Here is a 72089-nt window from a genome sequence, read left to right as displayed (position 1 = left end):
TATATCTTGTATATAGTAGAACTTACTTAGAATGTGCTTGACCCTGTGATGAGATCTGAGCTCTTTGGCTTGAGCAATGGCTCCTGTGTTATCACAGATTACGTTGACCGGTTTCAGAAAACTTGGAACCAGATTGAGGTGGGCTATGAATTTCTTCATCCAAGAAGATTGTGAGTGAGAAACATCTCGATCATTCTGGAAGCTAGCATTAGTGTAACACCTTACAGTGAGCTCTTCTTCCACTCCTCCAAACACCAAGAACATATCGTTGGTCCTTTTCAGGTACCTAAGAATGTTCTTTACTGCAGTCCAATGGGCAATGCCAGGATTTTGCTGAAAACGACTAGTCATGCTCAACGCATACGAGACGTCAAGTCTAGTACATAACATAGCATACATGATAGAACCAATCGCTGAAGCATATGGAATTGCTTACATGTGCTTAGTTTCAATGTTCGTTGCCAGAGATTGTGATTTGTTCAACATGGTTCCTTTAGCCACGGGGACAGCTCCTTTCTTGGAGTTATCCATTGAGAAGCGTGTCATTACCTTGTCTATGTATGTACTTTGACTTAGCCCTAGAAGCCGCTTAGACCTATCTCGATAGATCTTGATTCCAAGAATATAAGCAGCTTCACCAAGATCTTTCATTGTGAAACAAGGTCCCAACCAGTGCTTAACTTCCTTAAGCATAGGAATGTTATTTCCAATTATCAGTATATCATCTATATACAGGATGGGAAATGATATAGTGCTCCCACTAGCCTTTCTGTAAACACAAGGCTCATCTTCATTTTTGATTAAACCAAACTCTTTGATTTTCTCATCAAAATAAAGATTCCATTTGAGAAATGCTTGTTTGAGTCCATAAATGGACTTATTCAGTTTGCACACCTTGATCAATTTAATCATAGCAATGGACGAGAAGGTTTCACCAAAGTCAACACCTTGAGTTTGAGTAAAGCTTTTCGCTACTAGCAGTGCTTTATAGGTGTATACATTACCGTGCATGTTGGTTTTCTTCTTGAAAATCCACTTGCTCCCTACTGCCCGACACTCGAGGGGTAGCTCAACCAAGTTCCAGACTTGATTGTCACGCATAGATTGCATCTCGGCGTTCATGGTATTTTGCCATTTCTCAGATTCCGGATCTAAGATAGCAGATTTGTAATTAGTAGGTTCGTCGCTTGACTCGGCTACTAAGAGGACTACGGGACCATCTAGATGCCATAGGTATTTAGAATTTGGTACGCTAGTCCTATTACTTCTGCGAACGCTTGTGTTTATGTCTGATGTATCAGCAACAACAACTTGTTGATCAGACGTTCCAACTTCCTCAGCGGTTGTTTGTGGTTCTTAAATTTCTTCAAGATCGACAATATTATTTCCAGTTCCTCGATCGAGAATTTCCTTCTCGAGGAAGTGGCCCTTCCTTTTTGATAGAAATCTTATTTGTATCAGGATGGAAGAAATAATATCCGCTTTGGTTATAGTATCCGACGAAAACAACTTTTACGCCGTGAGGATCGAGCTTGTCATTAGAATCACTGGTGACATATGCATCACATCCCCATACTCTAAGGAAAGACAAATTGGGTTTACGCCCATGCCATATCTCATATGGGGTTTTGCTTACCTTTTTAGTTGGAGCCAGATTGACAATGCGGGCGGCGGTCATAAGGGCAAAGCTCCAAATGGAGTGAGGCAAGTTAGTTCTACACATCATCGATCGGACCATGTTTAGCAAGGTTTGATTTCTCCTCTCGCTCACGCCATTGTGTTAGGGTGTGCCGGGTGGAGTGAGCTATGAAACAATTCCACGCTCTTTTAGATGATTTATGAATTCTGAGCTGAGATACTCTCCACCTCGATCTGATCGAAGCATTTTAATAGTTTTCCCGAGTTGGTTTTCCTCTTCGTTTTGAAACTCTTTGAACCTTTCAAAAGTTTCATGCTTGTGTTTCATAAGATACACATAAGCATATCGACTATAATCATCAATAAAAGAAAAAAAGTATCTTTCATGATTTCTATACATGGTTCTGAAAGGGCCGCATACATCAGTATGTATGATTCCTAGTAGATCCTTTGCTCGTTCATTCATATGAGTGAAGGAGTCTTTGGCGAGTTTGCCAGCTAAGCAAGATTCGCAGTCATCAAAAGAGTCCGGTCCTGTGGATTCAAGAATCCCCTCAGATTGGAATCTCTAACTCGTGCCTTGCTTATGTAGCCAAGTCGGCAATGCCATAGAAATGTATCATTGATGCCAGATCTGATATGTTTAGAAAGATTATATACATTATTGTTTATTTGAACATCAATCTCATAAATACCATGTCAAGGCTTAGCCTCAAAATAAAAGTTATCATTCAAGTAGGCAGAAATAGCAATACCATTAAAAGCATACTTAAATCCTTGTTCAAATAGCAAAGAAACTGAAATAATGTTTCTGGTCAAACCAGGTGCAAACAAACAGTTATTCAAAGTAACTACAAGGCCACATGGACAAGCAAAACGATATGTGCCAGTTGCAAAAACTGGGACTCTCTTCCCATCACCAACGATGAGTTCCATGCTGCCTTGTTTCAGCTTCTTCCATTTTTCAGGCTCCTGCAAGACATTAACGATGTGGTAACTACATCCGGTATCATATACCTGTTGGGTTTCTATGAAATTAACAAGCTTAGTTAACCATTTAACTAGTCACAATTAAGGCGGAAGCGTGATATTTACAAACTAAACATATGTATCCATGTGTTTATATATGTATATGTTCATGAATAACCTGGTTTATTCATGTTATAAGATTACCAATAATCTATTTACTAGAAACCCGAAGCAAGGATCAAATGATACGGAAAAGCTAAACTATCAAGCTTGTAAACACTTACATTCTTAACCCTTTAAGAGTTTAGTAGATGGTTGAAGAAGATGATGATGTGAATGCTAGACTTTCAAAGGAAAACCCTCAAACGGAATATACCCCGAGCCTCCAACACACACCGAGCTATGCTAGGAAGCTTGAACACGAAAAAACCGAGACCCGAGCCCTTCCTTTTCTTTTGGCCGTAAACAAGCAAGAAAGAAAGAAAGGAAGAGTTGTGTTTGGTTACTTGAAAAGTGTATCTTTTTTTTTGGTGTATCTTGATCATTATTTATTATCATCATTCATATGCCCATGATGTTAGGTTAAGTTACCCATACTCAACCTTTTCCATGACATGATATTGACCAAGACATGGGGTGTGGGGCCCACCCAAAACCGGCCCCAATTATAACCTTTTTTTTTTTTTTTTTTTTTTATTTTATATTTTATATTTTATATTTTATAAAATATATAAACACCCCATCTTTTATAAACCATTTTATAAAAGAATACATAGTTAAATAATCATTCCAATAATAATTATTTGAATAAATAAATTAACCAATTAATTTATCTAACACTTTCAAGTAAATATTCAGAAACCCGATTTCTGAATGTGTCGTGTTCTGTATTTGTTTTATAGATCATATCTCAACAAATACATAATTGGTGTGTGTCTAACTCGTTATTGGGTATGACCCGACTTGGATCAAACACAACTAGTCACATTAACCTAATTACGTGTCTCGGGCATACGATATTCCAACAATCTCCCACTTGCACGAGACTCATAGGTAGTTAACGCTAATGGTGAATACCGCCTAACAACAGTTCACCATCCCTAGTGTGTTTGACTAAGTGCCATTCAATAACATCATCCCCTTCAAGTCCATACTTGATATGATATAGGTAAGTCTTATCATTACATCCCTTTGTTGCTAGATGTCCTGTCAAATCGAAGAGACACAGATTGATCATTCTCTCATTGATTTAACTTAACAGGCCTTAGACATCTAAACTCTCAACACATAAGAGGAACAAATCCCATCTTGACTGCATACATCCTTGTTGACATCTCGTATGATATCTGAGCTCTTTCTTTTACGTCATCGTGTTACCGAAAAACAAAGAAGAGAGTCAAGTTATCAGACTTGATGAAAAAACCAGATCCAATATGCATCTCAGGTCAAAGGACACAATGATACTCGCCTTTACTCAAGGATTACTTATGATCAGTTGCACTAACTCTATGCAGTGATCCTTGAGAGCGGATCATGTCCAATATTTGTATCCCACAAATATCTATGAACCTTGGTGGCAAACCTATGCCTTATATTCATCACATGAATATCAACCAATCCGGGTTCATAATAGTCTTACCTTCATACTTGTTCCCACAAGCATGATCGACTACGGACGTTTAGAACAACATAAGTCATTCATGGATTAAACATGCAAATATAGAACATAACTCATTTAATAATTAAAATATAATTAATTTTCATGAGATACCCATTACATTCGTTCTTATACAAACACTAAATACAGATTAAATCCACTCACTAGAATACCGAAGTCCTAATGCACAAACATGACCCTCATGCTTTGGCCTATCGAGGAGCTTCGTGAGTGGGTCCGCAATATTTTGATCGGTATGAACTTTATGAATACATATCTTTCTCTTTTCAACTTCATCCCTTATGTAGTTGAATCTGCGCTCAATGTGCCTCGTTTTCTGATGAGCACGAGGCTCCTTAATCTGTGCAATAGCACCCTCATTGTCACAGAATATCTCTAGGGGCTCCTGAATGGTAGAGATAATCCCTAGATCCATGATGAACTTTTTCATCCATGCAGCCTCTTGGGCTGCCATTGAAGCGGCGATGTACTCAGATTCTGTAGTGGATAACGCGACAACATCCTGCTTCGAACTCTTCCAAGAGACAGCGCCTCCATTCAAAATGAAGACATATCCCGACTGTGACCGAGAATCATCTCGGTCAGTTTGGAAACTCGCATCCACGTAACCCTTTACGACGAGTTCCTCCTCACCAGACCCATATATTAAAAACATATCCTTAGTCCTTCTAAGGTATTTTAATATATTCTTGACAGCCATCCAATGACTGTCACCTGGGTTGTGCTGGTATCTACTCGTTATGCTTAAAGCATACGAGACGTCCGGTCTGGTGCACATCATTGCATACATAATAGATCCTATTGCCGAAGCATAAGGAACATGCTTCATCCTATCCTGCTCTTCCTTAGAGCTAGGACTTTGGGATGAGCTCAACACGGTTCCTCTAGGAATAGGTACCAAACCTTTCTTAGAGTTTTCCATCCTGAACCTTTTCAGGATTTTATCAATGTACGCACTTTGATTGAGTCCGATCAATTTCCTTTGTCTATCCCTATAGACCTTTATTCCCAAGATATATGTCGCTTCTCCAAGATCCTTAATTGAGAAACGACTACTTAACCACGCTTTAACGTTTTCCATACTTGGTATATCATTTCCAAATAAAAGTATATCATCGACATACAAAATAAGGAAAATGATTATACTCCCACTAGCCCATTTATACACACACGCCTCATCACCGTTTTGGACGAAACCAAACGCTTTGATTTCTTCATTAAAACGATGATTCCACATTCGTGATGCTTGTTTCAACCCGTAGATTGATTTCTTTAACTTACAAACTTTATCTGGATTAGATGGATCGACAAAACCTTCAGGCTGAACCATATGGACATCTTCCTCAAGATATCCATTTAGAAAAGCGGTCTTGACATCCATTTGCCATATCTCATAATCAAAATGAGCTGCAATGGCAAATAATATCCTGATCGACTTAAGCATCGCGACCGGCGAGAAGGTTTCATCATAATCAATCCCTTGAGTTTGCGTGAAACCTTTTGCTACAAGTCGTGCTTTGTAAGTATCTAAATTTCCATGCATATCGGTCTTCCTTTTGAAGACCCACTTACATCCAACCAGTTTGGAGTTAAGTGGACGATCAACCAATTCCCAAACTTGGTTATCGTGCATGGATTGCATCTCGGCGCTCATGGCTTCAAGCCACTTGTCACAATCAGATTGTGACATAGCATCTTTGTAGGAGATCGGTTCATCCGAATCGACCAAGTAACAATCATCCACAAGAAATCCATATTTCTTGGGAGGTCGACTAATCCTATTAGATCTGCGAGCAACGTGTGTATGATCAACCATTTGATCATCTTCAACATCCTCGTGTTGAAAGCTAGTATCGACCAACTGTGTATCATCCAGTGATTCTTGAACCTCTTCAAGTTCCACTCTCTTTTCACTAGGTCCTTCCATAAGGAACCTAGTTTCTAAGAAGTATCCTTTGCGTGAAACAAACACTTTTTGTTCACTAGGATCATAGAATATATATCCTATATCATCCTTTGGGTATCCTATGAAGATACACCTGATGGATCGAGCCTCAAGTTTATTTGGGGTGTCACGTTTAACATAAACTATGCATCCCCATACCCTTAAATATGAAAAGGATGGAACCTTTCCATGCCACACTTCATAGGGTATTCGATCCACCTTTTTGGTCGGGGCCATATTCAAAATACGAGCCGCTGTGAGTAGCGCATATCCCCAAAATGATGGCGGTAGTGAGCTTCGTGCCATCATTGATCGAACCATGTCCAACAGTGTTCGATTCCTCCTTTCGGATACTCCGTTATGTTGAGGAGTTCCAGGAGGAGTGAGCTGTGAAATAATCCCACAATCTCTAAGATGACTTTGAAAAGCTTCACTTAGGTATTCGCCTCCTCTATCGGAGCGGAGTACCTTGATTGTTCGGTCGAGCTGATTTTGTACTTCATTTTGAAATTCTTTGAACATTTCAAAGGCTTCATGTTTGTGTTTCATTAGATAAACATACCCATATCGACTAAAATCGTCGGTAAAGGTAATGAAGTACCTTTCACTATTCCTACTAGTTGGCTTGAAAGGTCCGCATACATCCGTATGTATGATACCTAACAAATCCTTAGCCCTTTCATTTGTACCTTTGAAAGGCTCTTTGGTCATCTTGCCTTGAATACAGGATTCACACTCATCAAACGAACCTAACTCGTTTGTTTTCAAAAGACCTTTCTTTTGGAGAGTATTTATACGATTCTTGTTTATGTGTCCAAGGCGACAATGCCAAATGTAGGAATCACTCAAATCCTTTTTGAGTCTTTTAGTAGAAGTTTGATATAATGAGCTATTTAAGGTATTATCATGAACCAATTCATAAATACCGTTGTTTGGTACAGCTTTAAAATAAAAGATACCATTAGATGATACATGCATTTCTGATCTTACAAATTTAAAGTCAAAATTACATTGTCTAAGAAGGTGCACAGAAATAATGTTCCTAGTCAAACTAGGAGCATACAAAACATTTCTCAAAACAACTTCCAAACCACTTGGAAGCGATAAAGTGAAGTCTCCTCTAGCGACCACGTGCACCCTTGCACCGTTGCCCATGAAAAGATTCACTTCGCCCTTCTTTAAGTCTTCATTCTTTTTGAACCCCTGCAACCAATTGCAAATATGAGTTCCACATCCGGTATCCAATACCCATGTGTTAGAAGAAATAAGATTTAGCTCAACATTAATCATAAAGACATTACCCGAGGTATGCGCCGCATTCCTCTTGTCTTTTAGCTCTTTTAGGTAGACCGGGCAATTGCGTTTCCAGTGTCCGGTCTCCCCACAACCAAAACAAGGATCATCCTTATGACCCCTCGGTTCCATAACCTTTTGTTTCTTTGCCATAACCGGTGATTTGCCCTTACCCTTAAGATGCACAGGAGGACCCTTTCTTTTGGCTACCTTAGCCTTAAGATTGGGTTGAGATCGATTCTTGGATCTACCTTCATTGATCGCAAACATGGGTAAAACCCTTTTGCCCATGCTCGCCTCGGCTGTTTTAAGCATTGAGTGAAGTTCTCCAATGGTTTTGTCCCACCCGTTCATGTTATAATTTAACACGAATGTGTCGAACCTTTTCGACAAAGAGTTAAGGATCAAATCCGTTGCTAACTCTTTTGAGATGGGACAATTGAGCTTGGCGAGGCGATCAATGTAACTTTTCATCTTAAGTACATAAGTTGAAACTGGTTGATTATCATCCATTCTACATGCATGCAAGGCTCGAACCGTTTCGAACCTTTCAACTCTTGATTGCTTAAGGAACATTTCCTTAAGTTGAGTAATCATGTCGTACGCATTATGGTTTTCGAAATCCTTTTGGATTTCGGGAACCATAGTCGCCAACATGAGGCATGACACTTGAATGGAATCTTCCGTGAGTTTGACCCAATTCATATATTCGACCTCACTTCCCTCTTCCGGTTCTTCGGGGATAGGTGTTTCCAAAACATGATATAATTTTTCTTGTTTTAGAACAATCCTTAAATTTCGGAACCAATCCGAAAAGTTATTGTGGTTAAGACGGTCTTTAGCGAGAATAGATCGGAGAGAGACATTTTGGACGTTAGGGATTATGTTGTCGTCGACGTGTGCGGCCATCTGCAGAATTTTAATTAAGTTCATTTTAGTGTTTTACCTTTTTAATTATTAATACCCTTTTATATATATACCAAATATAATTAATAATTAAAATCTAGAACCCAACGATAAACCCGACTCCGGTTAGGTGACCTTTTTCCCATTGTCGGTTTATCAAGGTAGTTATTCATAACAATTGCAAACCCTTTTGCAACTTCTAGAGTTTATGGGACCGGTTCGAAATCATATTTCGTGTCGGCATGTTTATCCCATCAACACCTATTAGACCCCATGCTTGGGTGACCCTCTTCACATGGTTCTAATTTAAGTCGTCCTACTTGTATCAACTTGTAATATTAATATACAAACGGTTAGGTGACCTTTTTCCCATTTATATGCCAATATTACCTCAACATATTAATTTACTCTACGCGGTTAGGTGACCTTTTTCCCACTAAGAGCTTACTAATATGTTAAGCGTTATACAAAAGGATGGTGTTTAACTTATTATCCTTAATTTTAAAAGGGATTTTTAGTTTTAATAATTCTAGTTGTAAAACTTTAAATCATGTTCTAACATGCATTTAGTAACATGATATTTTGAAACCATTTTCAAAATTCTAATTTATAATAAAGCCATTTTATTATGGGCGTGAGACGGCTAGTTAATAAATCCATTTTATTAAACTATGTGTCACGTAATTACCGATAATTATTAGAACCCGTTTTATGCTTTGTTAATTAATTCTATGTGACGAAGTTGATATCCTAATATCTAACAACCACACAATCAAACAATCAATTAATTAACAAGCATACACAATTATACTAGACACGAGCCACTAAGTTAGACCACACTTGTTAGCCGAAACAAGTGTGTATCTTAGGTCCGATCCTAAGGGACACATGACACATGGATGTTGTAGCTCCCACTCGATCCCGCATCCAAATGCTTCGAGCATCTTCTTCAACCCCGTTGTGATCCATTGGACTTGAACTTGGGCCTTAGCTTCCATAAGCTTCCATTTGGGCTCAATTGGTGGGCTTAGGTCCTTTTGGGTTTGAATCCCTTTAATGGGCTTGTGAGACCCATTATCACCATACCCGGCCCAATTAGGCCCAAACTTCCAATTTTGCAATCTTCTTTATTTTACAAAATAAATGTCCTAATACATTTTTCTATAAAATAAAGATAATACAAATAACCTATTTATTACATACCCATATGAATAAATAATTACAAAATTACAAAATTGCCCCTAATTAATTATTACAAACCGAAACTTGAATAATTAACTACAATCACAACATCAACCACAAACAAACATCCACTTGGTCTACGGCTCGGTCTAGTATTAACAAACATAACCCGTTATGTCTTAGGAACCCGTTCCAAAACCCCTTGGCTTTATCGGGCCTAGCCCAACCCAATTTGGGCTTGACCCAATAACGTGATTATGGGCTTCGGCCCACATGTGCAAAACACATGGGCTTCGGCCCAATTAAAAAACTCATGGGCTCGGCCCATTTAACCAAAAATGGGCTTCGGTCCATATAGCTTTTCCCTTTAATTTCCGGTTAGCCCAATAACCATGTTAAAGTGGGCTTCGGCCCAAATTCACCCGAATTGGGCTTCGGCCCATTTTCTCGGTTTTAATTTTTTTTTTTTTTTTTTTGAACAAAGCCAAAAACAATAACAAGATTAAATACAAAAAAAAATCATGCATGTTAATTTTTTGTATAAAATCTTTCAAGGGGAAAATATAAAACCGAGAACCCGAAGCTTAGTTTCCCGTATCCCGGCTCTTGATGCCATTTGTTGGGTTTCTATGAAATTAACAAGCTTAGTTAACCATTTAACTAGTCACAATTAAGGCGGAAGCGTGATATTTACAAACTAAACATATGTATCCATGTGTTTATATATGTATATGTTCATGAATAACCTAGTTTATTCATGTTATAAGATTACCAATAATCTATTTACTAGAAACCCGAAGCAAGGATCAAATGATACGGAAAAGCTAAACTATCAAGCTTGTAAACACTTACATTCTTAACCCTTTAAGAGTTTAGTAGATGGTTGAAGAAGATGATGATGTGAATGCTAGACTTTCAAAGGAAAACCCTCAAACGGAATATACCCCGAGCCTCCAACACACACCGAGCTATGCTAGGAAGCTTGAACACGAAAAAACCGAGACCCGAGCCCTTCCTTTTCTTTTGGCCGTAAACAAGCAAGAAAGAAAGAAAGGAAGAGTTGTGTTTGGTTACTTGAAAAGTGTATCTTTTTTTTTGGTGTATCTTGATCATTATTTATTATCATCATTCATATGCCCATGATGTTAGGTTAAGTTACCCATACTCAACCTTTTCCATGACATGATATTGACCAAGACATGGGGTGTGGGGCCCACCCAAAACCGGCCCCAATTATAACCTTTTTTTTTTTTTTTTTTTTTATTTTATATTTTATATTTTATATTTTATAAAATATATAAACACCCCATCTTTTATAAACCATTTTATAAAAGAATACATAGTTAAATAATCATTCCAATAATAATTATTTGAATAAATAAATTAACCAATTAATTTATCTAACACTTTCAAGTAAATATTCAGAAACCCGATTTCTGAATGTGTCGTGTTCTGTATTTGTTTTATAGATCATATCTCAACAAATACATAATTGGTGTGTGTCTAACTCGTTATTGGGTATGACCCGACTTGGATCAAACACAACTAGTCACATTAACCTAATTACGTGTCTCGGGCATACGATATTCCAACAATACCCATGTGTTGCTAGAGACAGTGAAAAGTTCAATAACGTAAATGGAAATACCTTTACAGGAGCCTTCACCATTGGTCTTCTCCCTTTTCAGCTCAGCAAGATAGTCGGGACAGTTACGCTTCCAGTGTCCCATTTTGTTGCACCTGTAGCACTGGCGCTCCTCAGGAGGCGGCGGTGGTACCTTTGCAACACCCTTGTTAGTGTTGGTGGCAGACTTGGCAGCAACAGTAACCTTTTTCTTGCCTTTACCATTATTACCCCGGTTCTTGGGTTTAGGCTTCTTGACACCAGCAGATCGAACCATAAGAACTTTATTAGTCTTAGTGGGAATATTCATCTCAGCCGTTTTGAGCATTCCATGAAGCTCCGGCACTGTCTTCACCCAGCCATTCATGTTGAAATTCATTACGAACTGGTCGTAAGAGCTGGGAAGAGAGTTCAAGATGAAATCCGCTGCCATTTCATCTGACAGGGGATAATCAAGTTTCCTCAATTGTTCGATGTACCCTTTCATTTTGACGAAATGCGCACTAACAGGTGATCCCTGTTCCATTCTACAACTTATAAGCTGCTTCATGGTGTCATAGCATTCTTGACGGGCTTGTTTCTGGAACATGCCCTTGAGTTGCTCCAGCATCTTATAGGCACCAAAATCTTCCAAGCCTTTAGGAAGCTCGTAAGACATGGTGGCTAGCATAATACAGGCGACTTCAGCAAAGTCGTCTATATGCGTGTCAAGAACCTCTTTGGCAGTAGCAGTATTGTTTTCAGGCTCGGTTGGAACAGTTGCATCGAGAACATAGTGCTTCTTTGCCATCTTGAGAACAAGTCCCAAATTGCGGTGCCATTCAAGAAAATTGGTGTCATTCAGCTTTTCTTTCTCAAGAATAGCCTTGAGAGTGAATTAGGAGTTATTATCAGTTGACATCTGTTAAATAAGCAAAAAGTAATTTAATTAGTATTTTCGATGTTTTAATCCTACTATTAATGACCCAATAACATTAGTAAAATAGGAACTTGAGAATCTGGCTTCCAGTTACTAATGGCAGTTGTAGCACACAACATTATTAAGTGGTTAGGAAGACAGACAACGATTGTCAATTGTGAATAGAGCACAACTCTCGTTTATGAGGCCTATTATGACAACATTTGCCTAAGTAGATACGTTTAGCCTCATCTATGCCCACCTTAGTCTCTAGACAGCTGTAGCACGTAACAAGAGAGTAAAGTAATAGTCGTCCTAGTATAGTCACTTGTGAAAGAGCCGGATGTGTCAACGAAACCCTTTCACCTTGAAGGGATATGCTAGAAATCAAGTGCGGTGCTGTAGCTCCAAACACTTGAAGTTTCGCAGTATGCCTCAAGTGTGACTTATAGTAGGATGGCATAGACTATTGATTTAAATTGGGATTAATTTTAAATATTACCGCATAGAGCAAAAGTCCAGTTTTACTTTATTGATCGAGACAACTTGATGAACCCTATCATCTCTCAGGACACTTAGTTTTATATAACCTATTAAAACTAAGTTTGTTGCAATAATACCAACCAATTTTAAGTTAATAGTTTTACATATTAAGTTTTTAGTTATGAAAATTAAATTTAGTTTAATTTTGCAAAACTTAATTGGTTAATTTATTTTAATATATTTGGTATTAGGTTGGTAGTATTATAACCTATTATAATCAAGCAACCAACCAAAATAGCAAACAGAATATGTAAATCTTAAATGGCCAAGATTAGTGATTGATCTTGCTAGAGCCTATTAGTAAGATCAATCGGGTCAAGGGGTCACAACACAAAACAACCACAAGGATGGACTATTGGTACATCCCTGTTGGGCTATATTTGTGGTTTATGCTTGTAGGGTGGGCTTAGGTAGGGTATATTATGTAAACCGAGAACTTTATGGTTCTCGGTGGGCTTTGGGCTTTTGTTGGGCCAGTATGCTGGTACCCTATATATATAGAATGCATTGTATAGGGTTGTGGGTTTTGTTCATTCACGTGTGATTTTGGCCGTCTAAGGGTTATCATAGACGAGTATTGTACTGTTAGTGCTTAAGCACCCGACGTTAATATTAACGTGTGTTTTGAAGCCATTTGTGTGTTTTACGTGTTTGTGTTTGTTAGTGTTTTTGAATCATCTAGCGTTGGATTTCCGCACCAATACCTAGATTGTTGATTATTTGTAGTGATCCAGATTCGGGACTTACAATTGGTATCAGAGCCTTAGACCTATTCAGGCTCGTTATTGTGATATCAAGGATTCAAGCTTTTTATCTTTGGTGGTTGTGTTTGATTTTCCGGTGATACTCTCGTCGGAGAAGGAAAAAGTTTTTTTTGAAGTTGAAGATTGACCCAATCTTAGTTAAATTCAAATCCCAGAAATTTCGGGATTTAATTTGTTACCAAAATTATCTGGTCAAAGCATCTTTGGGTTTCCTGGAAGTTCTCGGACAATTTTCATTGTTTTCGGCCAGCATTTGGTCGTTCTCGGTGAAATTTGTTGGTTCTCAGTTCTCGGCCAAATCTGCCTGTTCTCGACATAGGTGTTCTCGGTCAACCTTCAGTTCTTGGCTACGTCCAAGTGTTCTCGGTTGACAAAGATTGTTCTCTGTTGATTTCCATTGTTCTCGGTCAACTAAGAGTGTTCTCTGTTGACTTCCTAGTTCTCGGTCAATATTGTTCTCGGTTTCTTTTCTCGGCTGCCATTAGTTCTAGGATAACTTTTATTTGGACCTAACACTTGGACTAGGACTAGGAAGCTTCCTGGACTAAAATTAATCTTAAATTAAAATAAAATGGAATAGTTAACCAACAGCAATGTGTCATCAAATGCTATACTTCATCAAGAACTGGATTCCATAATGGGGACAACAACTCGTGTACCTCGTCTATTGTCTCATGAGGGGTTCAGTGAGTGGAAATTTTGATTCGAAAAGTATGTTAAAATGAAAGATGCTAAGATCTGGAGAAGCATTGTTAGAGGACCCCAAATCATCACGTATCAACGTGAGAATTCAACTGAGGTTGTTGTGAAGCCGATTGCACAGTATGATGATGATGATTTTGCAAAGTAGAAAAGGATGAAAAGGCCCTATCAACTTTAACCATGGCACTTTCACCTGAGATTGCCCTTGGGTTTAGAGAACTTCAATCTGCTAAGGAACTATGGGAGGCATTGGTCGAGGTGTATGAGGGAAACGAAGATATGAAAAGAAGTCGCCAAGACTTGCTGCAACAAAAGTTCAACATGTTTAACCATGTTCTGGGGGAGTCATTGGAAACTCAACTTCAAAGATTCATAGCTCTTGTGACTGAAATGAGATCCGCAAGCATTTATCTAGCAACGTCTAAAATAAACAACAAGTTGGTGAACTCATTACCCAAAAGCTGGGATATGAATGTTGCAGTTATCAAGAAGACTAAAGATCTCAACAGAATGTCTATCTCTGAGATGATGGCTACTATCAAGGCATGTGAAATGGACGACCAGCAACGTGCAATAAATCATGCGAACTCTTACAGTGCAGCTGGTTACAACGTTGCTTCCAACAATGCTCTTATTTCTTAAGATAGTTTCTCTATGTTCAAGGCCACTCAGCAACCTCCAACCTAAGGAAACTTTCAGATATTTAAGTCCACTCAAGGCCAGTCTTCCTCTACTCCGCCTCAACAAGCTCCAGTTTTCTTCACCAAGTCTGCATAACCTTCATCTGCTGGCACTGCTCAAGGTCAGAATTCAAGCCAGTTTCCCTCCATTCTGAAAGAGACTCAGGAGAACATAGCTTTAATGGCAGGGTTCATGAACTGCTATAATGCATTTCTAGCTGGAGACTTGGTTCAACCAGTTGTGGCTGCTGAACTCGATCAGATTCACCCTAATGATGTTGAGGAAATGGATATTGCTTGGCAAATAGCCATGGCAGTGTTTCGTGCCAAGAAATTCACTAAAAGGACTGGTAGAAACAATTGGAACATGCCTAATAATCAGAATGTGGGTTTTAACAAGAAGACTCTGAGATGCTATAACTGTCACGAGCCGGGTCATTTTGCTCGTGAATGTACTAACCCAGCGAAGGAAGGAAACACAGAAAGGGTGCTGGTTCCAGTGGCTAATGCTAGGGGAGATGTTGGTGAGAGTTCGGGAAATGGTGAAAGGGGATTGATTGCTCAACAGTTCTCTTGGGAGAATCAGATGGCTGCTCTCAACATTGGAAATCAGACCGCAAATTTTGCAAATGTTGAAGACATTGAAGAGGAAAACGTTGCTGAGGAGAAAGTCAAGGAACTTCAATTCGCATTCATGGCGTTCACTCCCTCCAGCTCATCTGAGGTAAGCTTTCAACCATGTTCTCTAGGTTGTGTTGATAAAATCAACTTATATAAACTTCATAGTGATAACTTGATCAGAGACATGGAAAGAGTAAAATCAGAAAACTTTAAACTTAAGAAAAATGAAAAATCCTTCTTAGATAAAATAGAAGCATATAAAAAGGATCTCTCTAAGCTTAAGTCTGAATTCAGCATAAAGTGTTGTCACCACCTAGATGCCAAGCAGGAAATTGCTGAATTAACTGCTAAACTGGAAGCCTCCAAATTGGAAATTTTGAACTTAAATGCTAAATTTGAAAGAGCTGAACTTGATTTTAAAAAGTTCGAGGGTTCCAGTAAGGTAGTTAATTCAATGATTGACAATCAATTATGGTGGAAGGAGAAGGAAGGTGAGGGATTAGGATACAGAAAGGTACCTCCACCTTACAATGACAACTATGTTCAACTTCCTGTCACCAAAGAACAGGAAGAAAAGGTACAGGATATGAAGTACGGTAAACATGATAATAATGACGTATCTGATCATGTGAGTGCATCCACCTCAGGAGTGAACGATACTAACGTGTTTACTTCATGTGCAGAGAAAGTAATTGTTGAGGATTGGACTGATGAGGATGATGAAGCTTGTGTTTCGTTTAATAAAGACTTTAATTCTGATGTTACTTTAAAACTACCTGCTTTGAATTCTGTTATTCCGACTGTCTGTGTGGGCTCTGTTTTAAAGAGCGACGATTCTTGTGTGGTTGATTCAGTTGAAACTTTAAATTCTGATAATGTGGTTTCAAATAAAATTGAAAAACCCAAAAAATTCAACAAGTATTTACCACCAAAATTTGTTAAAGAGGGATGTTCTAATGACAAACAAGGTGATATGTTTCACAATGTGAAACATGGCTCACGTGACTTTAAACAAACTGGTCCACACAACCAGTCTAGACAAGGAGTTGCCCAAAATGATTTTTACATAAAACGACAAACATGTTTTAACTGTGGCACTCCCGGTCATATTGCCAGAAATTGTCCACATCGTCCATATGTTCCATATTATGGATTTTATCAGAGGAATATGCCCTATATGCCTCACAATTCATACAGGCAAAGATTTAGGCATTATACGGCTAATTCCTCTGACGTTGATTGGAACCGAAACAAATCTGGCAGGTTTGGTCCTCATCAGACCAAGCCTAACATGTCTCGAAAAAAGGGTGGAAACCATGTTTCTACTTCAAAAATTAACTCGATTTCTAAACTTCGGCCTGTCGGGAGAACAAATTCGTTTGTTCCCTCTACACGCAAACCAGAGACTAAACCATCCATTTGTACAAACAACAGTAAATCTTACAATGGTAAATATAAATGGATGCCTAAGTCTCCGGTAAAGAAGGTTTCTTCTTCCATATTAGATAATCGAGAAGATATGTCATGGTAGCCCGTAACTAGTGTAGATGAGTCAGGTGTACCCAGTGTCACAATGGACTGGGTGCCAAAATCTAACTAATCCCGCACTTTGTGCAGGAGCAGCTATGGAGGAATATCATCAGACCTTGGTATGTTGATAGTGGCTGTTCCAGGCACATGACAGGAGACATTTCCCAGCTACACGACATTCAAACTTTTAATGGTGGGCATGTGTCTTTTGCGGGTGGAGAAAAGGGAAAGATCACACAGAAGGGTACTGTAAGTAACAGTGTTCTAAAATTTGAAAACGTAAATTTTGTCCCAGAACTGAAGCACAGTTTATTGAGCGTGTCACAAATCTGTGACAAAGGGTTTCTCAAGATGCTGCGTTTTGAAGACTGAGTATTTTTGAGGTTTAAATTGTGTACATAATTTTTTTTTGTGTCATAATTTCTGTACAAATTTAGGGGGGAGAAAAAGAAAAATACAAAAAGAGTGTGCGTGTGCGCTTATTTAAAAAAAAACAAAAAAAAACAAAATAAAAAAAATAAAAAACTCAAAATTTTTGTTCTCTTGCTTAGAATCATGCCGGTTACTCAAGTTCAACGGACATATTTCATATGTTTGGTCCTGTCATCAATTCTTGAATCACGGGATAGCTATTAACCTTAGGACTAAAAGTGACCAGGGCAACTGAACATACATAAAAAATTAATTTTTGATTTAACTATCGGTTTAAGTTCTTTCACTGAAAATCATGTCGGCCACTTAAAGTTTGATGGACACATTTTATTATGTGTTTGGTCCTATTGTCTACCTGTAGACACATAGGATAGCTATTCACCTGAAAACTAAAGGCAGTTGGGGTGATTGGATTTAAATCGTCTTTGGAATATCATCTGGGAAGTGATATTATCATTAAGCTAAAAGCTTTTCAGATTGCTTAAAGTTTTTCAAATGAAAATTGATCCAACCTTTAAGGAATGATAGATAAATTGATTTTGAGTGCCTAACGTGTGAAGTTATTAGGATAAAAAGGCTTTTGATTAGTTATTGATGTGTGTGGAAGCCTTTCATGATAATTAAAAGCTTGAAGTGATATAAACTAAATTTGCTAAACTTATTGTGGAGAGTCATTTTGAAGATATTTGCATGTTCCTAGATACATCTCTCTGAATGATAGGCAAAAAAGCAATTACCCAGTCATACACGAGCCCGTTAGTATCTTGATCACCAAAAAGATTATATTTCATATTAAAAAAAATTAAAAATAAAATAAAATAAAATAAAAAATTTTCATTAAAATTGTTTTCTAAAAGCTTAAAGGGGTCTTAGGGAACTACAGGGGTGGGGCACTCAAATAAGTCCTAAACACCCTGAATGTAAGGCTTGTAAGTCCGGATGACATGTAAGTCCAACATTCAACCTTAAAGCTTAAAATCATTTTGTATAGAGAAAAATACTTTGATCAAGTACTAAGGGGTTGAAGTCAAATTGAGGTAATCTGGGGAAAGCCAAATACGCCTTGAGAATAGATAAGGGGCATCAGAGGTCCATAAGTGATGTCCATGTAAGTTTTATGCCTAATCGAATCTAATCATATCACTATCGCAATGAAATTCATGAAAATTACCTACTATCAACCTTTTCATTATGTCACAATAATGCTGAAAATGAATCATTGTGAAAGTACCTTAATCAATATGATCTCATGTTCGGATTTTTTCAATGTGGTTTTTAAATAGCTGAAATTTGATTCCAATATTCTTTGATTTTCTAAAGACTGGATAGGAAAATTTTGTTTTAGTTTAGTTTTATTTTATTTTTATTTTTCTATTCTCATCTACTTTCAATTATTTTATTTTTGCCTCGTGTTTACTCATGTCTAAACAAAGCTTTTAAGAGATCGTTTTTCACATAAGTCGGGATACTTTTCAAAGTGCGCTGAGACATTTTTAAAGAGTAACCGTTCTCGGTTAAACATGATTTCTAAGTTCTCGGCTCTATCATTTTTGGTCCTAGTTGCTTGTGATGATGATGTTCTCGGCTGCTTCTTGTTCTCGGCCATATTTGAGAGTTCTCTGCCTTCAGTGAACAGTTCTCAGCCACATGTTTTCGGCAAATCATTGTTTTCGGTCTGGTCTGATGTGACCAGTTACAGGTTTGGTCATTAATGATGATTGGTGGCATGTTGAAGATGATGAACAGTGCTATGAGGTTTTCGGCATGGACTGACCAGATTCTTCTGGTCATTCAGAGAGATCTTCGTTTTGAAGAGTTGTTAAAGCATTCTCGGTCAAACCTTGACAGAGGATTCGTTGGTCCTACCAAAGATACATCGTGCTTGACTTTTCTGAGTCAATCAAGCTTAATATTCGTTGCTGTCCATGATGACGAACATCATGTTTATCTATTTCATATGGATAGTAGCATGACCTGTGCCGGACTCCCAGCCAGGTTTTTAAATTAAGGCGCTAAATATGACACTAAACCTCCAAGTGTCTATTTCGAAGCCACAGTATATACACCGAATGACCTAAATAAAAGTATTGATGGACGATGATTATCTACCGCCAAAGCAGTTTTGATCAAGCAATAAACCAAGGGGGAGAATGTTGTGCTATATTTGTGGTTTATGCTTGTTGGTTGGGCTAAGGTAGGGTATATTATGTAAACCGAGAACTTTATGGTTCTCGGTGGGCTTTGGGCTTTTGTTGGGCCAGTATGCTGGTACCCTATATATATATAATGCACTGTATAGGGTTTTGGGTTTTGTTCATTCACGTGTGATTTTGGCCGTCTAAGGGTTATCATAAACGAGTATTGTACTGTTAGTGCTTAAGCACCCGACGTTAATATCAACGTGTGTTTTGAAGCCATTTGTGTGTTTTACGTGTTTGTGTTTGTTAGTGTTCTTGAATCATCTAGCGTTGGATTTCCGCACCATTACCTAGATTCTTGATATCATATTTGTAGTGATCCAGATTCGGGACTTACAATCCCGTCATCTTTGGTAACTCCCACTGACTTCAAGAACTCCACGAGCTCATCTTCAGTTTTCCTTCAGGTCTTCTTCATTACAAAATTACACTAATACAAGTAATGAAAAACTAAATCCTATCTATTACAATTTTGAACCATCAAGGTGGCCAAAAACCATAAAATAAAACCGAAAACTAAATACAACTTTTGAACCATCCATATGGCCAAAATAAAAATCATTCAACCACACAAACAAGGTCAGGCCAGATTTACATATTCAACGAAAAATAAGTCGGGCAATATTTTGGTCAAATAAAATAAATAAAATTTGTACCAAACTAAAATTGCCCTAATATTTTATCTAGATCAAAAACGTCAACTACCTTGAAGTTTATGATGTAGAACCGACGAAAATACCGGATTCGACTCGTATGTTGTAACCAAGGCTCTGATACCACTGTTGGGTTTCAGTGGTGATCAGTTAAAATTTTGTTTATTAAATCTGGTTCAATAAATGTGACAAATAATAATTAATCATATTAATTAATAATTATACGCAGCGGAATATATATAATTAATCAGCACCGAAAACTAAACCCGACAGGATCCGGTTACAGACAATACGAGTACGAGTCAAAAACATTAAATATATAATTATAAACTAACAATATATTTAAGTTTACCTCAGTTAATAATTAACCGGTTGAGACATCGAAAGCTAACGAACCGAGCTAGGTGACACAACGAGATCAACGACCAACAGTGGCGGTGCACGACGGCAACGGTAGCGGTGGTGGTGTGCGGCAGCGGCTGGAGGCGCGGTCGGCGGCGGCGGACAGCAACTGGTCAGCGACGGTAGGTGGCGGTAGCACCGGCATACAACGGCGGACAGGCGGCGACGGCTGGTCATGCGCCGGTGGTGGAGCATGTGGCCAGCAACTAAGGTGAAGGAAGAAGGAGGTGGACTTGTCAAGATTAGGTTCAGGTTATAAAATATCATATACTTATAACCCCTCAATTAAGTTAAACTAATCTAATTAGTTATAAACCTAACGGGTCCATGTCTTGCTCCAAAGCCCGTTCCATGTAATTTTATCTCGTTAAAGTGTGTAACCCGGTTAACTAACTTAAGCAGGTTTATGGTTCGTTACCTCACGGTGTAACTCTCACGGGTCATAACCCGGTTGGCCGTATTGACTTACCCGAACCGGTCCATAATTCCAACATGACCCCCTCTTGATGTGTAAGCTTCCGAACATGACCGACCATATATTTCTGTAGCCGTAATTAATGATCAAGTTTGATGCAATAGCAAGGTTTGAATATTTTAGGTGGAAAAAAGTTGTTAAAAAACGTATATATTGATTTTGTTAATCTCAACTATCGCTCTTTGGTCGCTGTCAGTCCCAACTAACGAATTGGGTGTTGACGGTCCCAACTTTTAACGTATTTGTTCCCAACGGTCTACAACTAACGAAATCCAAACACCGTTAGTTGCAGGTTGCCGGAAAAGCGTTTTTGGCCAGAAAACTCACATTTTTTCCGGGAAACTCAACATTTTTGTCCCAAATATCTTTGTAACTTTGTATCGGACCTTTAGGAATCTTTTTCTAGTAAAAGCCCCAAACATTGAGGTCTTCAGAACCCTAGAACCATCGTTGGAATCGGTTGGTGGTGCAAAAGTGGTGGTGGTTGGTTGGTGGTGAGTCAATTGGTGGTGGTGACGGTGTTCGGGTGGTGTTTTCCGGAAAAATGTAACTTTTTCGACAAAAAACGTTTTTCCGGCGACCCGCAACTAACTGTGTTAAGATTCCGTTAGTCGCGGACCGTTGGGAACAAATACGTTAAAAGTTGGGACCATCAACAGCCAATTCGTTAGATGGGACTGACAACGACCAAAAGGAGATAGTTGAGATTAATAAAAACCAATATACCTTAAAAAAAATACAAATATTGATCAAGAAACTGGTGGTAGAAGTATTATTTATTGCTTGAGTTCACATACACAAAAAGGTAGACCAATTTAACTACTAAGTTCTTTCTTCGAACACTTCTTGTACATGGTATATACAAGAACTACATTAAGTTGAAGTTTGCACAAGAAGTCTGCTTCTTTAGCAACGAAGAACTAAACCCCAAGACCGACTTCTCTAAATCAAACACCAAAAGGTTATCCTCAAACTGAAACGTTCCAATCACGATTGCATGTTCACCCGTCGCGCCCCCATCAACAAACGCGAGGCACGAAACATGTTTCGTTATGCGTTTGATGGAGTTAGCCGTGGATACAGTCCACATCTTCCCATCTCGTAGACTGAAACTGATGTCGGGAACCCTTGGAACGACTCTGGTACCATTGATGAAGGTTCGGTAACAAAGGCTAAATGGCGTGACCGGTTTTGCTAGAGGGATTTGTTTTGTAACCTTTGAAAACCTTCGAACCACGCGATTGTAAATGTCGGTTCGTAGCGTGGTGCAAGCCTTGATTGTACTAAGTTTGGTAGTTGCATTGTTAGGGATATTGATAGATCTTTGTTTGATTACAATAGCGTTGACACCTATAAAGTACCCAAATGAATGTGGATGCTTTAGTAATGTAGTATAAGTAAGAATACTCCTTATGTCCACATTTGAGTAGTGTGGATGAAAGTAATAAGGACCATCTCCATAAAATAAAACCCCGGGATTCGATGGCTTGCTACCGCTAGGCAAACATAGAGCTAATATTCTCTTAGTAACTTGATTCATGAAAAAAGCTTGGAAAGCGTATGGGGACATCGAAAGCGCCATGACACCCGTAACATTAGAAGGGAAGGATTTAAAGGAGGAAGAGGGAGCACAAGCAGCATTAAGCGAACGGACATGAGGCTTATATGAGTTTATATTGTAGGCTGCGTTAACTATTACATCGTCGTAGTTGAGTAGAGCTTGGCTACACGATTTGGTAAGCGGGTTCTTCACATTGACGGGACATGAGCAAAGTCCCGAAACAGGTAACGTTGAGCTGTTGGTTACAGGAGAGCAGGACGGGTTCTTGTAAGAGTAAGCGCTTCGTACCTTGGTACATTGAAAATCTTCACATGAAACTGGAGAGATGCAACCGCCGTACAAGGGACAACTGACTCGATGTTTGTTCCATTTTGAGATGCAGTCGTGCCATATTAAAGGTGCGTCGATGTCTATAAGGAAGTTTTGCGGTGTGAATTGTGTGATATCGTTGAAAGTTTCAATCCGAACGCTATAGAGAGGAGTAGCGGCATCGGTATGTTTGTGTACTAGACTGACCATGGTAGGGGAAGGTGGTATATATTGTGCAAAGGATTCATTTTCATGAAGTGTGAAGGTTAGAAGGAGAACAAAGAATTGTAATATCAAAAACATTTTTGAAGTTTGAGTGCTTCTGTATTTTCAAGTGTGGACATCAAGCAAATTTATTTACATGTTTGAAACTGGATTTGGGGACTAGTTGGCAATAAAGTAGAATATAGATTTAAGTAATGAAGGATCATCTTAATTGTCCTTAAGTAAAAAGTCAGATTTGAGGATTGAGAAAGGGTGTAGCAGAAGCAAGAAGGGCTGCATAGTTACGGATCCAGGAATTTTAGTCAGTGGGTGTAAAAAATGGTCGACATGGAACGGGTCAAACCAAAATGGATCACATCAAAAGAAATTACGTTAATTAAATCATGTATATAGATGTAAGCAACAAATTTCATCAAAACATAATAAAAAAATATATATACGAAAATCTTTCCATAATTGTCATAGCTCAAAGCTCTTACTTCACCAATAAAAAAAATTATAAAGTTAAATAATGTAGAATTATAAAAAATAAAAATTATTTTTAAGTACTCTCATATTTTGGTCTAATTTTTATAACGATCCAGTTAAACTCAAGAATTTACCACTATATTAATAACTAATTGATGAATTATTTGGAATTTAGACAATTAAATAATTTGAGCTTAGTTGATATTTCGTGAAAGCAAAATTAAACTTGCGTTTGTTAGAGCTCAGAAAGTTGGGTTCGGGGCACTAGAAACAACATGTGGTCTTTGAACCTAATATATTAGAAGCATGTATAAGAAAATACGAACTTGAGGGGGTGCCTATGTTCTCTCTAACCCAACACCGAATTCGCACATGCCAACTTGAATATATAAAGTTATAAACATATACTTGGAGTCTCGAGACACAAAAGGCAAATATATAAAGCATGCTTGTTCGTTACGGTCAAACAAAAGCATGACCAAAATGTCAGCTTACCAATGGCATACGTTGAATTTAAGGGATTAATTAGTTACGTACATAGTTGGCAAGAATAATACGACAAAAACACTTGAGTTATAGCCTTTTAGGTACACAAAACTTTATTAGAACATGACCATACGTAGCGGCTTAACAAATGGTTCCAGGTACATTGCCACCGTTACTCAAGGTGGAATTTTATTTTGTTTCGTTACAACTGGTCTTTTTTTAATGACTAAATGCATCTAATTCGAACCCCACTTGCGGCACTTGTTTTTAATGGAGACTTAAGTTTGATTCTCATTTGTTTCACTTTGGGTGGATATTGGCAATTAAGGATTTGAGTTAGGACTTGTGTAAATGTCGGCAGTTTGGTTTAGTCTCACTGTGTGTTACATCAGAGAGTTCTGCTCTTTTAGTGGCACAACGACTGTGAAGTGGTAGCCGTCGGTATGGTTTCCTGAGGGAACGCTCAAGCCAAACTCTGAAAGTCAGCGTTGCTCCTGTTAATACAACATGGTCTGGCCTGAGTGGAGCAATACGAGGCTCTCCAAATTTAAAGAGTGTGGTAGCCTAAATAAAGGATAGTTGTCGTTCTAAATAAAAGCATCTAATTCTGGTACATTGTCATGACTGTCGTTTTTAATAAGAGAATGATGTTAAGACCAATACATAACCGGACGGCCAACCGGTTCAAGCGGTCGGACCGGCGGAACAATTTTTTCCTAAAAATGGCGGTTTGGACCCAAAAAAATATTTTTTTTTTTCAAAAAAAAAGAATAATTCATAGTAAACCGGTTAAACCGGTCCGGTTTTCTAGTCGGGCCGGTGAACCGGTTGGACCGACCGGTTTTCTGGGAACCGAACGAACAGTACAGAACCAGACCGGTCGGTGGACCGAATCCCAGTCAAACCGGTCCTGTCCAATCTTAACAACATTGGTTAAGACACAATCAAGTGACTAGCATCACATAACTCGAATGCCTGTATTCACCACTACACTACTCGGAATTTGGGATCAAATTTTGCAACAGAGAAAACAGTCGCAAACTTAGCGACCAAACTTCCTGCTCACAACAGTCGCGAATGTTGTGTCCGCAACCATTCGGTCTCTTAAGTTAACTAATGCAATCATTTGGTCGCAAAACTTGCAACTGTTTAACTTTGTTCGGGACTATGAGCTAGTTCAGACTTCTGGTAGTTATATTTCGGTAGCAAAGCAGTTGCAAAAATAATATAAATGAACCAAAAGTTAACGTGTCGGTAACAAAGCGATCACAAATTAATTTGTGACTATATTAAATTAAATTAAATTAATAAATATAAATAGCTTTTAAAGTCACAAGTCGGTCACAAGTTTGTGGAAACTACGTCAATGATAATTATTAATCTTACCTCTTTATTATTTATTACTATTAATTTATTATTGGCAAATGGATGTCAAAGTTAGAAATTAAGATGGTGATGTGGTATTTTCGAATTTACTGTTGGGTTTCTATGGATATTTTAAACTTAGTTAACCATTTAACTAGTCATTAAAATGACGGAAGCGTGATATTTACAAACTAAACATATGTATCCATGTGTTTATATATGTATATATTACAAGTTTATATAAGATGTGTTCATGAACAATCTATTTTATTCATGTCATAAGATTACCAATAATCTATTTATTAGAAACCCGAAGCAAGGATCAAATGATACGAAAAAACTAAACTATCAAAGCTATAAACACTTACATTCTTAACCTTTTAAGAGTGTAGTTGATGTTGAAGAAGATGATGATGTTGATGCTAGACTTTCAAAGGGAAAATCCTCAAACGGAAGATACCCCGAGCCTCCAACACACACCGAACTTTGTTAGGTAGCTTGAACACGAATAACCGAGACCCGAACCTCCTTTCTTGACTTTCGGCCGAACCCAAAAAAACAAGAAAGAAAGAAAGAAAAGTGGTTGTGTCTTTTGAAAGTATGTTGAACCATATGTTTATAATATGAGATCATATCTCAATCAAGTTCAATCAAGTCCATGTTAGGTTTTTGGTCAAGTGTAATCACACTCAACCTCCATCCATTCTTTACCAACTTTGACCAAAACTTTTGGGGTGTGGGGCCCACCCAAAACCGGCCCCAAAATATATTTATTTTTTTTTTATTTATTTATTTTATACTTTATAAAATATATAAACACCCCATCTTTTATAAACCATTTTATAAAAGAACACATAGTTAAATAATCATTCCAATAATAATTATTTGAATAAATGAATTAACCAATTAATTTATTTAACACTTTCAAGTAGGTATTCAGAAACCCGATTTTCTGAATGTATCGTGTTCTGTATTTGTCTCATAGATCTTATCTTAACAAATACATAATTGGTGTGTGTCTAACTCGTTATTGGGTATAACCCGACTTGGATCAAACACAACTAGCCACATTAACCTAATTATGTGTCTCGGGCATACGGTATTCCAACAATCTCCCACTTGCACGTGACTCATAAGAAGTTAATGCTAATGGTGAATACCGCCTAACAACAGGTCACCACCCCTAGTGTGTTTGACTAAGTGCCATTCAATAACATCATCCCCTTCAAGTCCATACTTGATATGATATAGGTAAGTCTTATCACTACATCCCTTTGTTACTAGATGTCCTGTCAAATCGAAGAGACACAGAGTGATCATTCTCTCAATGATTTAACTTAACAGGCCTTAGACATCTAAACTCTCAACACATAAGAGGAACAAATCCCATCTTGACTGCATACATCCTCGTTGACATCTCATATGATATCTGAGCTCTTTCTTACACGTCATCGTGTTACCGAAATAACAAAGAAGAGAGTCAAGATATCAGACTTGATGAAAAAACCAGATCCAATATGCATCTCAGGTCAAAGGACACAATGATACTCGCCTTTACTCAAGGATTACTTATGATCAGTTGCACTAACTCCATGCAGTGATCCTTGAGAGCGGATCATGTCCAATATTTGTATCCCACAAATATCTATGAACCTTGGTGGCAAACCTATGCCCTATATTCATCATATGAATATCAACCAATCCGGGTTCATAATAGTCTTACCTTCATACTTGTTCCCACAAGCATGATCGACTACGGACGTTTAGAACAACATAAGTCATTCATGGATTAAACATGCAAATATAGAACATAACTCATTGAAAAATTAAAACATAATTAATTATCATAAGATACCCATTACATTTGTTCTTATACAAACACTAAACACAGATTAAATCCACTCACTAGAATACCGAAGTCCTAATGCACAAACATGACCCTCATGCTTTGGCCTATCGAGGAGCTTCGTGAGTGGGTCCGCAATATTTTGATCGGTATGAACTTTATGAATACATATCTTTCCTTTTTCAACTTCATCCCTTATGTAGTTGAATCTGCGCTCAATGTGCCTCGTTTTCTGATGAGCACGAGGCTCCTTGATCTGTGCAATAGCACCCTCATTGTCACAGAATATCTCTAGGGGCTCCTGAATGGTAGAGATAATCCCTAGATCCATGATGAACTTTTTCATCCATGCAGCCTCTTGGGCTGCCATTGAAGCGGCAATGTACTCAGATTCTGTAGTGGATAACGCGACAACATCCTGCTTCGAACTCTTCCAAGAGACAGCGCCTCCATTCAAAATGAAGACATATCCCGACTGTGACCGAGAATCATCTCGGTCAGTTTGGAAACTCGCATCCACGTAACCCTTTACGACGAGTTCCTCCTCACTAGACCCATATATTAAAAACATATCCTTAGTCCTTCTAAGGTATTTTAATATATTCTTGACAGCCATCCAATGACTGTCACCTGGGTTGTGCTGGTATCTACTCGTTATGCTTAAAGCATACGAGACGTCTGGTCTAGTGCACATCATTGCATACATAATAGATCCTATTGCCGAAGCATAAGGAACATGCTTCATCCTATCCTGCTCTTCCTTAGAGCTAGGACTTTGGGATGAGCTTAACACGGTTCCTCTAGGAATAGGTACCAAACCTTTCTTAGAGTTTTCCATCCTGAACCTTTTCAGGATTTTATCAATGTATGCACTTTGATTGAGTCCGATCAATTTCCTTTGTCTATCCCTATAGACCTTTATTCCCAAGATATATGTCGCTTCTCCAAGATCCTTAATTGAGAAACGACTAATTAACCACGCTTTAACGCTTTCCATACTTGGTATATCATTTCCAAATAAAAGTATATCATCGACATACAAAATAAGGAACATGACTATACTCCCACTAGCCCATTTATACACACACGCCTCATCACCGTTTTGGACGAAACCAAACGCTTTGATTTCTTCATTGAAACGATGATTCCACATCCGTGATGCTTGTTTCAACCCGTAGATTGATTTCCTTAACTTACATACTTTGTCAGGATTAGATGGATCGACAAAACCTTCAGGCTGAACCATATGGACATCTTCCTCAAGATATCCATTAAGAAAAGCGGTCTTGACATCCATCTGCCATATCTCATAATCAAAATGAGCTGCAATGGCAAATAATATCCTGATCGACTTAAGCATCGCGACCGGCGAGAAGGTTTCATCATAATCAATCCCTTGAGTTTGCGTGAAACCTTTTGCTACAAGTCGTGCTTTGTAAGTATCTAAATTTCCATGCATATCGGTCTTCTTCTTGAAGACCCACTTACATCCAACCATTTTGGAGTTAAGTGGACGATTAACCAATTCCCAAACTTGGTTATCGTGCATGGATTGCATCTCGGCGCTCATGGCTTCAAGCCACTTGTCACAATCAGGTTGTGACATAGCATCTTTGTAGGAGATCGGTTCATCCGAATCGACCAAGTATCAATCATCCACAAGAAATCCATATTTCTTGGGAGGTCTACTAATCCTACTAGATCTGCGAGCAACGTGTGTATGATCAACCATTTGATCACCTTCAACATCCTCGTGTTGAAAACTAGTATCGACCAACTGTGTATCATCCAGTGATTCTTGAACCTCTTCAAGTTCCACTCTCTTTTCACTAGGTCCTTCCATAAGGAACTTAGTTTCTAAGAAGTATCCTTTGCGTGAAACAAACACCTTTTGTTCACTAGGATCATAGAATATATATCCTATATCATCCTTTGGGTATCCTATGAAGATACACCTGATGGATCGAGCCTCAAGCTTATTTGGGGTGTCACGTTTAACATAAACTATGCATCTCCATACCCTTAAATATGAAAAGGATGGAACCTTTCCATGCCACACTTCATAGGGTATTCGATCCACCTTTTTGGTCGGGGCCATATTCAAAATACGAGCCGCTGTAAGTAGCGCATATCCCCAAAATGATGGCGGTAGTGAGCTTCGTGCCATCATTGATCGAACCATGTCCAACAGTGTTCTATTCCTCCTCTCGGATACTCCGTTATGTTGAGGAGTTCCAGGAGGAGTGAACTGTGAAATAATTCCACAATCTCTAAGATGACATTGAAAAGCATCACTTAGGTATTCGCCTCCTCTATCGGAGCGGAGTACCTTGATTGTTCAGTCGAGCTGATTTTGTACTTCATTTTGAAATTCCTTGAACATTTCAAAGGCTTCATGTTTGTGTTTCATTAGATACACATACCCATATCGACTAAAATCGTCGGTAAAGGTAATGAAGTACCTTTCACTATTCCTACTAGTGGGCTTGAGAGGTCCGCATACATCCGTATGTATGATACCTAATAAGTCCTTAGCCCTTTCATTTGTACCTTTAAAAGGTTCTTTGGTCATCTTGCCTTGAATACAAGATTCACACTCATCAAACGAACCTAACTCATTTGTTTTCAAAAGACCATTCTTTTGGAGAGTATTTACACGATTCTTGTTTATGTGTCCAAGACGACAATGCCAAATGTAGGAATCACTCAAATCCTTTTTGAGTCTTTTAGTGGAAGTTTGATATAATGAGCTATTTGAGGTATTGTCATGAACCAATTCATAAATACCGTTGTTTGGTACAGCTTTAAAATAAAAGATACCATTAGATGATACATGCATTTCTGATTTTACAAATTTAAAGTCAAAGTTACATTGTCTAAGAAGGTGCACGGAAATAATGTTCCTAGTCAAACTAGGAGCATACAAAAATTTCTCAAAACAACTTCCAAACCACTTGGAAGCGATAAAGTGAAGTCTCCTCTAGCGACCACGTGCACCCTTGCACCGTTGCCCATGAAAAGACTCACTTCGCCCTTCTTTAAGTCTTCATTCCTTTTGAACCCCTGCAACCAATTGCAAATATGAGTTCCACATCCGGTATCCAATACCCATGTGTTAGAAGAAATAAGATTTAGCTCAATATTAATCATAAAGACATTACCCGAGGCATGCCCCGCATTCCTCTTGTCTCTTAGCTCTTTTAGGTAGACCGGGCAATTGCGTTTCCAATGTCCGGTCTCCCCACAACCAAAACAAGGATCATCCTTATGACCCCTCGGTTCCACAACCTTTTGTTTCTTTGCCATAACCGGTGATTTGCCCTTACCCTTAAGATGCACAGGAGGACCCTTTCTTTTTGCTACCTTAGCCTTAGGATTGGGTTGAGATCGATTCTTGGATCTACCTTCATTGATCGCAAACACGGGTAAAACCCTTTTACCCATGCTCGCCTCGGCTGTTTTAAGCATTGAGTGAAGTTCTCCAATGTTTTTGTCCCACCCGTTCATGTTATAATTTAACACGAAAGTGTCGAACCTTTTCGACAAAGAGTTAAGGATCAAATCCGTTGCTAACTCTTTTGAGATGGGACAATTGAGCTTGGCGAGGCGATCAATGTCACTTTTCATCTTAAGCACATAAGTTGAAACTGGTTGATTATCATCCATTCTACATGCATGCAAGGCTCGAACCGTTTCGAACCTTTCAACTCTTGATTGCTTAAGGAACATTTCCTTAAGTTGAGTAATCATGTCGTACGCATTATGGTTTTCGAAATCCTTTTGGATTTCGGGAACCATAGTCGCCAACATGAGGCATGACACTTGAATGGAATCTTCCGTGTGTTGGACCCAATTCATATATTCGACCTCACTTCCCTCTTCCGGTTCATTGGGGATAGGTGTTTCCAAAACATGATATAATTTTTCTTGTTTTAGAACAATCCTTAAATTTCGGAACCAATCCGAAAAGTTATTGTGGTTAAGACGATCTTTAGCGAGAATAGATCGGAGAGATACATTTTGGACGTTAGGGATTATGTTGTCGTCGACGTGTGCGGCCATCTGCAGAATTTTAATTAAGTTCATTTTAGTGTTTTACCTTTTTAATTATTAATACCCTTTTATATATACCAAATATAATTAATAATTAAAATCTAGAATCCAACGATAAACACGACTCCGGTTAGGTGACCTTTTTCCCATTGTCGGTTTATCAAGGTAGTTATTCACAACAATTGCAAACCCTTTTGCAACTTCTAGAATTTATGGGACCGGTTCGAAATCATATTTCGTGTCGGCATGTTAATCCCATCAACACCTATTAGACCCCATGTTTGGGTGACCCTCTTCACATGGTTCTAATTTAAGTCGTCCTACTTGTATCAACTTGTAATATCAACATACAAACGGTTAGGTGACCTTTTTCCCATTTATATGCCAATATTACCTCAACATATTAATTTACTCTACGCGGTTAGGTGACCTTTTTCCCACTAAGAGCTTACTAATATGTTAAGCGTTATACAAAAGGATGGTGTTTAACTTGTTATCCTTAATTTTAAAAGGGATTTTTAGTTTTAATAATTCTAGTTGTAAAACTTTAAATCATGTTCTAACATGCATTTAGTAACATGATAATTTTGAAACCATTTTCAAAAATTCTAATTTATAATAAAACCATTTTATTATGGGCGTGAGACGGCTAGTTAATAAATCCATTTTATTAAACTACGTGTCACGTGATTACCGATAATTATTAGAACCCGTTTTATGCTTTGTTAATTAATTCTATGTGACGAAGTTGATATCCTAATATCTAACAACCACATAATCAAACAATCAATTAACAAGCATACACAATTATACTAGACACGAGCCGCTAAGTTAGACCACACTTGTTAGCCGAAACAAGTGTGTGTCTTAGGTCCGATCCTAAGGGACACATGACACATGGATGTTGTAGCTCCCACTCGATCCCGCATCCAAATGCTTCGAGCATCTTCTTCAACCCCGTTGTGATCCATTGGGCTTGAACTTGGGCCTTAGCTTCCATAAGCTTCCATTTGGGCTCAATAGGTGGGCTTAGGTCCTTTTGGGCTTGAATCCCCTTAATGGGCTTGTGAGACCCATTATCACCATACCCGGCCCAATAAGGCCCAAACTTCCAATTTTGCAATCTTCTTTAATTTTACAAAACAAATGTCCTAATACATTTTTCTATAAAATAAAAATATTACAAACAATCTATTTATTACATACCCATATGAATAAATAATTACAAAACTGCCCCTAATTAATTATTACAAACCGAAACTTGAATAATTAATTACAATTATCAACCACAAACAAACATCCATTTTGGTCTAGGCTCGGTCTAGTTTTAATAAATATTAAACATAACCCGTTATGTCTTAGGAACCCGTTCCAAAACCCCTTGACCTTATCGGGCCTAGTCCAACCCAATAATTTGATTATGGGCTTCGGCCCACATGTCCAAAACACATGGGCTTCGGCCCAATGAAAGGTATTATGGGCTTCGGCCCATTCATCCAAAATGGGCTTCGGCCCATTTCACTCGGTTTTATTTTTTTTTTTTATTTTTTTTTTTGAACAAAGCCAAAAAAATATAACAAGATTAAATACAAAAAATCATGCATGTTAATTTTTTTGTATAAAATCTTTCAAGGGGAAAATATAAAACCGAAAACCCGAAGCTTAGTTTCCCGTATCCCGGCTCTTGATGCCATTTGTTGGGTTTCTATGGATATCTTAAACTTAGTTAACCATTTAACTAGTCATTAAAATGGCGGAAGCGTGATATTTACAAACTAAACATATGTATCCATGTGTTTATATATGTATATATTACAAGTTTATATAAGATGTGTTCATGAACAATCTAGTTTATTCATGTCATAAGATTACCAATAATCTATTTATTAGAAACCCGAAGCAAGGATCAAATGATACGAAAAAACTAAACTATCAAAGCTATAAACACTTACATTCTTAACCTTTTAAGAGTGTAGTTGATGTTGAAGAAGATAATGATGTTGATGCTAGACTTTCAAAGGGAAAATCCTCAAACGGAAGATACCCCGAGCCTCCAACACACACCGAACTTTGTTAGGGAGCTTGAACACGAATAACCGAGACCCGAACCTCCTTTCTTGACTTTCGGCCGAACCCAAAAAAACAAGAAAGAAAGAAAGAAAAGTGGTTGTGTCTTTTGAAAGTATGTTGAACCATATGTTTATAATATGAGATCATATCTCAATCAAGTTCAATCAAGTCCATGTTAGGTTTTTGGTCAAGTGTAATCACACTCAACCTCCATCCATTCTTTACCAACTTTGACCAAAACTTTTAGGGTGTGGGGCCCACCCAAAACCGGCCCCAAAATATATTTATTTTTATTTTTTTTTTATTTATTTTATACTTTATAAAATATATAAACACCCCATCTTTTATAAACCATTTTATAAAAGAACACATAGTTAAATAATCATTCCAATAATAATTATTTGAATAAATGAATTAACCAATTAATTTATTTAACACTTTCAAGTAGGTATTCAGAAACCCGATTTTCTGAATGTATCGTGTTCTGTATTTGTCTCATAGATCTTATCTTAACAAATACATAATTGGTGTGTGTCTAACTCGTTATTGGGTATGACCCGACTTGGATCAAACACAACTAGCCACATTAACCTAATTATGTGTCTCGGGCATACGGTATTCCAACATTTACTTACTTTATAAATATAAAATTTAGTTTTAATATGTCGATGAAATTTAACAACTTATGCCATATTTAGTTTACGCGAGCAAATTAACAGACATTGAGGATCACAGATGTAATAAATCATAGAGAATAAGATTAATGAAGGGTTATCTATTACTTGAATTTACTTATAATAATATGTAAACAAGAACTCTTTATTTGGAAAGCACATTGTTGAGCAATACGTTTCGTCATCGCTTCATAAAGGGCTTTTGATTAGCGTAAAGTTGAAGTTTGCACAAGAAGTCTGCTTACGTAGCAACGATGAACTGAACCCTAAAGTCGAATTCTCTAGATCAAATTCAAGAAAGTTGTCCTCAAACTGAAACGTCCCAATCACGATTGGCGGTTCAATCGTTGCACCACCGTCAACAAATGCCAAACACGCCACCTCGCTTGTTACTTGCTTAATAGAGTTAGTTGTGGATAAAGTCCACTTCTTCCCATCCGGGAGGCTAAAATCGATATCAGGAACTTTTAAACCAGTGGTGGAGGTGTTGTAACAAAGGTTGAAGGGTGCAACTGGCTTTGCTGGACGTAATCGTTTTGTAACCATGGAAAACCTCCTAATGATACGATTATAAATATCGGTTCTAAGAGTGGTGTAAGGGTCAATTGTACTAAGCTTGGTAGCGGTATTTGTGGGGATTTCGATGGATCTTTTTTTAATTACAATGCTATTGACATTGATATAGTATCCAAAAGAATCTGGATGCTTTAACAATGGAGTATACGAAAGATAGCTCCTTACATCGACATTAGATTGGGGAAGAAGATAATACGGACCAGGTCCAAAGAATAGAACCCCGGTGGAAGACGGCTTGCTTGGAAGACATATAGCAAATGTATTTCTAACAAGGTAATACATGTTGAATGGGAGGGCATAAGACGAGGAAGAAAATCCCATAACGCCAGTAACATTTGCGGGAAATGATGCAAATGATGAAGAAGGAGCACATGCCGCGTTAGGGAATGCGCCAGATAAACCAGTAAAAACATTTCTACCGTCACGAGTGTTCAAATAGAATTCGTCGTAGTTGAGAAAGGCTTGGCCACACGAACCAGTCACAGGGTTAACCACGTTGACCGGGCATGTACAGTATATCCAATTACCAGGCATCGTAGTGCTGATATTGGTTTCTGGGGGGCAAGAAGGATTCTTATAAGTGTAAGAAGTTCGAACATGTGTGCATTCATATTCTTCACACGATACAGAAGACGTGCAACGTGTGTTGGAAGGGCAGCTACCGGGATGCATGTTCCATTGCACGATGCATTCGTGCCATATGAGGGGAGCGTCGATGTCTATAAGGAAGTTTTCACGCGGGTCTTGCACGTTTACAGGAAACGTCGTTATTTGAACACTATAGAGAGGCTTAGCGGCATCGACATGCTTGTGAACCGGAGCTACCACGGAAGTGTATGATTGAGCATAAGTAATAATAGCTTCATGTTCAAATGAGATGAAGGCTAGAACGATAATGAATAGTTGTGGAATCAAATACATTTTGTATGTTCTGTTTCTCGACTTATAGATTCATCAGATCTATATAGGCATGTCAATAAACCTTAAACTTTACTTTGCTATGTTTTTAGTTTTATATTTTTATTATTTTTGGAACGAGACTGAGACATAATATTAAATTTATTTGGGGATGAGTACATTGGTTATTAGTGTCCAAGTTGTGGTCAAATTAAGTGGGACACTTTACGTGTCTAAGGCATAAACTACATTAGGTTTTTTGTGTTAAATTTATTGAAAGGACAGCTTTTTGTTTGATTAGCTTTAGAATCATATAACCATGAGTTTACCAAAAAAGGTCATCGCCCCATGGAACATGACAAGTTCTTGTTATGTAAGCTTTCGAACATGGCCACTTGCACCAATTGATTAAATGGTTCGTGGTATCGAGTATCGACACATGGAACATGAAACAATCTTGCGCTATAAGCTTTTGAATATGGACACGTAAAGGAATAACAATAATCGAAGACACCCGATCCAGTCAAACCATTGTTACATCATCAGTTATCACCAATGGATACTTGACCGAAAATTTTATTAATGGTTACCAATATAGTACCGACAAATCCATTGGCGAGTCCTGTGAAATTAAAAACAAAAAATAAGGGATTACCAAGAAATTATCGATGAACCCTGAAACCAAAAAGAATTTTATAAAAAATACCGACAGATCCAACAAAATCTAAAAATAAATAATAGTTTATTTAAAAGAAAATTTACCAAAGAATTCTACGATATCCAAAAAAAAATAATTTTCTTTGTAACATATTTTTTAATTTACAAACATTATATAAAATTATTTTATAATTTTCAACTTGTTCTAAATTTTTATTATATTTATTTTTCCTTCTACATTTTATTGAGTTATGCATGATCATAATGAGCATGATAATAGTTATAAGTGCGGGTCAACCAATTATGTCTTTCTTATTGTGTTTAGTATTTGGTTTGTCTTTTATTTCATCTCTTAATTTAGTCATAATATAGTAGTGTTAGTGGTAGTAGTGGGTCTTTTAACAATCGAGTCTTTGGCCTCGTTGTGTAGATTTCAAGTCGGGTGGATCAAACAACTTCTTTGGATCAACCTAACTTAGTGCTAGCGGAAATCACACTAAGAAACCAAGAGGTCTCGGATCTTGAGTTTATTTTCGGTTAAGGAAATGAGAGGTTAGAGAGAGAGAAAGTGATAGAGTTCTTGCAAAAGATTTTCTTTTGTATATCAAACTTCAACAACTTCAACCCCCCCCCCCCCCCATTACTTCTCATGGCATGTTCCCTATTTATAGGGAAGCATGCATGAGAAGTATGATATGTCAAATGCCCAATGGGCTTCTTTACAATGGACCGTGGCCCAACAATATACAAAATGACCCGTAGGCCCAAACATATAACTTAAACAATACAAAAGACTAAATATACAAAATGGGACTAACAATCTCCCTCTAGTCTTTAGTATTGAAACTCGTCGGTGTCGTAAATCAGGCATTCGTCCTCGGTCAGTGGAAGTTCAATAAGTCTACGCACGAACTTGTTGAAGGCTTCCACTATCCGGTCGGTATTCTGACGGCCTATATCCTCGACGGTTCCCAGCGGCTTCTTGTAGAGCTTCTTCACATCTTCAATGTGGAGTCCCATAAGCTCATGCTCGTCAAACACTCTGATCTCGTTCATACCACGGCAATGAATAACGACCTCGCCGGTTTTGTTATCAAATTCCCAAGCAATGAAATCTCGGAGAGTGTTGGGAAGATAAGGCTCGCCATGATAGATCTCGTGACATTCTTTGGGCGCCTTGTATCTCCACATCTTGCGAGGCTCTCCGGTAGCCGGGTCTATCTCTCTTGGGTTTCAGTATCTGCGACCCTTATTTGGCTCGAAGTCCTTGTAGTTGACTTTCGATTGATGTTGCAGGTAAGTCGGGACCCAACTTTCCAGCGTACTCCCAGTAGCACCAGGACCTAAAGCTTTCTGAAAGTAATTTAGATTAAGCTCAGGTAGAGTCTTCAGCTCGTGATGAGTAAGATAAATAAGATCCCCGCTGTAGCGTCTGATGGCCCAAACCTTATTTCGTTGATCATATCTAGCATATACGATCAGCGAGTCATCGTGATATGGATAGTTAAGCACGCGGGCAGACGCACAGTCCGTGACGATATGTGTTTTACGCTTCTTCTTTGGTGGTGGTGCAGGGACAGGAGCTGTTGCAGGAGCCTCCGAAGCTTGAGCAGGAGGGGTATCTGGATTTGGCGAGTAATTGATGTCATCTTCTTGTTCATTCACCGCCATTTCCTTTTCAGTTCCCTCTATGAACTCCTCAAAGCTTATACCTGCATTAATAAAGTCAGCGATTACACCTGTATTGTCTGTCGGAGAGATGAGATCTTTGTATAAGCTGTCAAGTATCGAATCATCCTTTCTGACTTTACTGGCTGAGCCGGTGTTAGCAGGGTCTTGAGTATCATGTTGAGATTGTGGAGGTGATTGAGTGTTAGCTCCACCTCCACCTCCTGCCGTCCCGGCTCCTCCATCTCCTCCACCACCGTTGCCACCATCGTCGTCATCATCATCAAAACTGTCATGTACGTCATCGTTGTCGTCATCTTCTTCATCATCATCATCCTCTTCGTCTCCATCATCCTCTTCGTCTCCATCATATCCACCACCAGCACCGCTAGATTCGCCGCCCTGTTGTACTAACCGACCAACAGTCGCCTCTCCTTCTGACACAGCAATCGATACTCCTCGCATGGCCACAGAAGGACCTGCGGCTGGTTACAATCCACCAACTTGAGAAGTCTCACCAGACCTTCTCCAAGTTCTAAAAACAGCATCAAGCCTATCCTCCAGACCATGAAATTCGTCTTCCTGAATGCCCATCAGGTCTGAGGCCGCTTGGTATTTGCTCACCATCTCTTCATTTGTTTTGAGCTGTAGCTCATTCAGACGCTCTTGATCTTTTAATCTTTCTTTGATGGCTTCCATGTCTGATCTGAGCAATTCAAGAGAGACGGAGGAAGCGAGTTGATTTTCCAAATCAGCAACTCGTGAGTTTGTAGCTTCCTTCTCAACATCCCACCTTCTTGTGGCATCTTCAATTTTCTTGTTAATGCTTGTTCTGAGAGCACTAGCACTTGGTAAATTTCTTTCAAGTGTGCCCAATCAATCTCCAAGTCTAGCGTGATCGGCTCTCAGATTAGCATTTTCGGACGCCTCATGATTCATCAAATTTTGAAGATTTTGGATGCGGGTGTGGAAGGTATTGGTCAATAACCGTTGATTTTCAGCAACTTCATCACTTGCTGCTTTTTGCTCTTCCAACACCCATATCCTTTCCTTTAGGTCCGCCTTCTCCTTTTCGTCCTCTAGAGCCCTTTGCTTCATCTCCTTGATAAGCTTGAGGAGGGCAATCTCTCGTTCTGCCCTTTTGGCATTTGATTCCTCCAGTGCGACGATCCTATCTAGGGTAGGATCAGCGTATACTAGAGGTGTCACAGACATCCCTCGTGAGATCGGTTTGGGAGAGATAATGGTGGATGGTGGGGTTGTGGTTATGGGTGGTGAGGTGGTTGGCAGGGATAGGGTGATGGCTTGAGTGAGGATTTGTGAGGCTATAGTGGTGAGTGGTGTTGGTTGTGTGGTAGTTGGTGTGATGGTTTGGGTAGGTGAAGTAAGGACGGTTTTGCTCCAAATGCTTGTAGTTTGAATTGGGGAGCTGAAAACTGAGGAAGTGAATATGGATGATGTTGGCTGTGAAGGTGGTGTTGAGGCTTGGGTAGGTTCAGGGTGAGGTTGTTGTTGAGGTGGTGAGTGTGGTGAGGAAGGTATTTGGGGTAGGAAAGTTGGAATTGGTTGGTCTGTAGGTGAGGGTTCAGGTGAGGAATCAGGTGAGTCATGGAGTAAGGTTTTGGTTTTCTTGGCTTTGGATTTCTTTCTGGTTTTCGTTAGTCTGAGGGCAGGGATTTGTATTTTGGTCACATCTAAGGATTTGAGGGCTTGATCTAGGGCTTCTTTGGTAATTTTTGGTTGGTCTGTGGGCTTGTCTTGTGAGGGAGACGTGACATGAGACTTGGTTGACTTCTGGGAGTCTCCATGTCTCCTCAAACGCTTTAGGGGCGGCTGGTCTTCCTCCTCCTCCTCAAGCTCTATTGTTTTGCCCTTTGTGCTATCTTTCTCTTCAAATCGTGTTTGGCCTTTGTTCTATCTTCGGCCGGCTCATCGGACAAATCTTGACCTCCTTCAGCTACCGGTTCTGCATCACCTTCTCCTTCTTCAGATGCCTCATCCCCAGCAGGCTCTATGTCTTCAAACAATCCAAACATGGGCCCAGGTCGTGGTCCAGTGTATTGATGACCTCTGCCCTTGATACTCAACAGCACGCCAAATACTAACATCTTGATCTCGTGAACGTGAAATGGCTCGGGGTGTGACTTCTTGTCTTTTGCCTTCTTGTCTCCCGGCCGTTGAATGTCTGGGATCATATCATCCAATAATAAATGCAACAAATCTTGGGTACATCAACCATGTGGCCCCACTCTTGATATTTGCGAGCATGCACAAGAATATACGCCGTGAGTAATTAAACTTCTCTTTGTTGGTCAGTGCGTACATGACTTGAACCCAATCTGTGCTCATGCTGTCAAAACCGCCTCGAATATCTGTGAAGCAGTGTGTAATGATGTGGAAGAGGAATCTCCAATACGGTGACAGATGGCTCTTCTCTAAACTTTTCCACTCCGTATCATACCCCATTTGGGTAACGAATTCTTCCAACGTCTTCTTATTTCCTCTCTCATATTTGTAATCAGACTGGTCGTTGATCTTTAGCACCCTTCTAATATCCTCCTCTGTGATAGTTAATTCTTGTCTGGCAACTGTCGTGGTGACGGACATAGAATCATCAGCAATTTTGGCGAATGCCCAGAAATCTAAGATCCACTTGTAGTAGATTGTTGGATCTGCGGTGATGGCATATGAAAAGGGCGATTGCCTGAGCCCCTTGACCATAGGAGTAAAAACCTTGTCACCCTTTGCTTTAGGCAACGCTAGAGTACAAAAGTTGTTACGACCCTGAAATGTAAAAACAAAATATCATGAGAATCATCATTAAGACAGACCAAGACAAACTAGATATTTACATGGATATTAATAATTTATACATTAGATAAGTTAGATTTATCAATATGTACATTCTAGATATAATAAGTTAACAAGTTAACTTCAGCCAAATTACAAGTTAATAGAAACAAAAGGTACAAAGATCAAGTTCAGATCAGTCAACAATTTCAAACAGTGTGTTTGAGATAACAGATCAGTTGCATTGTGTTTGAATTTCTGAAAAATTTTCTTAGTATGAGTTTTTCGCATGAGAAAGAGTTTCGCTTTGCATGGACTGTTTCGCTTCGCATGGTCAAGCGAAGCAAAACAGAAAAGTGTTTCGCTTCGCATGGTGAAGCGAAGCGAAACAGCAAGTGTTTCGCTTCGCATGGTCAAGCGAAGCGAAAGACCCTTCAAGCGAAAAACCTGTACTTCCTTTTAGCCACTTCTCACTTTACTCAAGATCGCCTTTAAGCGAATTGGGTTTCTTGAGGGTTTGAACTTGAAGCCCTTATGATTTCTAGGTCAATTTGTCCTATGAATTGATGAACAAAAACTTAAATCTACAAACTTTATACAAATATCCCTAACACTAATAAATAATGATGATACTCAAGTTTTACAAGTCCAAAACAGATTAATCTTTAACAGATGAACCAATTTCATATGAAGATCAATTATGAATTGATTCGACGTCTCATTTGAACAATCGTCTCAATCCATAAGAACCCAAAAAATATGAAGACGAATGATTTATGAAGTTTTGATGTTATACCGAAGGTGGATACACTGGATTCAACGGCATAATTGTAATATTGAGGACCGGATGCTTTGAAGATTTGAAGAAAATCTGGGTTTGCGTTTGAAGATTAGAGAGAGAGATGAGAGTGAAAAGTTAAAATCTTTTGGTGAATAGTAAAAGAGATTTTAGGTTTCCCTTATATATCGGGTCAGCCTATCTCGCGATAAGGTCAAAACATCGTGAGTATTCACCAAAAATGCACTCTCAGTCCTCGGTTTTTAACAATATTTGCATTTTCACACCCGAAAAACATTTACCCACCGAATCCAAGCACTAAATTGTTTATAAAATTTTCTTTTGTTGGTCCATAACTGTTATCATTTGCACGATCGATCTCTTTTATCAAAACACAACATAATAAAAAAAATTTTAAAAAAATAAAATTTAAAATTAAACAAAAAATAAATAAAACAAACATAATAATAATATTAAATTAATTTACATAGTACTTTCTTTGATTAATTTTCAAAGAATGATCGCGATATGGAATCATATTAATTTGCAAAGCTCTGTATCGCGTTTCCATTATGAAGTTATTGTGACACAAGTTCATCATGGACTGTAGATATTGTCCTTCTTTTCAACTTGACAAGTGTTTTGATGCCAAAAGTGATACAATTTAGGTACAATTAGGCACGGTGCTTATGTGGTCCCCACTCAATCGGACATGTTACTGATTTCGTCATATCTCAGGCCTACTTTGTGTTAACATATCACCTCAACTTGACTTAAACCTTTCTTAGTTGATCACAGTACACTTATTAACAGACTGACTTACTGTACACTGTACACAATACACATGACACTTTGTGCTTTGCACACTTGACTCGATCTAGAAAGATTAAAATAAATCAGAAGTTCAGGCCATAACAATCAGTACGGATAATACCATATTATCGCCCAAAGAAAGTCTAAGGCTTGAACAAAAGAAAGAAAATAAAACAAAGCAGAAGACTCATGGCCTTAACGATCAGATCTTGTATGACTACAAACATAGAAAGTCCAAGGCTTGAGTCGAAAATCAAATGAAGAAATAAAGCAGAAGTTAAAATTCCTAGGACTGACTCTTTTTCTGACTCTTTTTCTTGATTTTTCTTTTTCTTTTCTGACTCTTTTGTTTTCTTTTTCTTGCTTTTCTTGACGCTTTACTTGACTCAATGAAAATTTACACTGACTTTCATAAGACGACTGTGATCAGGTAAAGAGAGGATTGGGTATGACATGTGTAGTTACATTTTTGCCTTCATAAATATGACTACACGGAATCATGCAACCGCTTCATACTCGTATATCCACTAGCACCGGCAAGAATTTAAGTTTATATCACTTGACACTTACTTGTTTGTCAAGCCTACCTACATATCAATGAATGACCTTGGAGCCTTTTGTTCTTTTCTTTTAACGCGCTAGAGTTATTACAAACCAATGTACTATCACTTTCCATATAGTCGGATCAAATTCTCTATTCTTTTAATTATCCGACTCCCTCTAAGCAGGAGCTCCCTCTAAACGGGACAATCCTTTTTGAATTTTCTTTAAATTATAAAAATAAAATCTTTTTGTTAAGTCAAATGACTTGGTTTTGTTTTACTGAAAGTAAATTTAAAATCTTTTTGGTGAGTTAAAGTTAACTCATTTTCTCCCTCTAAAAGTGTGACATATTTGAAAAATATTTACAGTTTTAAACTAAAAGTTAGACAATAAAAGTTTACTGAAAGGAGATCATGCCCAATGACTCAACGAGAAACAAAAATCAGGCACAACAGAAAGCTTTTGTAAAGAGATCAGCAAAGTTAAAGTCAGTATGGACTTGTTTTATGTCGACAAGCTTACGATCATAACAATCACGAATAAAATGTATTCGGATGTCTATGTGCTTAGTCTTTGAGTGCTGGACCGGGTTTTTGACAATAGCAACGGCCGCCTCATTATCACATTTGATCGTTGATCCGTAGAAATTCAAACCGTAATCCAGCAGCTGATGCTGGATCCAAATCACTTGAGAGCAGCAGCTGGATGCGGCGATGTACTCGGCTTTGGCTGTGGATGTAGACACAGTGAGTTGTTTCTTGCACTGCCATGAGATCAGCCGATCTCCCAGGAATTGACATCCACCAGATGTGGATTTTCTGTCCAAGTGGCATCCTCCATAATCACTGTCGGTGTAAGCATGAAGTTCCAAGGGAGAATTCTTTGGGTACCAAAGACCCAAACGAGGTCTCCATTTGAAGTATCTGAAGATACGTTTGACAGCAGTCATGTGGGATTCTTTTAGGTCAGATTGATATCTGGCACACTGGCAAACAGGGAACATGATGTCCGGTCTGCTTGCAGTGAGATACATCAGGGAACCAATCATTGACCTATAAAGATGTTGATCGACTGGCTTTCCTGATGGATCAGCAGCGAGAACAGGACGAGTAGCGATTGGTGTCATAAAAGCAGTTGAGTCCTTGAATCCAAATTTCTGAACAATGTCATGAACGTACTTTTCTTGGTGAATTAAAGTCCCGTCCATCTTTTGCTCAACCTGTAAGCCCAGGAAGAAAGTCATCTCCCCTAAGGAACTCATTCAAATCGCTTTTGCATGATCTCAGAAAACTCCTTGCACAGAGTCTCATTCGTGGACCCGAAGATAATATCATCAGCATACACTTGATCAAGAATCAAATCATCCTTCACTTTCTTGACAAAGAGAGTTTGATCAACAATGCCTCTCTTGTATCCATACTTTACTAAATGATCAGCCAGTGTGGCATACCAAGCACGAGGAGCCTGGTGAAGACCATAAAGTGCTTTGTCAAGAATGTAAACGTGGTCAAGATAATTTGGGTCTACAAAACCCGGAGGTTGGCTCACATAAATTTCTTCTTTTACTTTCCCGTACAAGAAAGCAGTCTTCACATCCATCTGATATACTTTGAAATTCATATACGACGCATAGGCCAAAAAGATACGAATTGCTTCCAATCTGGCCACAGGTGCATAAACTTCATCGTAATCAAGTCCTTCTCGTTTCCAAAAACCTTGTACGACCAATCGGGCTTTATTTCTGATGATCACCCCCTTGTCATCTTTCTTGTTACGGAACACCCATTTTGTTCCGATTGGTTTCATGTGATTTGGTTTCTTCACCAGCTTCCAAACGTTTAGCTTCTTGAACTGCAACAGTTCTTCCTGCATTGCTTCAACCCAAGTGTTCTCCTTCAAAGCAACTCTGTAGTCCTTGGGCTCTACCTGCAAAAAGACATCTGTTAATGTTACCAGAGGTGCTGCGTGTTTGAATGCCAGCGGATGGATCTCCAATGATGTTCTCAGTCGGATGTCGGCGATGAATTGGTAACTGTAGAATTTGTTCGACACTCTCGACTGGCGTTGCCTCAAGCTCAATGGTCAGGCTCTCTATGGGATGAAAGACCATGGTCACATCGACAGCGGCATTTGGTTGGGGGTCTCTTGCATCTTCTTCTTGATCAACCAAATGTTCCTGAGCGATGGTGCCTTCCCATAGGTTGTCGTAGAAAGGTACGACGACAGCAGGTACCGATAATGAGTCAATGGTGCGAGAAGTTCCAACAGGAACGGTGTCATTTTGCATATTCTCTTGAATAGCTTCCTCAGCAGATCCATGAACGTCTTCTTCATAGGAAAGTGTAGGAACTGATTCAACTATACTTGGATCATGAGCTGGGGAAGTTTCTATTTGGTGGGTTTGTTGATCCGCCGCTTGAATGGTCTGGTCATTTCCCACATTGTCAGCTGACATAAATGAGTCGGTGTCCGAATCATCTACGTCTTCGACAGCGGGCATTTCGGTAGATTCAGCAGAAGTTTGCACATTGACTTCCGGGACATGTTGATTAACCCCGTGTGGACCATTGAGTGCGGGTGCGGGTGCAGCAATCTGAATATTTGTCAAACCTTTCATAACAGCGTGCATCAAGATTGATTGATCAACAATTGTCGGGGATGGTGCAGAAACAACAGAAGACATCACTGGTGCAGACGGTGGTACATACATTCCTCGAAACTGCCTGAACAAGCCTTCATAATCAAACATCCAATCAGGACAATTGTGTGCATCGGCAGGGTTTAGTTCTTGCCAATCGATGTTGTAGGACTCCAAAATCACTCGGGATTTCTTGTTGAACACACGATAAGCGCTTTTGTTAGCGGAATAACCTACAAAGTAGCACTCATCCGCCTTTTCAGCAAACTTTGAAGTTGTAGCAACATTAGATTGAAGCACTGTGCAAGGACAGCCGAATGTCTTGAAGAAATTAACCCTTGGCTTGTTTCCATAAAAGACTTCATAAGGTGTCTTATTCAGTCTTTTATTCAACAACACACGATTCTGAGTGTAGCACGCAGTGTTAATGGCTTCCGCCCAGAAGAATAAAGGGAGTTTGGAGTATGACAGCATTGTTCTTGCAGCTTCAACTAGTGTACGATTCCGTCGTTCAGCCACCCCATTTTGTTCAGGAGTGTAGGGTGCACTGAACTGATGAAGAATCCCCTTGTTGTGACAGAATTCGTTGACAGCCTTGTTGCAGAATTCCGTTCCATTGTCACTTCTGATGCACTTTACTCGTTTGTCCGTCTGATTCTCAACCAACACAATGAATCTGATAAGAAACTGAGATGTCTCATCCTTGTGACCTAGCAGAAAAGTCCAACTGAAACGCGAGTAATCATCAGTAATAACCAGACAATAGGCTTTTCGACCTATTGCCATTGGTTGAACAGGACCAAAAAGATCCATATGCAACAGTTGAAGAGTGGAGTTCATGGAATTGACCATCTTAGGGCGGTGAGGTAGTTTGTGCTGTTTGCACTTAGAGCAAGATAAACATTTTTCAGCACAATGAAATGATTTTACAGGCAAGCCCCTCACATGATCACCTTTAACTAACTTATTCAAGTTCTTAAAGTTTACATGCCCTAGACGTCGATGCCATAATGATGAGTCGTTCTCCGAGGCCTTGGACATCAAACAAGAAGCAGAACGCATGGAATAATTGCTTCTCGTGTCCAGAAAGTATGCGTCATTGTGCCTTGGAGTACGTAACATGATCCACTCTTCCAGGACTTTAAAACCTGGTTTAAGAATAAGACATTCATTTTCAGTGAAAAGAGTTGAAAATTTCTTATCGCAGATCTGAGAGACACTGAGTAAGTTGTGATTGAGTTGTTCCACAAGATTGACTTCGTCAAAGGTCAATGTGCCATTGGAGACCTTGCCTTGTTTCGTGATTTCTCCTCCTATGTCACCAGCAAAGGAAACATGTCCACCATCGAAGGGATTTATATCGAACAATAGGGACTCATCTCCTGTCATATGTCGGGTACAGCCGCTGTCCAAGTACCAAATACTGTTGACAGGCCTTCCAGACTAACCCTCATCAAGGTGTGATGCACAAGAATCGGCAACAGAAGATGAAGAGGGTTCATCGTTTGAAGTGAAAGCCATGCTAGCCATATTTAGAGGATTCTGCAACTCTTGAAACTGTTCGTCCCAATTCATATCGGTGTGGATTTCTGTTTGAGAAACAAGGGCTCTTGAATTTGAGCTTGAGCTGCCCTTGTATGAACTATGATCGATCCTTTGAGCTGAGTTGTTTGCCTTTTGATCCTCAGGCCTCTTTCCAGCAGCTTTTGTGTCCTCTTCTTCAGTTACTTCTGTCACCTGTATATCGTTTGCTGGTTTGGGAGGATTTGTGCATTCTCTAGCAAAATGACCCATCTCTGCACAGTTGTAGCATCGAAGCTTGCTCTTGTCAAACCAATTCGCTTTCTTTCCGAATCATTGAAGCTGTCTTTTCCGTAGGTTTTGATGAAGTTGGTGGCCCTTTGCACAGCCATGGCCATCTGATACTTGATGTCCATTTTCTCAAGATCCTTTTGATTTATGTCTTTCAGATCACCTATTTCAAACTGAGCAGGTAACAAGTTCCCTTGCAACAGCTCTTCATGACAAGACAGAAAAGCTTTAATGAGTGTCACATTTGAATCATTTAGCATGGGAATTGCTTCACAATAGCTGGATGGCTTGTTTGCTTGAGGTTTTGTTGCAGAAATTCCATGTGCTTTCAGAGCTTGAGCAACTGCACTGTCAACTGCTTTTTTGAAATGAACTTGCACTGGATGGAGTTGATGGATTGCTGGTCGAGATGAAAGCGGTTTATTGTGAAGGGACAGTTGGTGAGTACTTGGGATTGGTCATGGGATATACATTCGGTTGGGGTTTGCTGACAAAGGCTGTTGGCACACTTGAGGATGTAGAACTTACTCCGGCTTGATTCAGAGAATTCATGTGATTGTTCATCCTCATCTGTTCATCCATTTCGAATGATTTGATGGTGGATATTAGTTCACCATTTGTCATCCCATTTAGATTTGTGGTTCTCTTGATAGTTATTGTGTTTACACTCTAGCTGTAAGGCAAAGAGTTCATCAACTTGTGATTTACCTCAGTGTTGGGAATGTTAACACCTGCAGCTCTTACCTTGACCATGAGCTTCTCAACCTTTTCACTAAGTCAAGCACAGCTTCACCTTGACGATGGTTGAACATATTGAATTCTTCCTTCAACAGTGCCTTCTTGTTTTCTCTAATTTCGGCATTTCCTTCAACCATCTCAACAAGAGCTTCCCATAATCCCTTGGCACTTCTGTGTTCTCGTAGTGTTTCTGTGATTTCATTTGACAGACAGACTGTCAACAACAGAAATGCTTTCTTATCTTGTGCTAACTTATCCAAATCATCTTGATCATAATTCTCCGGTGCCTTAGGTTGTTCCCCAGCATCAGTTCGAGTTATTGGAACATGAGGACCAACTTCAAAACATCTCATTAAATCAGTTTCAGTTAATGAGATGAAGTTCATTAACCTCCATTTGAAATCAATGAAGTTATCGTCTAAGGTCATAAACTTAGGAGGTTTCTGAGGGGTTCCCACTTGATTTTCTAACAGCAAATAACCCTTCAATAATTCTAAATCAGTACTAGCCATGGTGTAAATCTTCAAAAGAACTTAATCTTCCAAACAGTTAACTTTTTCGCTTAAATAGCCTCAAGCTAAGCGAAAGAAACTCAGGCGAAGCGAAAGAAACTTAAGCGAAGCGAAAGACTTTCAAGCGAAGCGAAAGAAATTCAAGCGTAGCGAAATACTTTCAAGCGAAGCGAAAGACTTTCAAGCGAAGCGAAAGAAACTTAAGCGAAGCGAAATTGTCCAGAAAGAAAATCTTCCTTAGGATCTGTTCCACCCACTTTTGTCAGTTCAAGTATGATGTTTGGTACAATGCTTACGCGAATCGAAATTTTTACTTTTCAAACTAACAAACTTGAAACCCGTAAACACCACTTTATGAAGTTGTTGCCAATTCTTTTTGTATTTTTGATAATTTTCTTTGCCAAGAACACTTGAACACTTATCTTCTTCTTTTCAAGATCAAAACTCAAGGTTGTGATCCAAAAACCCTCAACTAGTGAGCCGAAGCTCTGATACCAATTGTAGGTCCCAAGTCGGGTGGATCAAACAACGTCTTTGGATCAACCTAACTTAGTGCTAGCGGAAATCACACTAAGCAACCAAGAGGTCTCGGATCTTGAGTTTATCTTCGGTTAAGAAAAGGAGAGGTTAGAGAGAGAGAAAGTGATAGAGTTCTTGCAAAAGGTTTTCTTTTGTATATCAAACTTCAACAACTTCAACCCCCCCCCCCCCCCATTACTTCTCATGGCATGTTCCCTATTTATAGGGAAGCATGCATGAGAAGTATGATATGTCAAATGCCCAATGGGCTTCTTTACAATGGACCGTGGCCCAACAATATACAAAATGACCCGTAGGCCCAAACATATAACTTAAACAATACAAAAGACTACATATACAAAATGGGACTAACAAGTTGTAGGCTATATAATTAGCCATGAAGTTCTTGTCTTATATTATGAATGAAATATATGAAATTCGTCTAGTTTCCATGCATAGTTCTTCTGGTTTCTCTTTAGTTTTTTGGTGATTTCTTCAAGAACCACATTGTGGTGAAGGCACGCAAGGAACGCACCTTGGAAAAGGTAAGTTTCATTTAATCTTCTGAAATTATACTGTATTATCTTCTACTAGTAGGAAACCTGTGCGATGGGACGGAATCTCCATGCATATGTGTGTTCATTTCGAATTGATTGTATTAATAAGAAAATGTTACTAAACTCATGTAAATCACGTTTTCGTATCCTCTACCATTATCGTCGATCTATAAACGGGTATGAATTTTTTAATATGGAAACATGTCCTGCTTCTATGGTTTTCCTATTGTTATGTTTTAATATTAAACCATGTTTTCTGTGTGATGTGTGTTCAAATAAACTATAACATTGTTGTAAACGTATTTTTGTTGTTTTATGTATTGTACGTGTTAAGTGTTTACTAACTAACTAGCCAATATATAGAACAAACTATGTGGAAAAAAAAAGAACAAGAAACATGTAATTTCTTCAATTCACGTACGTACAATTAAACATGAACACTTTATTCGGAAAGCATATCAAGCATTGAACAATACATTTCATTATCGGTTTAAGGGCTATTGGTAAAGTTGAAGCTTGCACAGGAAGTCTTCTTGCTTAGCAATGATGAACTGAACCCAAGAGTCGAATTCTGTAAATCAAATTCTAGAAAGTTGTCCTCAAACTGAAACGTCCCAATAACAATTGGATGTTCACTTGTTGCACCACCGTCAACAAAAGCAAGACACGCCACATCGTTTGTTATTTGCTTGATAGAGTTAGCTGTGGAAACAGTCCACTTCTTCCCACCCGGGAGGTTGAAATCGATATCAGGAACCTTTAAACCAGTGGTGGAGGTGCTGAAACAAAGGCCAAACGGAGCGACTGGCTTTGCAGGACGCAATCGTTTGTAACCATGGAAAACCTCCTAACCACACTGTTATAAATGTCTGTTCTAAGAGCGGTGTAAGGGTCAATTGTACTAAGCTTGGTAGTGGTGTTTGCTGGAATATTGATAGATCTCTTTTTTATTACAATGCTAATGACACTGATAAAGTATCCAAAAGAATCTTGTTGTTTTAGCAACGGAGTATAAGAAAGATAGCTTCTTACGTCGACATTTGATTGAGGAAGAAGGTAATAAGGACCGGTTCCAAAGAATAGAACGCCAGGGGCAGACGGCTTGCTTGGAAAGCACAGCGCTAACGTATTTTTAAGAGGTCCTAACAAGTACATTGGGAGGGCATAATGTGAGGTAGAAAACGCCATGACACCGGTAACATTTGCAGGAAATGACTCTAATGATGAAGAATGAACACATGCCGCATTAGGGTATACACCATAATATAAATCAAAAAAATCTACACCAACAATTCTACCGTCGCTTGTGCTTAGTGTGAAAGTGTCATAATTGAGATCACCTTGGCTACATGAACCGGTCACAGGGTTAACCACATTGACCGGGCATGTACAGCATCCCCAATAAGGTAACGTTGAACTATTGGTTTCTGGCTGGCAAGAAGGATTCTTATAAGAGAAAGAGTTCGAACATCTGTGCACTGATAGTCTTCACAAGAAACGGGATCTGTGCAAACCTCGTTGGAAGGACAATGGGTAAAATATGTATCAAAATGCACGATGCACTTGTGCCATATGAAGGGAGCGTCGATGTCTATAATTAAATTTTCATGCGAGAGTTGGTTGTTCTGAGTGGGTGACATGACTCGGACACTGTAAAGAGGCTTAGCAGCATCGGTATGTTTGATAACCGGAGCAACTACAGAAGTGTATGGTTGAGCATGAGTAGTAATAGCTTCATGTTCAAGATAGATAAAAGCTAGAACTATAACGAGTAGTTGTAAAAGCAAATACATTTTGTATGATTGTACTTTTGGAAATAGCATATATCCAACATATTTATATAACTATTTGAAGATGTGGTCAAATTAAATGGGACACTTTACGTGTCCAAGGCATAGAGTACAATAGTATTTGATGTTAAACTTACCTTTTGAGGTCATATAACCATGAATTTATTATAAAAAGACATGGACTCATCACCCATGGACATGTCACAATTTTGGGGTATAAGCTTACAAACATGGCCATAGGCACAAGTTGCATAAATAATTCTAGGCATCCATGGCTACCATGAGTGTAAACAAGCCAAAGTGTTTGAGTGTTAGTGTTTTACTTCGGATCTACTCTTTAAAATTTAAATCGAGGTGATCTTACCCAATCTCAAACCCAAGCTCGAATCTAAATTGATACTCAGTTAATTTAATGAGTTAGAAACCATGTATCGAGCATAATCATACTCGCCTACGTAAATTGTTGGATGTATTGGCTTCTGCTGCACTTTGGACAACAGGCTCTAGACAAGAGGCGCGGGATAGGGCAGGCATGCATAACTCGTTCACTAGTTTACTTTAATCTTGTTGTCTATATAAATGAATTATATGAACTGTAGGTCACACTGACCGGACCACAAAAATCTTGCTATCCATAGATATCCCTAACATAAACGAGTTTAACATTCATAAAGTATAATAATTAGATTTCATATAATCGACAGAATTCTTATAAATAAGAATTCACATGCTAAATGCACAAATTTCACTCTTATCAATCAATTCTCAATCTTTTACCTATATGATCTCATATCGCGTGACATGTACAGTCAAATTAACAAATTTTAATGTATGTTTTCAACTCATTAACGGGTGTTAACCTATTTTCATCAAAATTTCTTTTTTAATTAATCTAAAATGGTTTGGTCACAACCAATTTTATACAAACTATATACTATTTCAATTACATCATAACAGGAAAACCAAAAATCGATAAAACTGGCTGAAACCAAACCATAGTTGCATACTTACATCTACTCTTCAATTAACGAAGTATAATTTTCTAGATTATTAGCTTCCTTAATTCATCCTATATGGACAAATTAATAAGTTTGTGTTGGATCACATGAACACTCAAGCTCTAACTTTTTGACCGTTGAAATAGTCAACTTGACTATTCTTTCGAACACATGCTGGGATTAACCATCTATCACTCATTAATTAGATACCCCTCAACTTTCATGACGAAGTGCAAAAATTTTTTTTTAAAAATAACACCTTCTCTAAGCGTTTTATGTATTTAGATACACCTACAATGCCCCTAGTCCAAATAAATTTTTGGGATACTCTGAATTTTTATTCTAGATCCGCCAAAAAGTTTAAGAATGATATTTCCCGTTCCTTGAGGATATTACTCTTAACCAATTTTTTTTCAGCTGTTAGGACTTGAGTAAATTTTTAATGAATTCAATTAAGAAAAGTTAAAATTGAATGTATATGGAGCTTTCTGCTGTTAAAAGCTAAATCAGGTTTGTTATGATTTTAATCTTTTGATATGCTGTTATCATTGCTATGATTTTAATCTTCTAAGTTTCATGAGAAGCAGGTTGCGTTTGATTTGTTTTTAAACGATGTCTACACGATGAAGTTGCGAATCATCCATTGTAGAAACAACCGGTATAATTTAAATCTAGTAGCATTTATTTAATCTAATAATTCATGTATCAACTCATGTAATATATGGGTTACTAACTTAATATGATATATAAATGGAGACATCATGATTAGAGGCTTATATATTTCTTGAATTCACATATGTCTAAACAAGAAATCTTTATTCATAAAGCATAGTTATAGCTTAAGGACCGTGGATAAGCGTAAAATTGAAGTTTGCACAAGAAGTCTGTTTACGTAGCAACGAAGAACTGAACCCAAGAGTCGAATTCTCTAAATCAAATTCTAGAAAGTTGTCCTCGAACTGAAACGTCCCAATCAGGATTGCAGGTTCACTCATTGCACCACCATCAACAAACGCCAGACACGCCACCTCGTTTGTTACTTGCTTAATGGAGTTAGTTGTAGATACGGTCCACTTCTTCCCATCTGGAAGGCTGAAATCGATATCAGGAACTCTTAAACCAGTGGTGGAGGAGTTGTAACAAAGACCGAAGGGCGCAACTGGCTTTGCAGGTGGTAATCGTTTTGTAACCATAGCAAACCTCGGGGAAGAAGATAATAAGGACCGGTTCCAAAGAATAGAACCCCTGGGGCAGACGGCTTGCTTGGAAGACATAGCGCTAATGTTCTTTTAAGAGGTTCATATAAGTATCTTGGGAAGGCGTATGGCGAGGTAGAAAATGCCATGACACCAGAAACATTTGCAGAAAGTGATGCAAATGATGAAGAAGGAGCACATGCCGCATTAGGGTATGCGCCATAAAAACCATCAAAAGTGTTTCTACCATCACTTGTATTAACTGTGAATTCGTCATAATTGAGAAGGGCTTGGCTGCATGAACCGGTCACAGGGTTTACCACATTGACCGGGCATGTACAGAATCCCCAACCAGGTAACGTCGAACTATTGGTTTCTGGATGGCAAGAAGGATTCTTATAAGAGTAAGAAGTTCGGACATCTGTGCATTGAAATTCTTCACAAGAAACAGGAGATGTACAAAGCGTGTTGCTAGGGCAACTGCCTGGATATATGTTCCATTGCACAATGCAGTCGTGCCATATGAAGGGAGCATCGATGTCTATAAGGAAGTTTTCATGCATGAACTGCATGTTTACATAGGCTGTCATGATCTGAACACTATAGAGAGGCTTAGCAGCATCAGTATGTTTGTTAACTGGAACTACTATGGAAGTGTATGGTGGCACGTACGCAGCGATTGCTTCATGTTGATTAGCTATGAGAGCTAGAATGATAACAAGTATTTTTAGAGGCAAATACATTTTTGTATGTATGTATGTATGTTTATTTTAAAAACTGTAGATTTGATAGAGCATATATCCATCCAACAGATACATATATAGGTATGTCAAGTACTCAAGGGGCATATTTTGTTCTTCTGGTACCAATTTGGAAAGTTATTTGTAATGAGAAGCAAGATCAAGAATTGGTCAAATTTAGTGTGACACTTTACGTGTCCAAGGCATAAACTTTTGACATTGCTTCTGCACCACAAAACTGCATTTATAATCTAGGTACTAGTTATTACAATTCTAGAATGTATAATGGATTATACCAGTGTAGGATCAATCGCTCTCTAATAGATAATTCAAGCCATGTTCGAACATATGCAATTTATTAGTGGTTGATTGTGCTTTAAAGTACAAGATCTTTATTGTTAAGTTAAAACTAGATGTTAAGCTCACGCGATGTACTTTGTAACGCGTGTTGCACCGGTGACATTAATGTGGTTAAGTACATAAAAAGATATATATAAAATGCTACATATGTTATTCGATCGATATCGGTTTCATTCTTCATTATTCCAGCATGTTACCGCCTGTCAACGAGTAGAAGAGTAGAAGAAAGTTTAAACTTTTTTAATGTAAAAGAGTTGAATATGCATGTCAATTTAGTATGAAAATAGAGTTAATACTTTTTTTTAATCTCCTAAACGGCTAGAAAACGACTATATATACATATATCGTTGCTACCAGCATTCACCCTCGATGGCTTCACGCATAGTTCCAATGCCACCGGATCGATTAAGTTCAATGAGAGTTCATTAGAGTTGTCATCTATCATTTTTCTAATCATTCTTACATTTCTTAACACTTCTTAGGCGAAATGAATATTTTATTTGATCCTTCCCCATATATATCTAATTATCTTGTTCATAAATAATAACGACTTGAGCCTATTAAGACCCGTTTGAGCTTGTAATATTTTTTCATAATTCAAATCGAACTTTTAGACATAGAGTTTGAAACGAGACAAGCTTATAGCCAAACTGGAACATTTGTAGTACGTCTAGGTATTCTTTGTTATAAGTAACTTACCCAAGACTCTTGCTTTGTCCTTTTGACCGTTGACATAGTCAACCTGACTTTTTGGTTGAACAGTGAACACATGCCAAGACTAACAATGTATCACTCGTTAATTAGATACCATGTGTATCTAGTATCTACAAGTCTACCAGACATATAGACAGCACTACGTGTATACTACACAAACTATGTTAGGATTCTACATAGTATACCTAACATGAACACTGCTAAAATAAATGGAGAACTTAATGTCATATTATGGATTTTTGAAAATGGATTCTTTTCATGGATAATCTTTGTAGTTATACGCTTAGAAAAAGAAAGAAAAAAGACCTCAACATTTTAGTTAGTTTTAGGTCTTCAAACACGTTGAGCCGGCCCTGCGCTTTGCCCATGAAGAGCTCACGTCCAAAACGCGTTGGTGATTTAAGAGGCGGGATATTTACTTATGAACCAAGGATCTCTCATGTCCACGGCCGATGTGAAATTCGCCTAGGGTGTTACATTATATATATATACAAAATGAATCAAAAACTAAACATGTTAGGCTTTCCTCGATGGCTAGCGCCAGGTACACGGACATGCGTACTATGATGATCATCATCATATGGGCATTATGTGTGAGATTCTGTGTTACAGAAGGTATGGCGTGCGTTAATTTCTTAGGAAACTATAGGCCAACTGTCGAATTGGCCGCTCATTTTCATTTCGCTCTTTTGTAAAATCTCTTTCTTTCTCTTTCCCCCTCACAACGCCTGCCGCTTGGGCCATGTTCAAAAGCTTACATTGCAAGCTTGTGTCAATGTGTCATGTTCCTGGGGTCCGTGACTTATTCTTATAAAGTGATGGTTATATGACCCAAAAAGTTTATCAAAAGCTCACATTGCAACTTGCAAGGTTGTGTCATGTACTCTATGCCTTGGACACGTAAAGTGTACACCAAAGTATGAACACAAAAAAAATAAAAGAATAAATATTGGCAAACAATTTTATGTGTTCAGATTACAAATTGCCTTTTAAAATTGGTCAGAATAAAATAAATTACGCCCATATATGACATGCCTATATAAATTTGTTTGCTAGCTCTTTCCAAAACCACAACCTAGAAATAAAACATATATACAAACATACAAAATGAATTTGCTTCTACAACTACTCATTATCGTTCTAGCCTTTATCTCGGTTGAACATGTAGCTATTACTGTTTATGCTCAACCATACACTTCCATAGTAGCTCCTATTAACAAGCACACCAATGCTGCGAAGCCTCTCTATAGTGTCAAGATAACAACATTGGCGCCTGCAAACTTCCTTATCGATATCGATGCTCCCTTCATATGGTACAACTGCATCGTGCAATGGAATAGATATTTAACCGATTGCCCTTCCAACACAGTTTGCACAACTCCAGTTTCCTGCATAGCTTATCAGTGTGAAGATCTTCGAACTTATACTTACTCTTACAAGAATCCTTCTTGCTCTGGAGAGCTCGGTTGGGGGTGTACATGTCCTATCCATGTCGTGGACCCTGTGACTAGTTCATGTGACCAAGCCATTCTCAATTATGATCATTTCACAATGTACACAAGTGATGGTAGAATGGTTGGTGTAAACCCTAATGCGGCATGTGTTACTCCATTATTTGCGTCGTTTCCTGCAAATGTTTCAGGCGTCATGCATTTTCTTCCTCACCTTACGCCTTGCCAGCTTACTTTTCTCAACAAACATTAGCACTATGCATTCCTAGCAAATCGTCTGCCCGTGGGGTTTTATTCTTCGGAAATGGTCCTTATTACCTTCTTCCCCAATCGAAGGTCGATATAAGAAGCTATCTTTCTTATACTCCGTTGTTAAAGCATCAAAATTCTTTTGGATACTTTATCAGTGTCAATAGCATTGTCATTAAAAATAGATCTATCAACGTTCCAGCAAATACTACTACCAAGCTTAGTACAATTGACCCTTACACCACTCTTAGAACCAATATTTATAACGGTGTGGTTAGAAGGTTTTCATTGGTTACAAAACGACTCCTTCCTGCAAGCCAGTCGCGCCCTTTGGACTTTGTTTCAACATCTCCACCACCGGGTTAAAAGTTCCTAATATCGATTTCATACTCCCGGATGGGAAGAAGTGGGTTGTACCCACCGCTAACACCATTAAGAAAATAACAAAAAAGGTGGCGTGTCTAGCGTTTGTTGATGGGGGTGCAACAAGGGAACCTGCAATTGTTATCGGGGCGTTTCAGTTCGAGGACAACTTTCTAGAATTTAATTTACAGAATTCGACTCTTGGGTTCAGTTCATCATTGCTACGCAAGAAAACTTCTTGTGCAAACTTCAACTTTACTCCTACCAACAACCCGTAAAGTTGTAATGTAATGTATTGCTCAACGTACAGTTGATATAAATTCTGAATAAAGATTTCACGTTTAAATGTATGTGAATTCAAGAAATAAAGAACCCGTTAATTGAATTTTCCATGTGTCTTTTTTACATTTGTTCTCTCATTTAATCTTGTTTTGCAGTTGTGACGGAGGTGGCTGCCACCTTATAGTGTTCTCGGTTTCTCGCTTAAATCTTTAGTTTTGGCTATGATGACGCTCCGCTATTTGGCGTGGCAAACTATGTTGCAATCATGGTGGAGATCTAAGCCTCGGGTAATCACACTCGATTAGCATTCGAAATCTGGTTTGACTTAACGTTTATGCATATATCAATTGCTATTTTACGCTTTATGCAGACTCAATGCTGTTTCGTTCTTTATATGTGAACTCTCGTAGATTGCTAATGCTGTTATAGTGTGGTTATATATTTTTATTCTTTTCATCTGTATTTTGATTAACGTTTAGATTTTCAAATGTTTACACGTTTGTTTTATAATGTCACAAACCAGGCATAACGTGCCGGTTATAGAAATTCATTATTTAAAATTGTATAAAAACATGTCTAATGTTATGTTATCATGAATAATTTAAAAGTTGCTTAAATAATTAGAGAAAAGAAAAATAAACATGTGAAATCTAAAAAAGAAGTTAAATAATAAAAAACTTTAAATTAATTAATTAATTAAATAAAAAGGAAAAGGATTTTCTTAGAGCATTCTCAATCCGTTCCCCATCTCTATCCCTATAATTACACTAAAAAACACTACATTTCTCTCTCATGCTTAATTAAATAGTATTTTTTATACATTTATCATTACAGTTTTCTCTCTTCTCTACTCACAACCAATCCAACAAATATTAAAAAATAAATAGGGAAAACAATGTTTCCCCAAATTTACAAAAAAATCACTACATTTCTCTCTCCACCCTATAATTTACACTCACAACCACTCATCACCCCACCCTATAATTTACAAACTTCCCTCACATATTTATAGAGAATAGGATGAGAATGCTCTTAAAACACAAAAGCTGAGCAACTTGTGTGTTGCTTCTTTTGGTTTACCACATGCATCTTGTGAAGTGAAAAAAAAAAGTAATAAAACAGTGTCACATGATAGGTGGCCAACTGGAGAGAAACAACACCGGAGCAAGGTTTCAAGAACGAGTATGACAAAGCAAATCATAAAAAGATGTAAAAAAGGAAAAGAGAAGGCACCTGTTGATCAGCGCCACTCAAACAACAGTCACCATAGCGAAAAGAAGGATGGAACTACCGGAGGACCACAAGATTGACACGAAGCTATGGATTACGATGACTGGGCGAGTGGATCGATGTTAATATTAAGAATGATTATAAACTATGAATTTGAATTTTTTTAAGAGCGTTTGGTGGGTGTTTTTGAATCTTTCTTTACAGACGTTTGAGTCTCAACCAAATTTATTTATACACATACTTATGAGTCTCGAGACACAAAAGAAAAAAAAAATGCTTGTTTGTTGACCCAGATCTGACCCATATTTGGCCCAAGTAGCCCATAACCATGTTGTGACTTGTGACCATATATCTTGTTTAATATTAAGAACATGACAAATAAGGACCATACATCTAATTTCTCTATAGACTTCGATTCATATATGGTTCGACCTAGGGGATGTATGGGTCAATTTGAGTCGACTTGGACTAAAAACTATAACCATATTGAAATGTCAGCTAATTGATAACGACACCATACACGATCGGTTATGGTAGTTTCAGACTTCGGTTAATCATCTTTGAAGGTTATAGAAAGTCGGTTATAGGGCCGGGTAACCATAAATATAGGCCTATCTAAAAATATCTCAAAAAAATATAATTGATCATTATGTAATCGTGAAAGTTTGGGCTTGAAATTTTTTTATCATGGAATAAACTGTTATTACATGTATATAATTGGTCGTTTTGACGGGTATGAAAACCTTGTTAACCATAACAACCCACTATTGTCGGTTTTTAGAAAATCATAAAACCAACCTACTGGTTTTTTGTACAGTTTGGTTTAACTGGTTAATTTGTTTATAATTCAATTAATTCGTTTTTCTACATACCTCTGCTTCAACCATCAGTTAAAATCTTAATGAAATTTGGATTATAGCCATCCCTTCCTTTTTGTGATTACTTGTGAATTAACACATGCTTTTAAAAAGGGTAATTCGAGTTATATATTGTTTAGGTAATAACTCGTTTCAATATTCTACATGAATAGTGAAGAAAAAAAATCTTTAAGATGTCCGGGGTTGGTTGGCAAGTTTATGCTCAATAATTAAAAGACCTGGCCGTTTAAGAGGTGGTTTTTGAGTCATTCAGCATGAACTTATCATTAAGAGGTTTCATAAACTATGTAGATATATTTTTTTAATGAATCAAACACATTCTACCTTTAATGGAATTAGTAAAAGGCTATCAAACAACCCCGGAGATGAAGATTTAGATAAAGAAGAGAAACAAAAGACATCTTTGTTCATTTAAAGACATAGGCTTCAATACGAGTGCTTTAAATCTCGTTCAATTAACAGGTCACATTTGAGGTATATGTTTTTAAGTAGGGAAAATTCTCGAAATATCTATTCTACCAAAGGAATCAAGATTTGGTCCTTTTGACCAAAGTTATCCCCAAACGACCATCGCGCTTGCCGTCGATTCCTTCCTTATTTTTTGTTAGACCACGGTGTTCTTATCCAATCGATAGAAGCCATGTGTGTTATAATTATAAGTTTACAAGTGAGGGTCGACTTTAAATGTATAATCTCTTATTTAAATATAAAATATGATTTATTTTTATCTACGTGTTAACGTAAGTTTTACTTAATCCAAGCCAAGTCAAATTTATATCGCAACGTTCAATATAAACCCGACCCGACCCGACCCGACCCGACTCCACTCTACTTGGTAACGAGTAAATGCTTAGCTAAAAAGTTAACGCTCAAGGGAATCAGGTTCCACCTACATTCAGTTAAAACCCTAATTCTGCGTGTAACGTTCGTCACTCATCTTCACCGCCGAATTTGCAGACGATTCAATTCAGCGGCTAGCTAAGCTAATATTCACCACCATCAGTCTCTCAACAGGTAGTAGGTTTCATTGTCTCGATTACGAAACTGATTGTTTGAGCTTTAATTAGGCCGTTTTAGTGTATTCATTCGTGATTGTTAACTGATTATAATATAGGATTATGAATCAGTTAGTTTTGTCATAGATAACAACGAATTTGATTTGGTTAATTGTTAATTAAACCTAGAAGCATTCTGTTGAAATCGCCGAACACATTGAAAACAGAAATGATGCTGTTACTCTATGCGGTTAGTATTGGTGATATGTCGATTATCGGTCCCCAAGCAAATTATAGGTACTGAACTATCGATATTATCGGTGACTAGTATATGACTGATATTGACCGATATTTTATCAATATTTGACCGATATTTTGGATGCCTTGGTTGATGTGAATTCGGAGGAAGATTTCATGGCTTACGATAATATCATGTTTCAAATATTGGCACTTCTGAGTTTTGACTTTTGATATTACTATTAAGTTTGTATATGTTTATGTTTTTATACATGTATATATATAAATTCTGCATGATATTAAAATTTCTGGTATCTCAAATATTGATCCTTGACCGATATTCGATTTTTTACCAAATTAACTGCATAGCCGCTTAGCCATTACTCACAACTCTCTTTTGTTCTTCAGAGGATTAGGTCTTCAATCGAAAGAAATGGAAGATGTATGTGAGGGGAAAGATTTCTCGTTCCCAAAACAAGAGGAAACGGTCCTGCAATGGTGGACTGAAGTCAAAGCCTTCGAAACGCAGCTCGAGAAAACCAAACACTTACCGGAATACATCTTCTATGATGGGCCTCCATTCGCCACCGGCCTCCCGCACTACGGCCACATCTTAGCCGGAACCATTAAGGATATTGTTACACGGTACCAAACCATGACGGGTCACCACGTCACTCGTCGGTTCGGGTGGGACTGTCACGGGTTACCCGTGGAACATGAGATTGATGTGAAGTTGGGGATTAAGAGCAGAGAGGATGTGTTGAGGATGGGGATTGGTAATTATAATGAGGAGTGTAGGAGTATTGTTACTCGATATGTCGGCGAGTGGGAGAAGGTGATTACAAGGACCGGGCGGTGGATTGATTTTAAGAATGATTATAAGACCATGGATTTGAAGTTTATGGAGAGTGTTTGGTGGGTGTTTTCGCAGTTGTTTGAGAAGAATCTTGTTTACAGAGGGTTCAAGGTTAGTTAGTGATTTACTGACATTTGGTGCATTTGGTTTTGTCTTGATTGGTGTTGTAGAACTCGTTAGACGCTAGTTGGGCGGTGGGGGTACCGACAATAGTAATGAAAAGTTGCATATAAAAGTTGTTCACATTGTATAGTATAAACATAAACAATTAAATGCAAACATAACAAATAATTGAGAAATACCAATAACTGGGGTTAACGGGTTAAAACCAAGGTCCGATTAAAACTAATTAAAATTGATTTGAGTCAGATTTGGAATTAGTTACACCGATTAGCTGAAAATTAATTGTAACCCGCTGACTAGTGATTAATCATGATTCTTACAATACTGGTATTGATGATATGCTTGAATGTATGTTTATGTGGTTTTATGTTTTGTTTTGACAGGTGATGCCTTACAGTACTGGCTGCAAGACTCCACTGTCGAATTTTGAGGCTAATTCAAACTACAAGGTTTGAAATGTTACTGCTAAGGTGTTGATGTTGATGAATTATGAATATACAATTATATTAAAGTTGATCAAAATGTTGATGGTGCTTTAGTCTAAATGAAATGGTTTATGAATAGGCCTGTAAACGAACTGAATTTTCATGAACTGTTCGGCCGGGAAGTTCATTTATGCTTGTTTATCTATAAACGAACGAAAATGAGCATTTTTCTTTTTTTTTTTAATTAAACGAGCGAACACGAACACACGTTTTGTTTGTGCATTTATGTTCATGGACGTCCGCTTATATTCGTTCATGAACATTTGTTTATGCCCGTTTAATGTAAAATAACTACGTAAGTAGTTTGGTCAATTATGTTATTTTGCGTTCGTTTGATGTTTGTTTTACTATGTTTGTTTAAGACTTAAGTTTGTTTTTGCTCATTCGTGAATTGTTTGTTTAGGTTTTAAACGAATGAACGAACATGAACATGCCTGTTTTCTTAATGAACGAACATGAACACAAAAAAATTTGTTTGATTACATGTTCGTGTTTGTGTTCAGTTAAAGTAAATGGTCAAACATGAGCATGCCCCTATTCGTGTTCGTTTGGCCTGTTTACAGGTCTATTTGTGAATGTATATAAACATGCCAACTATTTTTGAGCAGGAAGTGCCAGATCCTGAGATAATGGTGACTTTTCCGGTTCTTGATGATCAAGATGGTGCTTCGTTTGTTGCATGGACAACCACACCATGGACACTTCCTAGTAATCTTGCACTTTGTGTCAACTCAAATCTCGTGTATGTTAAGGTTAGTTGCTTATTATGCTTTAGTCAAGTTGTATTTTTAATAGTGCATACATTTTTCAAGACTGTTTTGATTGTTTTTGTAGTCTATTAATGCATTTATTATTGATAAATCAGGTGAAGAGCAAATCGAATGGAAAAATCTATATTGTTGCTGAATCTCGATTATCCGAGCTTTCTGTAGAAAAGGCCAAAAAAGGAACACCTAATGGGGGTGTTGATGAAAAGGCAAAGGGCGCAAGTGGAAAATCTAAAAGTTCTGTGGTTGCTTATGAAGTTTTGGATAAATTTCCCGGATCTTCACTAGTGGGCAAAAAGTGTGTTTTTATGCTAATTTTACTTGATTTTTTTTTGTTTAATGTTGGTAAATTTCTCAAATTTTGTAAAACATTGTATTGCAGGTACGTGCCATTATTTGATTACTTTAAGGACTTTTCAGAAACAGCTTTTAGAGTTGTTACGGATGATTATGTAACTTCCGATAGCGGAACTGGAATTGTGCATTGTGCTCCTGCATTTGGTGAAGACGATTATCGTGTTTGTATTGAAAATAAAATAATTAATAAGGTGTGACACGCATGATAATTACAGATAGTTTCTTATTCTAGTGTATTCATACTGAAAATTTGCCTTTTTCCAGGGAGAAAATCTGGTTATGCCAGTTGATGACGATGGCTGCTTTACAGAGAGAGTTTCTGATTTCAGTGGACGTTATGTCAAAGAGGCCGATAAAGATATTATTCAAGCAGTGAAGGCAAGAAATATTTAAAGTCATAAAACATAAATTGTTGCAACATATTAATTTATTATTTATTTTTTGTTCAGGAAAAAGGCAGGCTGGTAAAGTCTGGAAGCTTCACTCATTCATATCCGTTTTGCTGGAGATCTGATACTCCTCTCATCTACAGAGCTGTTCCCAGCTGGTACATGTTTAAATTATTATTTGTTTAAGAATTTCTATAGTTAGTCTTAATTCTTTGTTTCCTGTTTAAGGTTTGTTGCGGTAGAGAAGTTGAAAGATCAGTTGCTGGAGAACAATGAGAAAACACATTGGGTTCCTGCTTTTGTAAAGGTTACATTTTTCTAAACACTTTTTTCTTAATGCTAACAATATAAAGCTCGTATTAATAAATATTGAATATACAGGAAAAACGGTTTCACAATTGGCTAGAAAACGCAAGAGATTGGGCCATTAGTCGAAGTAGGTTTTGGGGAACTCCACTTCCTATTTGGATCAGTAAGGATGGCGTGGATATTGTAGTTATCAGTTCTGTTGAAGAACTTGAAAGACATTCAGGACAAAAGGTTAATTGTTGACTTTTCTTAGTGAACCTTACACTTTGAGTCAATTCAGATTTTTGGTAATTAATATTAATAATATTAAACGTGTGCACAGGTTACTGACTTGCATCGCCACAAAATTGATCACATCACAATTCCCAGCCCTCGTGGCCCAGAGTTTGGAGAGCTTCACCGTGTAGAAGATGTAAGCCAATTATTTAATGACCTCTTTTTTTAACCATTTTGTTTTATAATTATTTTAATTCTTTGTAATTTTAGGTATTTGACTGCTGGTTTGAGAGTGGGTCCATGCCATATGCGTATATTCACTACCCGTTTGAAAATAAAGAATACTTTAACAAGAATTTTCCTGGGCATTTTGTTGCCGAGGGTTTAGATCAAACTCGTGGATGGTTTTACACTCTCATGGTCCTCTCTACTGCATTATTTGAGGAACCTGCGTTTAGGAATCTCATTTGCAATGGCCTTGTGTTGGCTGAAGATGGTAAAAAAATGAGTAAAAGATTAAAGAATTATCCTTCTCCTATGGAAGTCATTGATGATTATGGTGCTGTAAGTGCTTCATCTGAAATACGTTAAAAGGAATTTATATTTTACAACAGAAACTTATGCTGTTTTTATCTTTAAAGTTCTTGATCTGAATTTGTTAGATTCTTAATGTTTACAGGATGCGCTACGATTGTACATTATCAATTCTCCAGTAGTACGAGCAGAGCCTTTACGTTTCAAAAAGGATGGAGTTTATGGTGTGGTGAGTAGTCTTTATTAGCTTATTGTTAATCTTCACTTTTTTCTATTTGTTTTTATTCTTTTGCTGATTTGAAAGTTAACCTGTGTAGGTGAAAGATGTGTTTTTACCATGGTATAACGCGTATAGGTTTTTGGTTCAAAATGCAAAGAGACTTGAGGTGGATGGACTTGAACCGTTTGTCCCTCTTGACCGAGCTACTATTATTAACTCAGCTAATGTGCTCGACCAATGGATCAACTCAGCCACTCAGAGTCTGGTTCATTTTGTTAGACAAGAAATGGATGCTTATCGACTTTATACAGTAAGTTTGTTATCTAGGTTTTTTGTTTATATGGTCATACGATTCAATGATTCATGCCTACTTAATAATCTGTAATTACATTTGCAGGTGGTTCCTTATCTCTTGAAGTTTATTGATAATTTAACTAACATTTACGTACGGTTCAATCGAAAAAGACTAAAAGGGCGTACCGGAGAACAGGACTGCAGAACTGCACTTTCCACTCTATACCATGTATTGATTTCTTCCATCTATTTAACAACTTTACTTTTATTTTTTAACTGGGATTTGTGTTTAGTTTTGATTTTTGACAATGGTCTGTAGGTGCTTTTAACTTGTTGTAAAGCAATGGCTCCATTCACACCGTTTTTCACCGAGGTTCTTTATAAAAACTTGAGAAAAGTATCCAACGGATCAGAGGAAAGCATTCACTTTTGCAGTTTTCCTGAAGTAGAAGGAAAAGTAAGTGGTTTTATTTGACAAAAAAAGTGTTCTTAGTCTTCATAAATTTGTGAAATATTTATATGAATAATAATTTTGTGTTTCAGGGTGGTGATCGTATTGAACAAAGTGTTAGCAGAATGATGACAATCATTGATCTTGCACGTAATATTCGCGAGCGCCACAACAAACCTTTGAAAACTCCACTCAGGTAATAAAAAGTTACTAGTGAGTATTTAGAACCCTTTAGTTATGTGTTGGTTAACTAAATAAACAGTTAGCTAAATTAGGAAAAATTTGGTTATTTTATTAAGATTATATTTATAATCATATATGGCAATATTATTTATAGTATTTAATATGTAACTTAACAAATATAAGCTTGTTAGACAAAGGGGTCAATCCAACCCGACCTGTTTTTCTCATGACCGAAATTGCTTAAGTACCTAACCGCACATGTTTACAGGGAGATGATTGTTGTACATCCAGATGCTGAGTTTGTTGATGACATTGGTGGCAAACTAAAAGAGGTCAGAACTGACATGCATTCATATAATATCTTTTTTGCATCACTATTAATTATGACCGTTATCATCTTTGTATTACATTTTTATTCATTGTAATTATTTTGTTTGCTTTTCATCACAGTTCGTGTTAGAGGAGCTTAATGTTAAATCCGTTGTGCCATGCAATGATCCTTTGAAGTATGCTTCCTTACGTGCTGAACCTGATTTTAGGTACTAAAAAGTTCTGTTTTTTCTTTATTCTCAATTTTTAATTATTTTATGCGTTACTAATGAAATAAACTCTCATTTACTGCATTTAATGTAACAGCGTGTTGGGTAAAAGACTGGGAAAATCAATGAGAGTAGTTGCAGATGCAGTGAAGGCAATGTCACAAGAAGACATTTTATCTTTTGAAAAATCAGGAGAAATCACTATTGCTACCCACTGCTTAAAGCTCACTGATATCAAGGTAAGTGACCGGTTCCCTATTTTAAAAACATTTTTTACTTTCAAAATGAAATTTCTATCTATTTAACATTTATGTTTAATTTGTAGATTGTGCGTGGATTTAAACGTCCTGATGGTTTGACAGAAGAGCAAATGGATGCAGCTAGCGACGGTAAGTAAGCTGGCATTTTTATGACATGTTTTTATAATTATTAATATTCCTTTGTGTAACTATTGGGTTTTTCTTAATCATTTAGGTGATGTTTGGGTTATCATTGACTTGCAACGTGACGATTCATTGGTTGAAGCTGGATTTGCACGTGAGGTATCAATATACCGCCCCCCTTGTTTTATATTAGAAATACAACATTTTTGCGTTTTAGGATGTCACGTGAATTATAAATTTAATACTTTTATAGGTTGTTAACCGAATCCAAAAGTTGAGGAAAAAATCCGCACTTGAACCCACTGATGCAGTGGAGGTCTACTTTAAATCATTGGATGAAGATGCATCCGTTTCTGCAGAAATGTTAAAATCCCAGGTAATTCTTGAACCCACCAACATGTGCTTTCTTTAAGAAACAATTCAGATTATTATTTGTGATAACATCGTTTTTTAGTTAACGTTTGGTAATATCCTAATTTTGTTTACAGGAAGCATACGTCAAGGAGTCACTTGGCTCTTCTCTACTCCAGTTTAACATGTTACCTAAACATGCTGTAAGATCTCTCAATTACAAAGCTATATGTGCCGCTAAACGTTTTTATTTATTTCTGTTACAATTTTCTTAATATCTTAATTGCGTATTTGTTTTCTGATACTACCTTTGTTTTCCAAATTTGTAGGTTATCATTGCTGAAGAGACCTACAAGAACATTTCAAATTGTGACTTTCAGATTACTTTGTCAAGAGCAGCACTAGTATTTAACGAGAAGGGCAATTCTTGACTTATATACAGGTCAACTCTTGCCCGCCTAGCTAGATTACAACTATGCATTTGTCAATATTATACACGCCTTTTTTTGAAAACATTTGTTTTTTTTTTGGACCAGGTAATACGAAGTATGCACAGGCACTACAGGTATATCTCTTGTCAAGGGACCACGGCAATCTGAAGTCTGAATTTCAGCTGGGAAACGGGAAGGTTCGTGTTCATGATCGTAGTTTTTATATTACTTTTAGTTTATAAAATATTAATGAATTTGAAATTTGTTGGCTTGCAGATTACAGTGAGCTGCATTGAAAACCAGCCTGCTACTGATGTGGTCTTGGGAAAACACGTGCACTTGACCGTTGGTGACTATTTTGCAAGCACAAAAGCTCTGTGATGAAACTTTTTAATACATTTTTTGACATACGATTACAAGTTTGTTTTAAGTAAACTTCACATATTATCGTTGTATTGCCGTGACTAAAAAAAGAAAAACGTGTTTAATTTTAGCAGAAAATGAGGAAAGCATTGCAACCTATTGTGTGGTATATTTGTTTCTGCGTCTTTGGTATAATTTGTTTAGCATGACTGTGGGACCCAACTGGGCCCGGGCTTGGTCCCGGATCACTTTAGCATGTTGTCTTAAACAACCTGGTTCTTGTGATACCAAGTCATGGTTAGGACCAGTCTAGGTTTTAGATAGACTGCGTATCTACTTTTTTGTATTAATAGTTTATCCTTTTGGTTGCATTTTTAGTGTGGTCTATTTACATTGATATGGTTTTGTTTGTACAATGTTTTATTTGTTCAAATTCAATTGGTAAACTACTAAACTAACATGGATTCATTTTGGATTATTACTGTCAACTTATCAGTGTTCTTATTGTCATATTTTCAAGGCACATGCTTACTTTTGCCCTACAATTTCTAACCAATCATATATAGGTCCCTCATATAGAGGTTGCAATTCTGATTCACTTGTATACAAATGGGTCTATTTGTGTTATAGGTCAAATTGATTAAAAGTTAAAATGTTAATTTTAAAAGGGTTGATTGTGTTTGTAGGGATATAGTTATTAACTATTTGTGTATGAAGTTTTTGTGAGTTCGTCTAGTTTGTACTTAGAGCATCCACAACGGTGGTTTAGCGGTTTGTAATCTTGTCCGGATCTTAGTTGAAGGTTATGTGGAAGTGAGGTTAGTGAGAGAGATTAGAGAGATCGAGGGAGGTCCGACAGCTTGGACGGGAGGCAGATGAGTTGTGAGGGTAAGAAGGAAAGAGAAGAGGGAAAGGGAGGGAAAAAGAGGCGTGAAAGCTGAGGTGATGGTATGGCTTTGTCCACCGTTGTGGATGCTCTTAATTGACAGGAAAGAGAATGTGTTATTAATGTATTATGCACCAATTATATGTTTGTCATGTGACAACGTGACATGCTACCCAAATGAAGACTTGAAAGGATGTGGTTATGAGGTCAAATCATCAAGAAAAGGTGACCAATAACACAATATTTAAAGTAACCAATAATACATAAGAGAAGCCAAAATAAACTATATAATAGTACACTATTAAATGACAGGTACAAAGTTACTTATACCAAACAATATCAAATTATCAACAATTCATTATAAACTAATATGTTAGTATTGATTAAACCTTAGAAGTACCCACATGATCATTAGTTCATTACATAACCTCTTACTAAGAAAGCTAACAACTTGTTATTTAACTTTCACTTTCATTTGATACGGATTGTAACATGTAAACTATCGATAACCTATGGCTCGTCTTTCACGATGCTAACTTCCAATGTGTCATAGCCTCATAGGATAATTTAAGATTGCGATGTATAAACTTGACAACGATTGCACAATCAACATTAGATCTCTCATTGTCTTTAGTGCAATCATAGAACATATACAACAATACTTCACCCTCATCTCATCTCAAGAATGCCATTCATCATAAAATAAAATGTCTTCAATGATTACTCTGGTATACTGTTCTATGATACAAAATTGTGCTAGATTTTGAGCATGAATGTTATTTATACCCTATTAAACGAATACACATGAAAAAGACGGTGGTCATGTTCGTTCACTTAATAATGCTTGATAATCTTTTTTTTTTATGTTGATTGGTTAGGTTTGTTTATGTTTGCCAGTATACTAAAAAAACTACTGTATTAAATTATTTAATTCAATGTGAATAAAAAAAAATGTTCAGAAATATTAAATTCAGAGGGTAGATTCATTTAGTTTGATCAGAAAAACTTGGGATAGCTTTTGAGGCTCAAATTTTAAGGCCATATGTGTCGTCCTCCTTTCAACCTAAAATATGACCATATTAAAATATCTTGATTTGTTTTGGTATGCCGTGTCTTTGTTGTTTATGTTGAGTTGTTTGATCATTATGATGCGCATTTGTATTACATACTTGTTTTACGAGTTACGAGACTCGTGTGGCATCTTTGAATTTATAAGAAGTAATTAGTCCATCCCGTGTATGACTAACTTCACTTGTTATTCTGTCCTGGACTAATTAGGGAAGTGATTTCAACTCCTAAATAATGGGATGCCGAGAAGTGTATACACTTTCGGTATATGTTTTTTCCTTAACCGTCAAGGCATTCCAAAATATAAATAAGATTAACCAAATTAAAACCCATAAGCTAATGCACATTTTTAGGAGGGTGACACATTTAGTCTAGTTTACATTTGGCCTACCAAATAACTCCATAGTTACACATACAATAGTCATCTAATTGTTCGCCATAGTTCCAAACCAATTATCTTAACCATTAGTCACAATCAATCCAAACACGAAATATCATACGATTGTGGTGCTCACAAAACTGAAGTCGAAACTTACAATTGTAATAAAACCAACTTTCCCAACCTTCGTTTTTTCACCAAGTTAAACCCTAAATGAAACACCAGCGACTCTCTAATGTTCGATTACTATCAATGTTTGGATAACTAAATCAACCGAATAACTTACTGGGCCACTTGTCAGACCGATTTCTAAGACAAATAATTTCTTAAATAATATATAAATATACATAACTAACTTAAAACAAAATATGAAACTACTATATTTTTTTATGTGAATTTATAATGTTAACAAAAATATGTAAGATTGCAACAAATAAAATATGAAGTATGAAGAAGTGTTGCAAAAATTCAAACCAGGCACCGATTAATCCCTGATTAATCGTTAGTCCCCACTTCACTGATTAATTTTGGGCTAATCAGTCGATGGTCAAATCCGGCCAAAATCATGATTAATCGGCTTTTTCTGATGAGGTTCTGGTCGAACTCGGCAGTTTTCGGTGAGATTCCAGCCAAAATCAGCATATTCCAGTGAGATTCCAGATTGGTTTTCAACGATATTCTAGCCAATTTCCGACCAAAATGTGTGTGTGTATGTACAAAACTGAAAGCTACATATAAAAATATGTATGTATATATATAAAACTGAAAATTATACATTAAAGTAGGATCTGATTAATCCTGATTAATCACTAGTTCCTATCCTACTGCCCGACTAGCGACTAACAATTTTTACAACACTGATGTGAAGTAGTAAATGAATTAGTCTAAAGAATCTCGAATAAAAATAATTAAAAATTGTTCTAAATAAAATGCAATGCATAGTATCTTGAATTCAATTTCAAATACCAAATCACTCAAAATCTAGCACAACTTTGTTGAATCCAAAGATGTTAAATTTTTTTTTTTTTGAAAAGCCAAATATATTAAAGAAAAATCAAAGAGAAGTAGCCCGAAAAAAGGAAAAACGGAAGAGCTAAACAACAAAGATTATAAAGGGAAATTAACGAAATTAAACTGGCACCATTTCTCCTAGTCGAGACTAATCCTTTTGCTCCGTTGTTTGACGCATAAGAAAGAAGCTGATTTGATTTCAAACACCATCTTGGACATTGACAAGGGTGCGTTATGGAAGACTACACCATTCCTCGACAACCAAATCATCCAGCATGTCGTCGCCAAAATAGACTGGACCGCCCAACACTTCTCTTTGCATC

At 37.7% G+C, this 72089-nt stretch overlaps 3 protein-coding genes and 3 pseudogenes across 4 annotated transcripts; 2 read left to right on the top strand and 4 right to left on the bottom strand.

Moving 5' to 3' along the window:
• Window positions 1–22000: 22000 nt before the first annotated feature.
• LOC143630873 (gamma conglutin 1-like) lies at window positions 22001–23389 on the bottom strand. The gene has a single exon (XM_077099768.1). It carries the CDS (start codon window positions 23304–23306, stop codon window positions 22002–22004), a length of 1305 nt encoding a protein of 434 aa, XP_076955883.1. The 5' UTR covers window positions 23307–23389; the 3' UTR covers window position 22001.
• Window positions 23390–34379: 10990 nt separating this feature from the next.
• Window positions 34380–35687, bottom strand: LOC143630926 (chitinase CLP-like). Its single transcript, XM_077099810.1, has one exon. It carries the CDS (start codon window positions 35685–35687, stop codon window positions 34380–34382), a length of 1308 nt encoding a protein of 435 aa, XP_076955925.1.
• Window positions 35688–50178: 14491 nt separating this feature from the next.
• Window positions 50179–51481, bottom strand: LOC143630872 (gamma conglutin 1-like; annotated as a pseudogene).
• Window positions 51482–53315: 1834 nt separating this feature from the next.
• LOC143630925 (gamma conglutin 1-like) lies at window positions 53316–54443 on the bottom strand. The gene is made up of 2 exons (XM_077099809.1): window positions 53720–54443; window positions 53316–53678 (listed from the first exon to the last, which is right to left on the bottom strand). Exons 1-2 carry the CDS (start codon window positions 54413–54415, stop codon window positions 53316–53318), a joined length of 1059 nt encoding a protein of 352 aa, XP_076955924.1. The 5' UTR covers window positions 54416–54443.
• A 2150-nt stretch (window positions 54444–56593) lies between these two features.
• On the top strand, window positions 56594–57827 carry LOC143630924 (putative aspartic proteinase GIP2; annotated as a pseudogene).
• Window positions 57828–61582: 3755 nt separating this feature from the next.
• On the top strand, window positions 61583–68490 carry LOC143630962 (isoleucine--tRNA ligase, cytoplasmic-like; annotated as a pseudogene). The gene is made up of 26 exons (XR_013153267.1): window positions 61583–62138; window positions 62534–62599; window positions 63244–63387; window positions 63501–63700; window positions 63785–63950; window positions 64024–64137; window positions 64209–64306; window positions 64377–64455; window positions 64530–64688; window positions 64780–64869; window positions 64944–65237; window positions 65353–65436; window positions 65525–65737; window positions 65825–65950; window positions 66041–66178; window positions 66265–66368; window positions 66624–66687; window positions 66806–66894; window positions 66992–67133; window positions 67220–67283; window positions 67369–67436; window positions 67531–67653; window positions 67766–67831; window positions 67958–68070; window positions 68165–68256; window positions 68336–68490. The product of XR_013153267.1 is annotated as an isoleucine--tRNA ligase, cytoplasmic-like (transcript).
• Window positions 68491–72089: the final 3599 nt, after the last annotated feature.

The sequence above is a fragment of the Bidens hawaiensis genome, unplaced genomic scaffold (assembly GCF_021521415.1).
Source record: "Bidens hawaiensis isolate Kalapana, Puna unplaced genomic scaffold, B.hawaiensis_p1.1 tig00005851_1, whole genome shotgun sequence".
Taxonomy (NCBI): domain Eukaryota; kingdom Viridiplantae; phylum Streptophyta; class Magnoliopsida; order Asterales; family Asteraceae; genus Bidens; species Bidens hawaiensis.
Note: the sequence above shows the minus strand (reverse complement) of the source record. Positions and strands in the feature narration are given on the sequence as shown.

Bases quoted from the DNA above. Each gene is read 5' to 3' on its own strand.
- LOC143630873 (XM_077099768.1), bottom strand. From the start codon at position 23,306: ATGTTTTTGATATTACAATTCTTTGTTCTCCTTCTAACCTTCACACTT.
- LOC143630926 (XM_077099810.1), bottom strand. From the start codon at position 35,687: ATGTATTTGATTCCACAACTATTCATTATCGTTCTAGCCTTCATCTCA.
- LOC143630925 (XM_077099809.1), bottom strand. From the start codon at position 54,415: ATGTATTTGCCTCTAAAAATACTTGTTATCATTCTAGCTCTCATAGCT. The intron at 53,679-53,719 runs GTTCTATTCTTT...TCTTCTTCCCCG, and splicing joins GCAAGCCGTCTGCCCCAGGG to AGGTTTGCTATGGTTACAAA.